Raw genomic sequence first — 72,089 nt, forward strand, 5'->3', positions numbered from 1 at the left:
GATAAGGTTGAAAAAAGGACATACAGTGTGTCCAGTAATTTGAACCTATATTTATTTATAAAAAGGTTTTACCAGGAAGCAATACATTGAGAGTTACCTTTCGTTTTCAAGTATGTCCTGGGCACAGAGTTATGATGACAAATACATATGTAACGGGTATTCCCCCACCCAATCGCATACTGCACCGACACACTTTATTCGAGCAAATACCCAGTATGTACCTGGCAGATACCTGGAATGCGCCGCTCCTCACCTCAGACAAGCCCCGTTGCGTTTGCCTTCCCAGCCATGGTTCATGCCTGGCTGACGGGCGGCTGATCTGTTAAATGATAATGATTAGGATTTAATAGGCTGCAATGCTTCGCGTGTCTACCAGATGGCATAAATTCATGAATTGTAATGCATTAATTACAGTATTGCAGCCAGCGGGAATAAAATGCTTCAATCCCTGCCTGGAAAATACTCAATGCACTCGGGCAGAAAACAGTCACAAACCTCAATACACCCGGGTATACCCGAATTCGTGGGACTAGCCGAGCTCGAATAAAGTGTGTCGCCAGTGTATAGAGTGTATGTGAGGGGGAACCTATATGGTACCAGGTGTGGTGCAATATACCTGTCAGGCTCACAGGAGGTCTGAGCCACCGCTAGTGAGAGCCTGGGGTGAATCCTCTGGAACGATCTTATAATTACGCCTCCACCTGTGCAGGATTCTAGGAGTGTAGAATGTCCCTACACAGGACCCACATATATGAACCACATACACCAAGGTATATATAACACAGGTTTACTATATGGGCAGATAACACAATACACATGCATCAACAATATGACATCAACAGTACATAACTTCAGTGTCACCCTGTAACACTACTAAGCACAACTATCCACACACCTCGCAGGGCCATAACCCCACACAGTATTCCCAAAGTCCTTGTACCCAAAGTCCCAAGAGTCACACAACCCCACCCACGTGTGGGACAGCGCTGCCCACTAAGATGAAATGTATAGGTGGTGCACTTGGTGACTTGGATAATACCTGCCCGGTGCTTCCTGCAACCGGGTAACGCAGAACTGTGGAAGAGGACCCGTCTGTGTCCAGTGCCGAAGCCTCAGCGATGGGGGTCTCCTTCTGAGCAAGCTCACCGCTCAGACTGTCTCTGTCTCTGCTCTGCAGAGAATGATTCCTTGTACACGGACCCTTCTTGTCAGAGCACACAGCACTGCAGCTGTGTCACTGACTGAACTGACTGCTAACAGGGCAAAGTCCCTACCTAAGGGGCCTTCCCTAAAGCAGTCACAAGCTGAAGGGGAGTGGGGTCTAGCTGGGGCCTAAGGGGAGACTTCTGACCTAGTGCAAGAGGCTACTTTCCTCCCTGCACAAACACACCCTCCCCTCTCTGTGTCCCAGCTCCTAACTGACACTCCCTGTCTGCACACAAAATTGTATCTCCTTTGCTGCAGGAGAATCTGTAAACCCTATTGGCTTCAATGCAGCAGGTGATAGGTGTGAAAAGGGCAGTCCCCAGAGGCTGCTGGGAATCATAGTCCACTCAGGACCTCTTCTCTATTAGCGCCGCGTGCGTGATCTCTACTGCGCATGTCTGAAGCTGTAATGGCCTCAGCTACTCTTAACTGAGCATTCGCAACTTCCAAGAGCTCCTGCACACATGTAATGGCCACCGCTACCCTTGCCAAACTCTGTGCATTGCACTGCACAGGCGCAATCTCCCGCGCCAACCTCAACATGGCCACCGCGACTGCACTGCTTACGCGCAAGCCTCCGCACATGCGCGAACACATTAAACATGGTGGTGTCCTGCCGCAGCTGCCACCGGGAGCCCCCGGGAACGTGCTCGCCCCCGCAGCAGCACACACGCAAGGGGGAAAGAAACCGGCAGACAGGGGGACCAGAGGGACCCTGGCTACACATATGTTACAAATACATAGAACAACAAAGTTATAATGCTGCACACCAATTATGTCTCAGCAAAGTGAAAAATAAATTTCTTCCTGACTCCAGTAATGGCAATCAGATTTCTCCTGGTATCAACATCTTTCCTATGTTTATTTACTGCATGTAAAGATACTGCATATCTTTGTATACTGTACCATTTTCAACTAAAAAGATGTCTACCTTTCTCTTAATGATATACAGTATATTGTATCTGCTATCACAGTAGCCATGGGTATTAAATGCCATATTTGTACTGCCATTACTGTAGATACCCCTTACCTTTGTTACTAGTGAAATCCCCTTTCCTCCAACCTCAATGGATGACCCTGTGTCATTTGTACTGTCCTCAGGATGAATAATTATTTGGAAAGTTCCTTGTATTGACCCTGAATATATTTCTGGTCTCCGTATGAAGGCGTGGGTTCATGTCCCACTGCTAACACCAAACTGTTAGAAAACTAAATAATTTCCACTACTCCGACCCGGAAGTTGAAGTGGCAGATGACGTTATTGATTGTGGAGCTCTGGGTGACATTTGTCTCTCGCAGGAGAAGTGCCACACCAGATAATGAAAACAGCATATATTAATAGGCAAGTGTGACGCTAAGCATGTCAGGTGACCTATAAAAATGCAAGTATCACCATATACGATCTTTCATGTCTGGTTGCTGCTCACATGGTGCGAAATGGAAGGTTCAACTTTAGCAATTAATTTTAATAATGAGAAATGTTTATTAATATATAAAAATGCTAAACTTATACAGCGTTAATACAAATAGCATTAATAGAATAGATCTATAAAATAAAATGTAACAGCTTTGTCCCAACAACTTCTCATTGTCATTTCTCTCTAATAGATAAAAGTTCTTTGGTGTATAGAGTTAATTCTACTAGGCACTACTGTAAATGGTTGTTTTTAATTCAGTGTCTGATTCACGTTGCCCTTGGTCCTCAGCTCGACTAGCATCGCTATCTCTTGTTTAACTTTCCACTTGTGTTCCACTTGTATCTCTCCAGGTGGAGTATGGGACTCTGCTAAGTAGGCCTCTCTCGAAACGTTTGCAAACCCAATGTTGGTAAGTTTCCACCTTTCTACTCAGTGAACAGATTCTTCTGGGTCATCACTTGTTTCTAATGCAGTGTTTCTCAACCCGGGTGCCAAATCAGCGAGGGACACCTGGAACTGACCTTAAGGGTGTCCTGTGGAAAAACTAATACAAATGTTTTTTTTTTAGTGTATCAACACAAATGCTACAATGTTTTGCTGCCCCAGTTATAATAAGGGCATTTATTGCTGATAACATATGTTGCATTACATTTAGAATTGTACAAAAACCTGAATTTTACAATGACATTTACAAATGTATAATTACATTTACAAACAGTAAGTAATAATAAAACTGGGTAGAAACTGAAAATAAATATTTAATTACAATATCATTTTACATTAACAGTTTCAACCCAGTTTTAGTGGAACCTAAATTAAAGTGACAATTGATAAATTGATGACGTGCCCCATAAATGTGATCATCTTAATAGTTTGATAAACATTAGTCTAATGTATCAATGTATGTGTGGTGTGTGGTGTGTGGTTCAAACCTCTAACAGAAGCTCACGGAGGTCAATAAGATACCAAGAATAGCACAAACGTTTTTCATCTGTTTGTACAACCAATCGGGAAACTGAGTAAATAGTTGGCTTGTAAGCTAAACACTACAATCGTACCTTTGTCTGACCACATTGCTGAAAAAGAAACAATGATCATTTTATGCCTCAGTAACTGAGTCAGTGTCAAATACATGAAAACAATCAAAGTCTGAGCCACTTACAGCATGTATGTCTGAAAAGTATGTCTTTGTGACTGATTTGTGCATTGTCCACGTAAACCCTCTGACTTGGAGTGAGAATTTACATCTCATGTGCACTTTTACTCTTTCATTACAGCTGCCCTGATTGGGAGAGAATTCTTTGAATTAGAGCTGTTTTTTTATTTTATTTTTTTACCCTTTTTTGGTTAAGGAACTCTATAATTGTATTGCGAAATGATGATGAACACCAATTCTCTCTAATAGTGCATCTGAGATCAGATGCATTGTAAGGAACCCCAACTCTTTCTAATAGCGCGTCTGAGATTTGATGCATTGTAAGGAGCCCCAACTCTCTCTAATAGTATGTCTGAGATTAGATGCATTGTAAGGAACCCCAACCCTCTCTAATAGCGCGTCTGAGATCAGATGCATTGTAAGGAACCCCAACCCTTTCTTATAGTGTGTCTGTGATCAGATGCATTGTAAGGAACCCCAACCCTCTCTAATAGCACGTCTGAGATCAGATGCATTGTAAATTGTTCTGTAATTGGTACAATTTTCAAATGACCTGAAAATTGCAGGGAACCCTTTAGGGATACCCAGGGAACCCAATGGGTTCTGTCAACCACTGTTGAAAACCACTGAATTAAAGTGCGTACACTTTTGATGCGTTAGTTATTCAGCTATACAGCAGTTCTTCATGCTATGCTGGCATATAATAGGAAGAGAGAAGGGACATACTGTCCCACCTCCGTCCCGGTCCACCCACCTCCGTCCCGGTCCACCCAGAGTCTGTTTTTGGCGTTTATAGCGCCGTTAACGTACTGTACGGCGCCATAAATGCCAAAAACAGCCCAGGACTGCGAGTGATCCAGGCAGAGCCGCCAACAGAAATCATGGGGCCCAGGACAAATGAAAGGAGCAGGCCCCCCCCGAACCCATAGCCCCCCCCGAACCCATAGAGCACCTACCACGAAAAAATATCTTTTAGAGCGCAACTTTTACTTAACTGTTTTCTTATTGTGATACAGAATAAAACATTACAATGCAACTTGTTTATTTTTATATTTTCAACAAAAGACATGTGTCTGCCTGCCTGGGTGGGTGAGTGGGTGAATGACAGTAGAATGACAGTGGGTGAGTGGGTGAATGTCAGTGGGTGGGTGAATGACAGTGGGTGGGTGAATGACGGTGGGTCGGTGGGTGAATGACGGTGGGTCGGTGGGTGAATGACAGTGGGTGGGTGGGTGAATGTTGAATGTGGGTGGGTGAATCACGGTGGGAGAGAGTGACTGGGTGACAGTGACTGGGTGGGTGGGTGACAGTGACTGGGTGGGTGGGAGACAGTGACTGGGTGGGTGGGCGGCCTGACCCACGGGGCCCGGGATGCAGTTCCCTTTGTCCCCCCTGTGCCCCCCCCTGTTTGCGGCCCTGGATCCAGGGGGGGGCAAGCGCCCCCCTTGCCCCCTCCTGCGGACGCCCATGCACACATACTGACTGACACACACATGCTGACTGACACACACATGCTGACTGACACACACATGCTGACTGACACACACATGCTGACTGACACACACATACTGACTGACACACACGCTGACTGACACACACACACAAGGAATTCACAGTTATTATGAATATAGAAGTGCAAATAGCTAAAACACATGTTCTAAGTCAGAGATCTTTGCGTTTTGGCTCTGAAATTGTGTTTAAATTTTTAATTAAAAACATCACCATCACAAATACAATTTCTGTGACAAAACAGTGACAAAAGACAAAGAAGTTTCACTTAAAATGTGCTCGGCACACACACACTTTTTTTTTATCCAAGTCTGAATATATAAGTATTTTTAATTTACTGTTTAAAGTGAGACTTGGGGTGGGATTGATTTCCATTGACTGCTCTCTTGTGTGTGATGTCACTGTCAGCTGTACCAGGTGTCTGGTATTGAACTGGACTGTCCTGTATGCGGACACGATGTCCTGTAAAAATGAGAGGTAATACTGGACATGTATGTGTATAGCGATATTACCTCTCTGGACATAGTGACCTGACCGGCTTGGGGTGCTGCGGGATTTCCCCGAGCATGGAGAATGCAGGGCTGTTGCTAGGGGGCTGGGCTGCTTCCTCCATCCTGATTGGCTGCACAGCCAGCAGCTAATCAGGATGTGTCAGGTGCCTGGGGGTGGAGCCAATGAGAGGAGGAAACAGCATAGAGAGGTGAGAGGTATATGTGTATCTTGAGCACGTTGCACCTTTCACCATTGTGTCCAGTATTGTTTGTTTGTGTCCAGTATTTTTGGAGGAGCTACCTGGGAACACTATCTCTGTGTGATGTCACTGTGTGATTAGCAAGTGCAACCGAAGTCCTCTGCTGCCCACCTACCCCTTAACTTTCTTGGTTATCTGATAGTGACAGGGTGTGGTGAGGAGAAGGAAATCACTTGGTTGTCAAACATTTCCCCTGTCAAATGCCCCTAAGAAATTAAACTGTCCAACTCTGTGGGATTGCACCTTTAAACACTGCATGATAGGTATAGGTATGAGTCTGGAACATGCTTAAACAACATGCATGAGACATTAGACTATATATGAGTCCAAAGTCGACTGCAAAAACTTTGACCCAGGCCCTCATTCTCTCCCGTCTCGATTACAGTAACCTCCTGTTGTCCGGCTTTCTTGCCTCTCACCTGTCTCATGAAATAAAATAAAAGTGAACCGTGCTCAAGATAGTGATTGTGATAATAACAACGTGATACAAAGTATATAATCTATATAGCTAATCTACTCTTGTGATAATAGTGGTATTCGAATTGTGATAAACAAGTATAAATAAACCTGTTACTCAATGAGTTAAACTTGAGGGCTGCTGCTGAAGATGCCATGGAATGGCTCCACAAACCAGTGCACTAATAGAAAAAACAAAAGGAAAAACAGCGTATAAACCTCATTGTGTATTATTTAAATATATTGTGAAAATATTTCAGCAGGTAAGTATCGCACGTACATCAAGATAAAATGGTAAAAACATAACATGTTAGGGACATGTTACCACATCGCCCGCTCTTCTGCACCACTCCGGTCAATTCTGGGCCACTTTAGGGGATGATGTCCTTATCTCCCAAGCTATTGGCAATGATCTCTCAATCCAGTCTTGAACATCTAGTTCGATTCTCAGATGTGACAGCACCGGCACTGGTCTGTTGAGATCCTTGTGTCAGACTTCCGGGTGAGCCTTCGGATGACGTCACTGCGACTCCGTCGGGTCTCGTGCGTTCCGGCGGTGTAGAGTGACTGCGGGTGCGTGTGTCCGTGTGGGGACACTAAACGCTGTGACTATGATAAAGTCCACAATAAAAACTGGAACCACGCTAAATGGCTCACCTGTCTCCCCTACAATTTATCCTAAATGCTGCTGCCAGAATCACTGTACTCTTTCCTAAATCTGCCTCATCGTCTCTCCTGCTGAAATCCCTCTCCTGGCTTCCTATCAAATCCTGTATCTCACACTCAATTCTCTTCCTCACTTTTAAAGCTTTACACTCTTCTGCCCCTCCTTACATGTCAGACCTAATTTCTCGCTATGCACCATCCCAACTCGCGTTCTGCTCAAGGATGTCTTCTGTCTACCTCTTTTGTATCTAAAGCCCTCTCCCGCCTTAAACCTTTCTCACTGACTGCCCCACACCTCTGAAATGCCCTTCCTCTCAATATCCAACAAGCACCCACTCTATCAACTTTTAAGACCCAACTGAAAACACACTAGCTTAAGGAAGCATATGAGTAGCTCTATGAGTGATAGTTTTACACAGTATATATAAACCTTGGCCCCTTGCAGACGCACTTACCAGAATTCCCTACTACTATCTCTGTACATCCTTCCTACCAACCAGTTAGATTGTAAGCTCTTCGGAGCAGGGACTCCCTTTCCAAAATGTATTTGTTATCTATATGATTGTCGTGTGTATTACTGCTGTGACGCGCTTTGTACATTAATGGCACTATATAAATAAAGACATAAAAACATACATACGAGTCTCCCAGTCAAACATAGCATCAGATTTTTCAAATAAAAAAAGCACATTGCTTGAATTGCAAGTATTTTTTTCATTAATTAAAATAGTGCTTAAAGGGCTTATCATTGTCGTGAAAAAAGTGCTACATTTCTGGGCAATGTTTTAAAAAGTCTCCATAAACATTTGTTCCCATTATATCACCGTCTTTCTCTGTTGTATTACACAAATGAAACAACTGCAGCCACATTACTTAATCTTCCTCTGTAACACACCTGGTGTTCGTGTACTTATGAATTTACGATGACACGCGGCAGTGTTAGCCTACAGCCTGTGAGGTATGTGTACCTCAATTGGATCGCAGCATTTTTTTTTTTAAGTATAATCACGACCTTAGTCTCCCAACTTATTGGAGCAAGTTGATGCAAAAGTGGCATTAATTTTTCACACCATATGCAAGAACGAAGGGGATATAAAGCTTCTAAAGGAAAATGTAACAAACAGTTGGGCATAAATTGGACCTTAATTGGTTATATGTTGCTTTAATGATGCAAGATTCTAGAACCCTTTAGTGCCCATTAAATTATTGTACTGCGGCAACATTTCAAACGCTATCCTTAAAGAGACACAACGGTCACTCTCCAGCAGTAAAGTGACACATAAGTCATTTGCTGTGTTTTTCACATGTAAATGTTGATGTTAACTAGACCACAGAAGTTGGCTGGTGTTTCTATAATGATATAATGTTAATGAACAGAGGGTTGCGTCCTCTGTATTTCTCTGATGTTGAGCTGTAATTGCTTTAATATTATTAGTGGATCATCAACCATGCGTATATGGGCTTTACAGACAGTACTAAACTATATATACAGTTAAATGCATGGGAATGATCATGCAACAATGGAATAACAGTAGTAAGAAAGCCCTTTCTACAAATATACAGAACACTTGGGGGGGGCGGGGAATATTTGTGCTGAAAAGGTGTAAGTATAGCTCACAAAGGATTTAACATGCAAATGGGAACATATTGTACATGACAAAATCCATTGAGGGGAATTACTGTAGCTATGACCCAGCTAATTGCATTACTGTATACAGCTTTGCACATACTATATATGTATGATTCAACCTGGAAGGGAAACACACATGAAATTGTAAATAGAAATTAGACATCAATTAGTATTGGTCTAGTTATACCCATGTACCAGCTTCACGTTGCGTAGCCAACAACCAACCTTGCACGGATGAGACCCAAAAGGTCGAAATAGCTGTCTGTGAGTTGGTTTACTGGTTTTGAACTTCTTAAACCCAGGCTGTTCTGAAAAGCTGTGTAACACTGCAAGCATAGGCTTATAAGGGTCCATGTTAGAATGGATAAGTAAAGAGTGCTAACACTGTGCTCATGTGCATGTCATTACCCAGAATCCCTGTCTGCAGTGGAAGCATTGTTTGCTAAGCGATAATGAGGGAACGACAGGGTTGCAGACCTGCCTGAGACATGCAAATGTACCCACAAGTGCTATTTTTATGTACTAAATAGAAATGAAAAGAAAGAATGGGGATACCCACGCAATAGGTTACCATAACAAAATGAAAGTTAAACAGATACAAGACGTTTTATTCTGTCAAGTGTAAATCCCAGGGAAGGCAATCATGTGAAAACTGCAAGGATGAAAACAGTGGGCTCGCAGGCTTCTTACCTCACAGCCTTCAAGTGCAACCACAACAAAAGCTGCAAGAGGAAAGGTCAGACCTGTGAAGTGCTATTTGTTTTCACTGAAACTTCATCCTGCACTTACCACCAGCCTAACCAGCAGTGGAATCAATTACCACTTGTCAAGCCGAAACCTGACCCAAGAAACAAAGGAAGGACATGACCTCCAGTGGGAAAAAGGGAACTGTGAATGATCACTCTCCTGCTGGGAAGGGTTAATAGGGCTGAGCCACTCTTTTCTTTTTTTGTAACCATGATCAATATCATGGCTCTGTAATTTGCTCCTTCTTGGATGGGAGATGGTCAGTGGATTGTTGAGGTTATCAAGATCATATTACTTAAATTACTTCATTTAATAATTGAAGACATAAAAAAAAAAAAAATATATCCCATTCATTTAACAGCATTTACCATAGCATTAAAATTGGGATGAATAATGGGCGATCATTTTGCCAGCATTGCAACTTTGAGGGACACATTTGCTTCCATTTACTATGCTTCTGTTAAATGTGGTATCAGCTTGTCAGAAAGTGGTCACAATTAAAATGATGTCATTAATGTTTACCTTTTCTGCCAATCTTTATGGACTGTCCATTTGGAGTTAGGGCATTTTCATCCTCTGCAAAGACACAGCCTAGCTAAATATGACTACTGGAAGACAAACCACCCAACATATTGTTGACTAGTAAATAAGAAAACAATAGCTTGTGTGCTATTACATACTGTATGAGCAACTCTCGTGTTGGCCAATTAAAAGTTATTGCAACATGCGACTATCCTGCAATTCTCCAAGACCAATATAGCTAACACAATTCTAAACTGCAGATCAAGTGGTAGACATATATGTTAATCACATTGCTACTGTATATTTTTTCTTGCAATTATAAATAAGTAGAGTACCCCAGTTGGCGATTCCTGGAGGGTATGGCGCTTTGGTAACTTAATGCTGTTTCTGGAGTAAAGTATAATGTTAAACACCTGCAAGCCCAGAAACAAGCTGCTAATGTTGCTTCAGCACAGCGATTACTTAACCCAGCATCGGAGATTCTTAGTCACATTGAATTACAGAGAATGTTTTGGAAACATGTGAATGCATATATCTAGTTCAGTGTTTCTCACCTCTCTCCAGCCAGGCAGGGTTACAACCACTCTGGGTTTGACCCAGAGACTAAGGGTTTCTGCTAGGTATTTCAGGGCTACGGGTTGAGATATGAAATCTCCGGCTTACTGCAGGGCCGGTTGGGATGTTTGGTGCAGTGACTCGCCTCTTACCTTCTCCGGCAACAGTGGTGTAGGCATCATCCGGCAGCATCTCCCCCTTGAGTCAAAATGGCTCAGCGACATCAAATGGCATCGCATTGCCATAACCACGAGACATCGCAATGTCATGTTGCCATGGCAATACGGCAGGGCATCCCATTGTCATGGCAACGTGACAATGCATGGCGCCGCGACGTCAGATGATGTCACATCCCATTGTCATGGCAACGCAACACCATTTGACGTCGCAGAGCCATCCTGACTGGACTGCAGGGGGAGATGCCACCAGAGGATTCTCCCATCGCTGCCGGATGATGCCGCCACCGCTTCCGGAGAAGGTAAGAGAGTTAGATGTATAAATAAAAACCTGGAAAAAAAATGTCTCTGGGTTATTATTCATCAGAAAGTGACAACCCAGGTCATATTTTAGGGAATACATTTAGGAGAGAATTGAGAAGCACAGATCTAATATATGAATGATACATTAATTAATTGTCCAAAGAGATGATTTTACAAGTTCAGGATCCACTACCCAATAACAAGAAGAACGCTCTTCCACTTTTGTGTGGTTTGACTCTAACTATTTTATTTTTGTACGTCATGTAACTTGTATAGTCCACATGGTTTTCACCAGAACCCATGACTTAGCTCTTTTCCAAGTAGTTTTAATTAACTTCACTGACGATGTATTTCTAATAATATATTAAGTATAATGGGTTATATTTACTAACTGGCTGCCCAGACCAGTCAAGAATAATCTGAACCACTGCATTTACTTAACTGTCTTCTGGAATCCCTACCGCATCTGGCAGAAGTGAAATATTTAGCTGTGGTCTAGCCCACTGCGTCTTCCTACTTTTAACTGTATATGGAACTGTATTATTTGGAACTACAATATAAAATAAAAGTAAATGTTTTTATCATATTTATTTTAACACATGATAATGTATAATGCAAATTATCATAGACATAAATTATTAGTCCAAAATTTCCATTGGTTTACAGACATTCTGTGTTGTTAAAGCAATGCGTTGTAGGACTTCCGGAATGCCTACTTATGGGAAGTAGAATGCCTGGAAGATGGCAGATTGAAGTGCGGCTACTTAGTAAAAACCATCTTATATTAAAACAAAAGTTTTAATATGCAATACATGCCCCGTGGAGCTTACAATCTATGTATGTACATAGAGCACACCTACTATTATTGCATTGTTAATATACAAAGTACAACTTTTGAAAAGCTTACAATAGAATTAATAAACATTAGACACTGCTGTAGTAGAGATATGCAAACTTTTTGCATTACAGTTCGCACATTTGTCACGCAAAATGTTTTCAAATGTCACAATTGTTTAAAAAAAAAAAAAATGTACTGTACATGCACATTCGTCATGTGTCCCGGCAAATCTTGCTTGGGTGAACCTTGCCATTTTGTCCCTGAAAAAAGTTCACAATAAACAGCAAATGTTGGAACCTTGAGAATAAGGGACTGCCAATGCCAGGAATGATGCAATAGGATTTATTGGTGTAAAATTCACATAGTACATTCTCCATATTCTCCTCATGCAAGAGAAACACACCTCCTGGACCCCACTTAACCCAGATAGGTATCACTTCACATCTTGTAGTCATCTTTAGGGTCAGAGCCTAGCTCGCAGGACCCTTCTTCCTTGACTAGGCCTCCCAAGGGCTTGAGGCCTCCAGGCTAGTCTCATAACCCTCACCCCCTGATGGGGCAAGGCAAAATAGAGCTGAGCCTAGCACATGACTAGGGCTGGGCAGCACAGCCAGTCACAGCACAGAGTGCTGACAGACACACCAATTTGTTGGACACCCACATCTTTTATACAGGGGGAGGGACCGTGCCACTCTGCACCATGGATTGGACAGAACCAAAAATGCAGCTAGACCCTCCTCCTGTCATGTGGTCCCAGCAGCTTACAAGCCCAGACATGAGCCTGTAAGTTGCTACAATCATGTTGCATAGGAGGGATGTGACTTCAACAGGTTTCAGGCAGGCACCTGCAAACTGCAACAAACTAATTTCCCAGGGAAGAGGCTTACACATGCTAGGACATGTGAGACGGGATTAACCCCGTGATAACCCCTTGATAAAGTTGCATTTGTTGTGAGGAAACGTGTCAGGGACGTACCTTACGACACTACGTCATCACGCTGTGTGTATCCTTTACGGCCGGGGAGCACATGGAGTTATAGTGAGGCTTACTCTGCTACCTTACCGATTTGGAGGATTTCAAGTGGCACCGGAGGAAAAGCGCTGTTTGGGAACTTGATTCCAGCTGATCTTGGACTCTCTACCTGTTGCGGACTGTACCAGCCTTGGTGGTGATTATAAATCACATATTGCTGTATTTTAACTTGCACATTGTGAGTGTTTTTAATCCCCATACCCATATTTCCCTACATTAAATGTTACAGTGTTACACTATGGGGCGTGCGCTCTCTGTTTTGTTTTTCTCATAGATTCTGCTGTGGAACTGGTTATTCCATGTGAGAGCTGCCGTGGACCCCTGGATCCTGCACATTGTCCTGTTGATACCTATCAGGACTCACCCTAGGGTTTGGACATTGGACTTTAATTTGATATGCCATTTATTTTATATGTAATTGTTTATTCTAGTATGCAATATTTTATTATCAATGTTTTATTATTTAGGGTAACTTGTATCATTTTTTGTTAACTACATAGACCTTTGTTTATTTACTGGCGCTACCTTTTTTCTTTATATATATATATATATATATATATATATATAGTTGTCTTATGTATTATTAAACTTTATCGAGAATATTTATTACTTTGTTTGTCCTTCTTAGACTGTGTTAGTCTTTTCAAAACGAGTCTATGGAGATTTTGTGGATTAGGCCACGGGTGTGCAAACTTTTGCAGCTGCGCCCCCCTGCCTGCTGCCCCCGGAGCTCGCGCCCCCCCTTACCTCCGTTCCCTGCATCAAATGACGCTGCGTGGTCATGTGTCATCATGTCACGTGACCCCCCGACGTCATTTGACGCCACGTTGCCATGGTGATGCGTCAGCAGCCGCCTGAATCTCGGTCAGTAATAGGCTGCAGAGGCCTCACGTGATCCCCTGGCATTTAATTTAAATACTGTGGGGAAGAGCGCGGGACCTCTGCAACCACCGCACCCCCATACTAAAATTAATATAAAGTGAGAAAATGGAGCTTAATGGGAATTTCTGTCCGTCTTTTTGTAAGCAGTTATTAGTTACAATAAAGAGCTCACCTAGTTTAACCTTTAATCAAATTAGTTTGTGGGGATTCAGGAATAGCCTTAGAATAACTTTGGCCAGATGTGTTCAACAGTGAGAAATGAAAAGTCCTACTTGATCCAACAATGTCACTCAGTTTCCTTAAACCCCTCTCAAGGATAGGAATTTAAATATAGAAATCCGCTTGGAAAAATCCCCTGATGATTAGAAAGGGAAACTGTTATACAAACATCTTCATTAGTAGAACATTTAATATGTAAGGCTTATACTTCCATACACATGTTCCAGAAAACGTGCTGTATTTACACCATGCTCATGTACTGTATGTCCTGTAAGTGGCAATCATATCCTATTACAGACACCCACTTCTTGCTGTCTAGAAACGGAAGAGGTCAGCAGTTAATGCCCAGTGACATGGGGTTTTAAACTCCTTTGAGGAGCTATGTATCAAATTGATCCTATTAGTTCATTGTAGTAATTTACCATTATATCCCTAAGTGCCTGGATCCAATGTAAGGAACTTATATACCAAAGTGTTTATGCTGCTGCTGAGTATTGAATGAGTGAATAAAGGCACAATGTGCATACATACATTAAAGCAGCCACCCCCCTACTTTAATTTGTTTTATTTTACAGAATGGAAAAAATGGGGAAACCAGGGATTCTATTATAATTTGAGGGAACCCCCAGTTCCTGAGATATTGGCCTTTTGACATCCTTTTGGTAAATGAATATGGCCACCATCCGAGACTCCCACGGGCCGTCAAAGCATCTTTGAATTGGCTTTCCTTTTCTTAGGCTGCGGCCACGCTGCCGCTGAGCGCGCTCATGCTTGAGAGCGGTGAAGTCATTAACTCTCCAAGCATGAGCGCTCTGCTGTCCTGCATAATTTTTTTTACAAGCGGGGGGTGTGGCATTGGCTGGATCGGGGCTATTTCTGTGTGTAGTGTGTGTATTTGTGTGTGTGTGTGTCTGTGTTCTGTGTTTTGTGTGCACTGACTGGTTGCTAAAGGGTCATTTGACCCTTCAGCCCGCTTGCAAATCAATTTGATCTGTCTCCCCAAGAGCCTAGCATCGGCGAGCATACAGGCACGGCCACGAGAGCGCACGCCGCGGGAGTGTGCCGTACATATTGACATTCAGTGAAGTAAACGCGCCAAGCGTGCTCAGCGGCAGTGTGGCCGCAGCCTTATTGACACGTAAAAAAGTGAAATGCCTTGGGAAACTAAGATAGCGCTGTTCAGGTTTGGGGGTTACCACCATCCAAATTCCTGAAACGTGAAATGGGGGATGCTGCTTCAACATTTACATTGGCCCTATTGACGTGCTTGGTACATCATGGCACCAATGCTTGTTTTTTAGGGGGTGATCAGGCTACATGCCAGAGGTCTGATACCACTACACCTCCAGCACTGTAAAGGTTAATATATTTAATTGTCAGACTGGGTAAAGTTTCCCATTGAATAACTTTGCTGTGTAACCCTTCATGTACTTCTCCATTCCAGTACTCCTCCTTTGCCCGACTAACGCCTGATATTTTTGCATACAGTGTAGCCACGCCCCAAAATGTATCTCATGCAAGCAGAACATAATTGGACCCAAACAACTAGAAAACAACTTCTTTTTTAAAGCAGCGAATGTTTGGCGCTTGATATACAGCCCTCACTGCTCTGGACCCCAGTACACATTATTGTAGAGGTGAACGTTAGGGTTCGTTCCTCCACTTTGGAACCGTTAAATTGCAAGTCAAATCTATAGATTTGCATTGCACACTATATTTCTCTTTCGTTTAGTTTACAGCAACGGGGTCTGGACTTGGGTTGTTGACCAAACTGTAAAATTCTTTATATTAATGTTCTTTTAAAAATTTTGAGAGCACAGAATGTCCTGAAAGTTAAAATGCTTATGGATTTCCCCAAGTTGAATTTTCATCTACTGGGAAATGAGCGTCATAAATCAGTTGACAGCAACAGATTTCCTTAAAATCGGCACAAAGGAAATAACTGTTCTTGTGCAATAAGTCATTACTTTCAAGTGGAAGCAAACATTGGCCGGCCTTGTAAGGGTAATTTAGCATGTTAAATCATATTGGCTTTTGTTCTTAAAAAAACAGTGTAGAAAATGTTATTCCTTTTTATGCCATCTGCATAATAGCCCATAGAACCCTGGTTAGCCTGGCTTACAAAGTTCCAGCTTAATATTCTGTAACAGGAGTGGCCAACTCAACTCCAGTCCTCAAGGGCCACCAACAGGTCAGATTTTAAGGATATCCCTGCTTCAGCACAGTGGCTCAATCAGTGGCTCGGTCATGGATATCCTTCAAAACTGAACTGTTAGTGGCTCTTGAAGACTGGAGTTGGCCGCGCCTATTCTATAATATAATTAAGGCATGTTATTAGGGTTGCCAGGTGGCTTCTCCAAAAATACTGGACACAACGGTAAAAGATGCGGCGCGCTCGAAAAGTCGGTGGGCAGGTATGTTATTTATAAATTATCAGACCGTTATGTCATTTCTTCTAAATTTCACTCCAGGTACAGCTTGCACCAATTTGCACCATTTCAAATTCTTTGTCCTAGAAAGAATTCTTTTTATGAAATAGTGCAAATTGGTGCAAAAGACAACCTCCCCCAATACATATAAAAATACACCACCCACACTGTACATATAAAAATACACTCACCCAATACATATAAAAATGCACCCCCACAATACATAGAAAAAAACACAACCCCTAGTACATATAAAAACACATCCCCCAATATATATAAAAATACACCCCAATACATATAAAAATACCCCCTAAATACATATAAAAATACACCACCACCCCAACACATATAAAAATACACCCCCAATACATATAAAATACACCACCCCCAATACATATAAAAATTCACCACCCCCAATACAAATAAAAATACACCCACGCCCAATACATATAAAATACACCACCCCCAATACAGATAAATATACACCCCCCATACATATAAAATACACCACCCCCAATACAGATAAAAATACACCCCCCATACATATAAAATTCACCACCCCCAATACAGATAAAAATACAACCCCCATACATATAAAAATACACCCAATACATATAAAAATATACCCCCAATACATATAAAAGACACCACCCCAATACATATAAAATACACCACCCCCAATACATATAAAATACACCACCCCAATACATATAAAATACACCCCCCACACATATAAAAATACACCCCCAATACATATAAAAATACACCCCCAATACATATAAAAGACACCACCCCAATACATATAAAATACACCACCCCCAATACATATAAAATACACCACCCCCAATACATATAAAAATACACCACCCCCAATACATATAAAATACACCACCCCCAATATATATAAAATACACCACCCCCAATACATATAAAAATACACCCATCCCCATTACATATAAAATACACCACCCCCAATACATAACAAAATACACCACCCCCAATACATATAAAAATACACCCCCCAATACATATAAAATACACCACCCCAATACATATAAAATACACTACCCCAACACATATAAAATACACCCACCCCCATTACATATAAAATACACCCCTCCCAATACATATAAAAATACACCCCTCCAATACATATAAAATACACCCCTCCAATACATATAAAATACATCACCCCAATACATAGAAAATACATCACCCCAATACATTTAAAAATTCACCACCTCCCCAACAAATATAAAAATTCACCACCTCCCCAACACATATAAAAATACACCATCCCCCCATTACATATAAAAATACACCCCCATTACATATAAAATACATCCCCATTACATGTAAAAATACAACCCCATTACATATAAAATACACCACCATTACATATAAAAATACACCCCCAGTACATATAAAAATACACCCCCATTACATATAAAATACACCCCCATTACATATAAAATACACCCCCATTACATATAAAATACACCCCCATTACATATAAAATACACCCCCATTACATATAAAAATACACCACCACCCAATACATATAAAAATACACCATCCCCCCCAACACATATAAAAATACACCCCCATTACATATAAAAATACACCCCCATTACATATAAAAATACACTCACCAAATACATATAAAAATAGACTCACCAAATACATTTAAAAATACACCCTCACAATACATAGAAAAAAACACAACCCCTAGTATATATAAAAACACATCCCCCAATATATATAAAAATACACCCCCAATACATATAAAAATACACTCCCATACATATAAAAATACACCCCCTAAATACATATAAAAATACACCACCACCCCATCACATAAAAATACACCCCCAATACATATAAAATACACCACCCCCAATACATATAAAATACACCACCCCAATACATATAAAATACACCCCCAATACATATAAAAATACACCCCTCCAATACATATAAAAATACACCCCCCATACATATAAAAATACATCACCCCCAATACATATAAAATACACCACCCCCAATACATATAAAATACACCACCCCCAATATATATAAAAATACACCCACCCCCATTACATATAAAATACACCACCCCAATACATATAAAATACACCCCGAACACATATAAAAATACACCACCCCCAATACATATAAAAATACACCACCCCCAATACATATAAAAATACACCACCCCCAATACATATAAAATACACCACCCCCAATACATATAAAATATACCACCCCCAATACATATAAAAATACACCACCCCCAATACATATAAAAATACACCACCCCCAATACATATAAAATACACCACCCCAAATACATATAAAATACAACACCCCCAATACATATAAAAATACACCCACCCCCAATACATATAAAAATACACCCACCCCCATTACATATAAAAATACACCCACCCCCATTACATATAAAATACACCACCCCCAATACATATAAAATACATCACCCCCAATATATATAAAATACACCACCCCCAATACATAACAAAATACACCCCCTCCCAATACATATAAAAATAGACCCACCCCCAATACATATAAAAATACACCACCCCCAATACATATAAAATACACCACCCCCAATACATATAAAATACACTACCGCCAACTCATATAAAATACACCCAACCCCAATACATATAAAATACACCCATCCCCATTACATAACAAAATACACCACCCCCAATACATATAAAAATACACCCCCCCAATACATATAAAATACATCACCCCAATACATAGAAAATACATCACCCCAATACATTTAAAAATTCACCACCTCCCCAATACATATAAAAATACACCATCACCCCATTACATATAAAAATACACCCCCATTACATATAAAATACACCCCCATTACATATAAAAATACACCCCCATTACATATAAAATACATCCCCATTATATATAAAATACACCCCCATTACATATAAAATACACCCCATTACATATAAAAATACACCCCCATTACATATAAAAATACACCCCCATTACATATAAAAATACACCCCCATTACATATAAAATACACCCCCATTACATATAAAAATACACCACCCCCAAATCCATATAAAAATACAGCCCAATACATATAAAAATACACACTCCCCAGTACATATAAAAATACACCCCCAATACATATAAAAATACACCCCCAATACATATAAAAATACACCCCCAATACATATAAAAATACACCCTCCCCAATACATATAAAAATAAACCCCCCCCAATATATATAAAATACACCCCCACCCCAATACATATAAAAATACAGACTTACCTTGTGGATGGTCTCAGGCCAGGCCCAGTGGCTGCGGGGGGCCCGGCTGCCAGTCCTGTAGTTGCCCTGGCTCTCCCCCAGCTGTGGGCCTCGTTCACTCTGTCCCACGCCGAGCTTCTGATGCTGGCACGCAATGCAATATGAGTCAAAGTAACTGATACAAAGTAGTAATTGTCCTTTCTGGAATATGGAAAACCGAGTGATAAGAGAAGGAAAGGAGAGTGGAGGTATCTTCTCAGGATGATAATTACTGTATATAGAGTTAAAGAAGAGTTTAGGGTTGTCAGATGTCCAGTATTGAACTGCACTGTCCTGTATTTGGACACTTTGGGGTGGGAGGTGAAAGTATGACTGCAGGTATGTTATTTATAAATGATCTGACCATTACGTAATTTTTTCTAAATTTGAATCCAAGTATGCTCCAATTTGAACTATTTCATTAAAAAATTCTGGGGAGGGCGCTCTGTTGCCAGAATTTTTTTTACGAGGTAGAACATGAAATGGTGCAAATTGGTGCATACTAGGAGTTAAAGTTTAAAAAAATTACATAACGGTCAGATCATTTATAAATAACATATCTCCCCATTGACGTTTCTCAAGCGCATCGCACCTTCCACCATTGGGGCCAGTATTTTTGGGGAAGCCACCTGGCAACCCTAGTTGCAACACAAGACACAGCCTGAGCAAGTGGATCATAAATTGTGCGTTTTATTGACGTGCCACTGAAAGCTACCTCCACACACCATACTGCAAATTGTAGTACAGAGGCAAAAGTCTTCTTTGTATCTTCCTGGTCTTTCCAAATTCTACTGTCCGACAAACACCAGAAAGATGATGATCTGAATGCAAAATAACTGGTCCATCAAGCATCCTCTTACACTATATACTGTATACAGCAAAAGACAGAAAAGTCCTAGTGCATATGGTGTGGTGGGTTTGGGTTCTGAGCTTGCAGGGGTTGTGTGTGTTTGTAAATGTCAATCGGTAACAATTGTTTGGAGGTTTGTGACCCTTCATCTCTGGTTTTCAGCTTTCCCAGCCCACTTTTAAATAGCAGGTTGTGTGATGCACCTGTGATGCACTCACCAGACTATTAAGACTTCTTCCTCCACCAGACATAAAGAGAACGTTCACAGATAGTGTCCGGACCTGTTAAAATGGCCATACCTTGGCATGCTTACAGGCTTAAAAATACTTTGGCTAAAGAGTTGAACTAAATGACCCTTACTTCTGAGAAGAAACCCAGATAAGTATTTAACTATATAATTTGTCATATTAAATGTAGCATCGGGGCTTTTTGTCTTTTGTTGTATACATGAGGTCACAAACCGTGTAGCACTCTTTTCTGGCACAGATTAATATGGTGTGGTGGGTTTGGGTCTGAGCTTGCAGGGGTTGTATGTGTGACTATACAGTATATACAGGCTGCAAATAATGCAATTTTATCCATGTATGATTGTATAATGATTTGACGTATGTAATTACAAAAAGCTTAGAAGCCACGTTCTAGGCATTCTTCACAATTATGAAATGTAGTATAGTAGTACATTGAGCCCACTGAAGAATAGGTAGTTATAGGCCATGTGTATAAAGTGGAAAGGGATATATCACATTACTAAATTAGTTCACAAACTTTGAGTTGTGGTTGGGTTTATAGAAAGTAACTGCATTACTCGAACCAAGAAAACCTTCCTGGCAGATAACCATATCATAAAAGCCTTGTAAATGCCAAAGACCATATAAACATTGTGATATACATCATAATACTGAAATCCCTCCGAGCATTACTGAACACAGGGATGTTTTACAATCTCAAAGCATATTATTACATTGAAAATACATTTGACAAAATGGATTTCATAATATAAAGTCTATTGTTCTATTAGGCAATGAACATTGTATGAAACCAATAAAAGCCTTTAACTATAGTGGGGGATTGAGGAGATTGTACTAATGGTTAAATGTAATATAAAAGTGCAGTGGTTCTAAACACAGCTGTAATTATATTTCCTATTATGTCGCCAACTCAATATAAATAACATTATACAGTTTACAACCAACTCCTTCCCATCATTTCACCAACCCTTTGAGAGACATTCTCTTGAGCAACTTTCCACTCACTTGAAAATAATTCATTTCCTCTTTATGTGATTCTGCATGAACCAATATTTCCACTGGCATTAAATAGAGAAGGCTGAAAAGGTGGAGGCTCTATATGGCCTGCAATATCATTTATTCTTATACATTTTTTTTTATTGTACTTTTTTGTATTCAGATGCGTACTGCCTATGCCAGCCCATAAAGAACTAGATATTACAATTTGCATAAATCCTAAACTGTTGTACAGTACACATATGTGCTTGCTTCCAGTGAAGAAGGGAGCCAGGTTCGCTTCACAACCAGTCAAGGCTCTGGACCCAGAACTTGGGGTTCTTCATGATCGAACCAAATGTTCAGGCATATCCTATTTTAAAATTGATCTTGAAAAAAGAAATAATCTTGTGGGATTCAAACAGTTGACAATGTTAAATATATGATTTCGAATTGACCATACTTGCAAATTAAGTCAAATCCACGACCCAGCTCCAGCTCAGGAAGTTGTTCAAAACAACCCACAGTGATTATGTATGTACTGTATGTACGTATGTATGTTTCTATGTATAAAGCACTAACAAAAGAAACACGACATTACAATAAATTATAACACAACAGTACCACAAACATAAAATCAGATAGTAGGAAAGGAAATCCCTGATTCGCGGAGTTTACAATTTATGTGGTATGTTGGGAGACTTAAAGAGACAGTAGGAGAATGAGTCGGTGCAGTACACGACCATTTTTGACTATGATTGTTGGTAAGTGCACCTGTGGGTGTCAGGCAATAGCGAAGAGTCCAGGCTACTAAAATGCAGTAGTCAAAAAGGCGTGTTTTTAGGTGTGACATAAATGTGGGGGAGTTAAGGTTCTGAGTGTGAGGGAGTGCCACAAGAAAGGGGGAGTGAGGGAAAAAATATATAAGGTGAGAGAGCAGTAGATGTATAAGGGGTGAAAAGAAGACCATTTATGAGCAGAGCACAGAAAATTGACAGGGGCATAGTGAGAAATCATAGCAGATATGTAGGGAGGAGCAGAGATCCTTGAAGGTAAGAAGGCAGATTTTTGTAGGTGATGTGGAACTTAATGGGAAGCCAGGAGAGGGATTTAAGGAAGATAAGAGCAGACTATTCTGTAAGTAAGTGGAATTATTCTAGCTACAGAATTTTGGATACATTGACAAGGAGACATCCAGGTTAGTAGTAAGTTACATTAATTCAGATGGGAGAGGATAAAGGCAGGCATTGGAGTTTTAGCAGTAGAGCGACTGAGGACAGGGTAGATCTCAACAATGTTACGGAGGAAAAAGCAACAGGTTTTAGCCAGAGCATGAATGTGAATGGAGAAGAAGAGGGAGAAGTCAAATGTCACATCTTGGCAATTTTCTTTGGTACTACTGTAGGATGGATAGTGGTTCCGTTTATTGTGATGTAAAAAGGGGATATTCAGCCAGGTTTAGCAGAAAATACGAGGAGCTCAGTTTAAGACATATTAAGTTTGAGGCGGTGGAGCACTATCTAGAAGGGCATAGCAACCAGAGACTTGGGACTGGTACACCACCAGACATGCTGTACCCACAGGGTATGAGAATGTTAGGGGAACAAAGACAGAAAAAGAGCAGTAAGAGAGATATGAGGAGAACCAGGATAGAGCAATGTTTCGAATACCAAAGGTGTAGGTTCTAAATGATAAGATAGTAGTAAAAAGTTTCAAACACAGTAAAGAGATCAAGTAAGATAAACAAAGAACATTGCCTTTTGGGTTTTGCATCATGGAGAGCATTTGCTACTTTAGGGAGGTCACTCTTAGTTGAGTAAACTATTGAAATCCAGTTGATCATGTAGGAGAAGACAAGGCATTTTAGCAGTTTGGAGGCAAACAGTATGAGGGACACAGGGCAGTAATTAGGAAAGAACAGTGGCTTGGAAAAGTATTCACCCCCTGCCAATAATCTCTTGGAATATAAACTCCCCCCCCAAAAATAATTTTTTGTTTGCGAAAAAACATATAGATGATACGTGGAAAAAGGTTTTGTGGTCATACGGGGAAAATTTTTCACTTGCTGGTCTAAATTCCAAGCGTTACGTCTGGCGCAGGCTCCACATTGCACATCACCAAGTTAACACCATCCCAACTGCAAGCATGGTGGTGGAAACATCATGTTATGGGGATGCCTCTCTTCAGCAGGGATTCGTAAGCGTGTCAGGATAGAGGGGAGAATGGATGGTGCAAAGTACAGGCGAATCCCGGAGAAAACCTGTTTGTCAGCCAAGACTCTGAAACTGTGGATGAAATTCACATTTCAGCTGGACAATGACCCGAAGCACAAAGCCACACTGGAGTGGTTTAATAAAAATTTAATTAATGTTCTTCAGTGGCCCAGTCAAAGTCCTGGCTTGAATCCAATTGAACATGTATGGCGTGACTTGAATATTGCAATCGGTCGACGATCCCCAACAAACTTATCAGAACGGGATCAATTTTTACCGTGAAGAATGGGCAGAAATGTCACCATCCTGTGCAAAGCTAGTAGAGAATGAACCATAAAGATTCATAGCAGTAATTGCTGCAAAAAGGTCCTTCTAGCTTTGTTGACATTTAACCTCCTCCTCATATAAAGTAACAGGGTTCTGTTGAACCACTACAGCTTTTTAGAGTTGAATAAAAATAATTAGTTTGAAAAAAATGTGCATACATTATTTGTAATTCAACAACTTGTGACATTATTGGTAGGCGGTGAATACTTCTGCAAACCACTGTACATATTGTCAAGCATGTTGTTTTGGAGAATTGATGTGACAAGTGCATGCTTAAAGGACAAGAGCATTGTACCAGAGGATAGGGAGGAATTGAAGAGATGGGTGCAAGTGGGGACAATAATTGGAGCAAGAGGTCTGATAAGGTGTGAAGGAACAGGTTTGAGAGTGGTAGCGAGAGAAGAGGGCAACAGCTCAGAAACTTCCAACTCGGTAACAGGACGAGAGATAGTCAAGACTGCAAGAAGGAGGTTTGGGAGAAGCAGTGCCAAGGTGGAAGGGACAGAAGTAATCTAAGCGTGTATAGCGTTCACCTTCCTTTTAAAGTGGTCAACAAAGGCTTGAGGATAAGGGAAGTAGGAGGAGAAAGTTGGGGGAAGGAGTTGAACACAGAGAAAATATTGAATTTGTGAGTTTTGACAAGTGAGGAGAAATAGTACAGTTTGGTAGTAGAGAGAGCAGAGTTACCACAGGAGAGTATCTCCATAGGCATTCAGAGGAGTAATTGCATATGCAGATAATGCGTGTTTGTGAATTTAGCCAATGCCGCAGGTTTGAGGGACAAGAGGGACTGAGCTGAGAATGGGAATATAGTTCTTTGAAGAAAAGAGAATAGTGTTAAGATTTGACAAGATTGTCAGGTTCAGAGGAAGAAGAGCAAAAAGAGAGGTTACAGTTCAACCTAGATGCCAAAGCACAGAGGTCAATGGAGCAAAGTTCTTTAGAGTAGCGAGAACAAGTAGGAGAAGAGGAAGTAGGAGAAATGATGGTGGTGAACAATATAACGAGATGGTCAGAGAGGGGAAGGAGGGAGATGGAGAAATCAGAAAGACGTTTTCTTTATCAAAGACAAGGTCTAATAAGTGGAACTCCTTGTGGGTGCTGGAAACAGCACTTTGGCAAAGGTCTAAGAAGGAGGCCAGAGAGACCACCATAGGATATAGAACTTTCCAGAGAGCACAAGAGAAGGTAAGGGAGAAAGAAGGAAGACAGGGAGTAGGTATTTATTTTAGTTCGCAGAGTTAGCACCATTTGAAGGAAGGGCAGAATCTGGGAAACTGAATATAAACTATTTTTCCTCATTAATTCACTTGTGAAAATGTGAAAAGGAGACTTTATATGGTCAAAAACTCAGTTTCTTGTTCCATCATAATGTACTGTATGCTATAAACAGCAGGGACCAGTTTAAAACTCTGATTTCTATTATTACTTATCTTATAGTTTAGATGATTTAAAACATAAACCATGCAATATTTCTTATAAGCCAAGAATTCCCTTGTGAAAAGGGAGAACTACAAATTACAAATGAAACAGAATCTGGAATGAAGCTCTGAGAGAAGGCTGATAACCCTTGATAATGATGATTACTCTACTCATTGTTCTAAAACTTTCACTTTCAATCTTTTTTGTGAAGTTGTGTTGAGAATACGATCCATGTTGGGATCCACGTAAAGGCTAATTAGTGCCTGAGTAGATGGTTAGTAGAGATGTGGTAAACCATGCGAAATGGGCCCTTTTTGAGTTGCGAAAAATGCCACGGCTGAGTCAGAGTCCACAAGTGATTCTCCATCACCAAGCATTTGCTCCATGTGAACGGCAAAAATCACAATATTCACTCGCGCCTTTTCTCTAAAACCAATAGATTTGCTAATGCAAGACTATAAATAGGGCACACACCATGTATCGCTTACTGTCCGGTGGTATTTCACTGAAAGCTTACTAATTTGGCAATATTATTAGCCATTCGAGACTTTGCGAAAAGGTTTGCAGATAATCCCATTTTTGGGGGGGAAGATATGTAACAATGCTTTTTGGACAGTTTGGCACATCTCTAGTGGTAAGGCCTTCTAAACCTGGTTATTACTTACAAAGTGACCTACATATAGGGTCCAAGCTGTAGCGTGCACTAAGGATTGGTTTTATTCAGATCTCTCATACATAGTAGAACATACAGTATACATAGTATACAGGTATCATACAACACCTTCCCAGCCTAATGTATTGTACCTACCTTGGACTCACATCCTCCACCCAGGTCCCTAGTTGTTGGAAAGTGATCCTGGAGATCACAGTGAAGCCATTGTAAAAAGAAATAGTTTAGCATATATCAGTAGCATGTAGCACTCTCTACTGTAGTCTACACTTATTGCCTCCATGAGGCTATTTATTGAATTAGCTGAAAGCATTTTACAATATTCATCTGCTGTAATTAAATATAGTTAACAAACTGCAAACAAACTATTGACACAGAGATGACTGGAAATGTTTTAATAGAGTTTGTGCGGTTTTAATGTTTTGCCTCTGTGAGAATTCTAATCTCTGGAGGGGTTTTCGGAACTCATTGGGGAGGCCTTAAAGATATGATGCTGGTGTATTAATGATAAGTGCATCATATAGATCAGCAGTTTAAATGGCTAAATGTAGCAGAAGGCTGAACATAAAATGAATATTGTATGTTATCAATGATGACTGATCTACTCACATATATAACATGTATGCTGAAAAAAAACCACTTTAAAGGCATATAATTTTGAAGAAACTAAGAGAGCATCAAAGATAAGGTCTAGGCTTGCTTTGACTTAGAATTTATATATATCTCTTACATACAAAGACCATAAGAGAGGCACAGTGCGTAAGAATACTTTGTTACAATATTACGGTGGGAAATAAAACTAATTAATGTAACTATATAGCAAAAAGTGAACTTCAAGTACTTACAGCTATTTCAGATCACTGCTAGCAAATGTTTCCCAGTACTCAGAATGCCAACTATATTTGCCAAGTTTCAGTTTGATATTAAACTTAAAACCAATTGAGTGTAAAGTATACTGCATTGTAGCTGTCTCTGGAGATGTATGAATAATTTGCTAATTAGCTGTTGAATTTTGTTGAAAAAGCGCACTACCATTCTTTCCTAGATGAAGTTTAGGAAATCCCTTAGCAAATAGCTGGGCAATTCGGTATATCTATACTTAGTTTTATTTGGCCAGTTGCTACCTAAGAAAAATAACATCCTCTTTTACAATGGGGCTATTTATCACATAAAGGGGTGTGTAGAAGGAGCCAGCTTTTAATATATAAATATAATTTAATATAATATTTATAATTTAATATAATAATTTGTCCCTGAAGAAGCTCCTTTGCTGGAGGGAAACGCGCGTTGGACGCGCAGTTGTGTCAGTCTCCTACCTGGAGCTGTTTTAATGTAGTGTCTTAGTCTCCTGGCTCTATTTATGCAGACGGCATTAGCCTGATAAATACAACAACAGACAGTGAGTCTGCCTGCTATATACAACACATGATATATATACAATCTGAGCCTTATGCTGGGTAACTCTATGTCAATGGCACTGTGAGTTCCAGCCTAACTATACTGAGGGTATTGTGGATTGATTGTGTCTGTGTCAGCGTCACTTCTCAAGCATATGCACTTAACACAACCATAGGTGTTCGCTGCTATATATATTATTGCAGGATTGCTGAGTCTTTGACCAGTTATAGGCTCACTGAGTAGGACACGGTTACCTACAGTCTGCATCTATACTCCAGAGGGGTTAACACCCTGACTTTCAGCATCCACTGTCCTGTCAAACCCAGGAATATTGCATTTGGGTTTGTACAATCATACATCTATTTGACAGAGTTGCACGCTATTGCATATTTAATTCATTTTTTAAAGACATATAGTACATTACGTTTGGTAATACATGTTTTAAGTAAATTTATTAAAAGTTAGATTTTATTATATGTAGGTGTGCAGTTAGTGAATTCTTTAGGGGACTCATTCATTTTGTGTTCCCCTTCCCCCTCTTTTGGCCAATCTTCATAGAAGGTGGAAGGCGTAGCTCGTAAGCCACAGGGTTAATCCTCCTAACCACGGGAAAGGGACCGAGGAACTTGGGAGCAAGCTTCATGGTGGGAACCTTCAGCCGGATATTCCTAGATGAAAGCCACACCCTGTCCCCTGGGACGAACTCCGGCACTTGTCGTCGAAGGCGATCTGCTTGGAGTTTCTGTCTCCCTGTAGCTACCTTCAAGTTCTCCTGTATCTTAGACCACAAAACCTTCAGGTGGGAGACGTGTTTGTCCACTGCTGGTACCCCTGATGGTAGTGAAGAGAAGGGTAACCGGGAAGGATGGAATCCATAATTTATAAAGAACGGAGATTCTTGGGTAGAGTCATTGTGGAGAGAGTTCAGAGCAAACTCGGCCCAAGGAAGTAGATCCACCCAGTCCTCCTGTGTATCCGTTATGAAACATCGGAGATATTGTTCCAAACTTTGATTGACCCTCTCCGTTTGCCCATTGGTCTGTGGATGGTATCCTGAGGAGAACTGAAGAGAGATCCCCAATCTTTTGGAAAAGGCACGCCAAAATCTTGACACGAATTGCGAGCCCCGGTCAGAGACAATGGTAGAAGGAACTCCGTGAAGGTGAAAAATCTCCTGAATAAACACATCTGCCAGCCTGGGGGAATTTGGGAGACCCCTCAAAGGAACAAGGTGCGTTTGTTTGGAAAAACGATCGATGACCACCAAAATAGTATTCTTCCCTTTGGACTCTGGAAGTTCCACAATGAAATCCATAGAGATATGACTCCAGGGACGATCTGGAATGGGTAATGGAAGAAGTAGCCCAGCGGGTCTGACACGAGGTACCTTGTTACGAGCGCAAATGCTACATGCTTTGACAAACTCTTCTACGTCTTTAGCCCTCTCTGGCCACCAGAAGGTACGTTGAACCAGGTCGTTGGTCTTCCGTATCCCTGGGTGTCCTGCCGATTTAGACGAATGACACCACTCGAGGACCTTCTTGCGGTGTTGAGGTGCCGTGTAGAGTCTTCCCTCCGGAACCTTGAGTCCCCCCGAAGTCTGGGACTGTTCAGACTGAATCTTGCTCATGACATCAAAGGAGTTGGCAGACAGGATACAACTAGAGGGGATAATAGACTCAAGCTGTTCCTCGGACCTGTCATCCGCAAGAAATTGTCGAGATAGGGCGTCCGCCTTTAGGTTCTTGGAGCCAGGAATGAAGGAAATAAGAAAATTAAATCGTGAAAAAAACAAAGACCAGCGGGCTTGTCGAGCATTCAACCGACGTGCTCCCTCCAAGTAAAGGAGGTTCTTATGATCCTTAAGAATGGTAATGGGTGTCCCAGTACCCTCTAAGAAATGTCTCCACTCCTCTAACGCCAATTTGATCGCCAAAAGCTCCCTATTTCCGACATCATAATTCTGTTCAGCGGATGAAAGTTTCTTAGAAAAAAAAGCACATGGATGCAGTCTGGCTAACGGAGAAGTTCTCTGGGACAGAACAGCCCCAGCCCCATTGTCCGAAGCATCTACCTCCTAGGTGAACGGGAGTCCAGGATCTGGGTGGGTGAGGATGGGAGCAGACACAAAAGCCTTCTTGAGACTATCAAACGCCTCTTTAGCGGTCACTGACCATGATGACGGATCTGCACCTTTCTTAGTGAGGGCAGTTATGGAGGATACGGTATCAGAAAAATTGCGGATGAAACGTCGATAATAATTCGCGAAACCTAAAAAGCGTTGTACGGCTTTGAGAGTAGTCGGAAGAGGCCAATCCAAGATAGCTTTAAGTTTCTCCGGATCCATTTTGAAACCGGAATCCGAGATAACGTAACCCAAGAACGCCACGGATTTGAGGTGGAACTGACACTTCTCCAATTTAGCAAAAAGATGGTTCTCCCGCAGACGTAATAGTACTTGTTGAACGTGTTTAATGTGATCTTGAACGGTCTTAGAAAAGATGAGGATGTCATCTAAATAAACAATAAGAAAAGTGTTGAGAATGTCCCGAAAGATCTCGTTGACAAAATCCTGGAAAACTGCTGGTGCGTTGCACAACCCGAAAGGCATAACAAGATACTCGTAGTGGCCGTCATGGGTGTTGAAAGCAGTCTTCCACTCGTCCCCCTCTCGTATCCTTACTAAATTGTAGGCACCTCTCAGATCCAATTTAGAAAAGATGGTTGCTCCCTGGAGGCGGTCGAATAATTCCGGAATCAAAGGTAGAGGGTAGCGATTCTTGCGTGTGATATTATTCAAACCCTGATAGTCTATGCTTGGACAGAGAGACCCGTCCTTCTTCTTGACAAAGAAGAAGCCTGCTCCGACCGGGGAGGAAGACTTTCTGATGAAACCCCTCTCCAAGTTCTCGGCAATGTAGGTGTTCATAGCCTTTGTCTCTGGGAGAGAGAGAGGATAGGATCTTCCCCTGGGAAGAGGTGCGCCAGGAAGTAAGTCAATGGGACAATCAAAAGGACGGTGCGGCGGTAGTACCTCAGAACGTGCCTTGTCAAATACGTCACGGAAATCCCAGTACACAGAAGGTAAGGAGTTGATCTTCTCGGATATGGTAGACACTCCTCCAATCCTCTGGAAAACCCTGGTACATGTCTTGGCACAAGAAGGAGCCCACTGAACCGGTTCCCGATCCGTCCAGTCGATGCGAGGATTATGAAGTTGAAGCCAGGGAAGACCCAAAATCAACTCAGCAGAGGGCGTGTGGATTACATCGAGAGTAATGATCTCAGTATGGACGTCAATGAACTGCAGTAGAAGAGGTACCATCTGAAGCGTGATAAATGCTGGCTTTAGAGGTCGACCATCGATGGCCTCCAGACCTACAGGCGTCTTCTTGTTGACAAAAGGAATATTGTTCTGTCTAGCAAAAGTCTCATCAATGAAATTACCTGCAGAACCGGAATCAATGAACGCCCGTGCCCGGGTGTGAAACCCCTCTCCAGACAGCATTATAGGCAAGACTATCCTGGTGGGAAGGATGTTTTGGATGATGGAAGAAGGTGTCAATATTCCCAATGAAACTCTCCCGGATCTCATTGGGAGCTGGCGTTTCCCGGTCTATGGGGACACTGGGGTAAGGCGTGAGTGGAATTGCCACAGTACATGCAAAGCCCGGCCGTGCGCCTACGTAACTTCTCAGCAGGAGATAGTCTGTTGCCCCCCAACTGCATGGGTTCAGGAATGTCCCCGGAAGAAGGTGACGGAGCCACGAAGGAGGGTGCAAGAGTTCTTGGAACCCGTAAACGGTAATGAGAACGTTCGTATTTTCGTTCCAGTAGGCGTTGATCCACCCGAATAGCCAGAGCGATTAACTCCTCTAGGTTAGTAGGGCGATCTCATGCGGCGAGCTCGTCCTTTAGGGTCTCCGACAATCCTTGCCAGAACGCGGAAGATTGAGCTTCATCGTTCCAACCCGTCTCAGCAGCAAGAGTGCGGAACTCCACAGCATATACAGCAACCGAACAGTCTCCCTGGTGTATGTGGTGAAGAGCAGAAGCTGCCGTTAACTTCCGTGCTGGGGTATCAAAAACTCTTCGGAATTCCTCAACGAAGAGATCAATGTCCTGTGTGAGCACCCCCTGTTGTTCCCAGATGGGAGAGGCCCATGCCAGTGCCTGGTCGGTGAGAAGGGAGTAGATGTAGCCAACCCTGGAGACAGAAGACACAAAGCGAGAGAGAGAGAGACGAAATTGTACGAGACATTGGTTAATGAAACCCCGACATCCTTGAGGATCCCCCGCATAATGTTTTGGTGGTGGAATACATGGTTCCGGAGTGAACGGAGATAACGAAAAAGGATTAGCCTGTGCAGGGGGTGCCACGAGTGGAGATTGCCGAGTGAGGGTTCGGACTTGAAGAGTAAGAGCGTGGAGGCTTTGCTGTATGGTATCCATCCGTCTATCGGATTGCTCCAGATAAGTCTCTAATCTGGTAAACAGAGCAGTATAGGCATTTAAAGTCCGCTCCACCTCAGCGGGGTCCATGTTTGTTGGGCTGAGTATAATGTTAGGATGTGCTCACCACAAACGAGACGGGACCACGGTGCTGAGGTGGGAAGGTTGGAACGCCACCAACAGCCACGAGGACACGTCTTGAAAGTAGATTGGTCGGGGATTCCGGATCGGGGCAGGAGAGGTACGGTTGGTAGAGAGTGCCGTTTGCCAAATCCAGGGTTCGAGAGAGGGACGTTGTCGTTTACCGTAAGCCAGGATCGGGATGCCAGAGGTGCGGAGAGTCGTGTAGCCGTGTGCCGAGTTCGGGATGCCAGAGGTACAGGAAGACGTAGCGGAAGCCGGTTTGGTTCACGAGGAGGTCTGCAAAATAGAACTAGGGAGGCAGAGAATGGTAAGGACAACTGGAACTATGCTCAGCCAAAGAACCAGTGATTTTGGCAGGTATATAAAGGAGAGAGGGTCCAATAGCATTGCATCCATAAAGGGTGTGTGTAGAAGGAGCAAGCTGCAGCAGGGATAGGTCCCTCATGAGTCCCAGGAGATGAGGCATAAAGGGCAGCAATCTGACTGCATTCAATTGCAGCAACAGTTTGGTTGACTGTACCTTTAAGAGGCGGTTGCGCCTCCATGTGGCCGCGCCTCCGTGTAGCAGCGCCCGCGGCTGCGTGCGCGGCCCCACGCCCTGATCCGAGGGCAGAAGAGGAAGAAGGACGTGCGTGCGCGCGCTCTACACAGGAACTCACGCGCTTGTCTCCGGCGTCCATGCGAGCCACGAGGATGTCAGACGGGGCAGCAGGTAAGTGGGAGACACGCCGTGAACGGCGTGGCTCCATAATCCTTACATCGACTGATGCTTTTGCAGCAGAGTAGCTGTTGTATTAGGAATGTAAGGATTTCACACACACAGTTTTCCTCATGTCTACTTTACACACATTCCTTGCACTGTTTTGAATTTACCTTTGTACAATGCATTTGTTAAAAACATGTTTTCCCTAGAATAACTACATTATGTTCAGAAATGAATTGCTCATGCATTGTCAGCAACAATATATTTCCATCTTTAAGTACCACGGACCAAAGTCAGACAGCCTATGAGAAAGAGACCTATTTTAGTAGAGTCCAATGCAACTGCAACACACACCACTGCGAAATGCTCAAAGAACTAGATTGGTCATCACCTGAGTCTAGGCACAAAGTTCACCTTTCCTGTCTTGCATTCAAATACTTTCTGTGCAAGCTACCCATCTATCTGAACAAGCTCCTCACCCCTACCACACACAGCACTTATCTGAGATCTGTCTCCAAAAGACTGTTCATGGTCTCAAGATTCAACAAAGTATTGGGCTGCTCCTCCTTTTCTCATGTGCACCCCAAAACTGGAACAATCTACCGGAGACTCTCACGGCTGCCACCAGTCTAAAGGGCCTACTATAGTAGCTTCGATGAGTTTGCTGCTATCTCGCAAGGTTTGTTATGTTCCCACCGAACGGTTTGTCCTTTGTGTTATAACGGTCTTCAGAAATAATCTGAAACCCTTTCAAACCGTGAGGTAGAAAAATGCCAAAACTGTATGGCGTAGAAGCAAAGTCATCTCAGATTTTTTCTAAATTCTACCCCTGCAATTTTCTTGCAATCTGAGCTGCACAGGGAGAGCCGCCTCTCCCTGCACAGCTCTCACAAGAGATCACAGTGTTTTTATTAAAATTTGGATACTAGTGTGCGGGAGCAGGAGGTCTCCGGAGCAGAACAGCATTAATTCAGGTGCGGGGACCTCCTGCTTCCCGAGTTATAGGCACGCAGTATAGGGTGCCGGTATCTCATATGCATTTAAATGTGCTGGTCACGAGACGCGGGAGATTTAAACATTGCATTGGGATACCGGCACCCCATAATGGGGCCTATAACTCAGGAAGCAGGGGGTCCCAAAACTTGAAAGCAATGCGGTTCAGCTCCGGAGGCCCCCTTCTCACGCACACTAATATTCAAATTAAAATAAAAACAGCTTAATTACCTTAACGGCTAGCAGCTAAGGCAATGAAGGGTTTAAACCTGAAAAGCCTGTTTATTGGGGGCAGAGGGGGTGGATGAAGGGGGTAGTTACCACAGGGTTGGTTGTTAGGCTTGCCGGGAAGGTTGCGGGAGGAGTTAACCCCTTCACTACCATAGCGGTGAGAACCGCTATGTTAATGGAGGGTTAACAACTCCCACTATCCACTCGGTAGGCCTAACCACCCACCCTTGAGGCAACTACCTCTTCACCCAATCCCTCTACCCCCAAGAAACATTAAAAACACAACTCTACTACCCACCTCTTTATCCCCCCCCCAACACATATAGTGCAGTAATGGCAAAATGACTAATATCCAGATATGGATAATAGAGTAGCTAATTTGCCCATTCAAAATAAAACATTATCCAGCCAGCTTAAAGTAAATAAAACTTCTACTTACCCTTGCCAGAAGGAAGGCCGTCCTCATGACCGTCCTCCGTGGGCAGCAACCGTACAATAAAAATTCAAACAAATGGCCCGAACCCCTTAATCACCTTAGCGATTAGTAACCGCTATAGAAATTAAGCGGTTAAACCTCCCCCCCACTAACCACCCTCCCAGGACAACTAACCCCACACTCTACCCATTGATTGGCATAGTGGTACATCATGCTCATATAATTATATGGCAGGATTAGCCACCACAGCAGTCAAAGGGCAACCTAAAAAAAACAACATAACAATAAATAAACAAGCACCTAAACACAACAATTAAAAAAAAACAATTGCCTATCGTACCCATATTATATAGTTGTTGCCCTGGGAGGGTGGCTAGGCCACCTTGGTGGGTAGAGTAGGAGGAAGGGTTAACCCCTTAAATTACTATAGCGGTTACTAACCGCTAAAGTGATAAAGGGGTTAGGGGCCATTAGATTGTATTATTTATGGTTGTGTTCCTGCTAACGGAGGACAAGGACAGGGAGGAAGAGGAGAATGGCATTCAGGGGTAATTAGAAGGGGTAAGTAGAAGTTTTATTTACATTATGCTGGCTGGATAATGTTTTATTTTGAACGGGCAAATGCACTATTATCCAGATCTGGATTATAGTCATTGTGCCCATTACTGTACTGTAATGTTATGGTTAGAGGGGGTGCCCATTCATTCCCATTGGGGTAATCTTTGCTCTCACTGAGGGCATAGGTAACCATAATGGCAATGAATGGGTGTATTGGCTAAAATTTAGTTTTATTGTTTATTATGGGTAGCTGCGGTGGGTGAAGGTGGTATTTGGCCCGCAGTGGGTGTTTATGCATACCGGGTGTAGCGGGATGGGTTAACCCCTTCATAACCTTAGCGGTATTAACTGCTAAGGTAATGAAGGGGTTAACTCCTCCCGCAACGCCCCCGCAATGCCTAAACACCCACTGCGGGCCAAATACCACCTTCACCCACCCCCACTATCCACAATAAACCGGGCACTGGTAGTTAACCCCTTCATTGCCTTAGCAGTTAGCCGCTAAGGTAATGAAGCTGCCTGTACATGTACTTTAATTGCATCGGTTAGAAGCCTGGGGTCTCCAGAGCTGATATTAACGTGTATCAGCTCCAGAGACTCCCGGCTTCAATCCGTTGCAGGAAAAACGCCTTTTATTTTTCTAAGTCCTGCTCTCAGATCCCATCTCTCCACCCTAGGGCTGGCGAGATGAAATCTTTGATAAACTCGCAATTCCATCGGAGCTACTGCACCGACACACTTTATTCGAGCAAATACCCGGTATGTACCTGGCAGATACCTGGAATGCGCCGCTCCTCACCTCTGACAAGCCCCGTTGCATTTGCCTTCCCAGCCTGGGTTCATGCCTGGCTGATGGGCGGCTGATCTGTTAAATGATAATGATTAGGATTTAATAGGCTGCAATGCTTCGCGTGTCTACCAGATGGCATAAATTCATGAATTGTAATGCAGTATATATATATGTACTGTGCAGTATTGCAGCCAACGGGAATAAAATGCTTCAATCCCTGCCGGAAAATAACTCAATGTACTCGGGCAGAAAACAGTCACAAACCTCAATACACCCGGGTATACCCGAATTCGTGGGACTAGCCGAGCTCGAATAAAGTGTGTCGCCAGTGTACTAGAATAGTCAAATTTGATCAAAATGGCGCTATTTGGATTTTTGCAGTTCCCGCTTGATTTGTTTGAGCAGGAGCGAGAAATCGCGAAAAAAATGCCTTCCCCATATGATCTGGCCAACTCATCGAGGCTTTCTGAATAGCAAGCTTGCAAAATTTTGCGATAACTGCTCAAAATCCTCGAAGAGTTGGTTATCGAAGCTACTAGAATAGGCCCCTAAATTCTTTCAAAACTAAAGTTGTCTCACATTTTAATCTGGTCTGTAACTCTTACATTCGCTTATAACATATATTATCTCTAACTTTGCATGCAATGTCTTGTATATAATGTATAACCCTGTTCACTTAATGTAACCATGTATTTGTCATCATAAGTTTGTGCCCAGGACATACTTGAAAACGAGAGGTAACTCGCATTGTATTACTTTCTGGTAGAACATTTGATAAAAAATAAATAAATATATACCCCTCAAACTCCACACCCCCTAAAAAACTTCAATAAGACCTACATATACCTACCTTTCAAAATGATAAGCTATGAAGTTTGTCACTTTCAAAGCACAGGATGCGTAGGGTCGTATTTGAACAAAAATATCCATATTTATAGAGAATCTTAATTTCCCATATCTTCTTTATTTATCATCCGATTTTAAAACTTGAAATGTAACTTGATATTTTTGAAGCCTCTCATATTGAGGCCCTAAGCTATAGCTTATTTAGCTTATGCGCATGTCTGGCACTAAGTAGCTCCACTCAATTATACCATTATGCCTGTCACGGCGGAAAGGGACTCTTTCATTGGATCAAGTACTAGACAGGACACCAAGATCAAATAAAAGTATATTTATTCTGGCCGGAGCCAGCAGACACAACACAGTATAACCAACAGAGCTATACTCACTTCCAAACAGGGATTACAGTGGGAATCCTAGCCATTTTAGCTGTACGGCATCACCGAAATGGCTTACCCGGCACAGCTTCGACTCCTGTGAGGGATCAGGGACTCAAGGCAGCACTGGATGCCACTCACAGGCAGGTTTAAACCTTCTGCTTCACAAAGGCATGCAGCTTCGTCTTGGGCTGTCTCTGGCACAGCCTCAGAGAACACTGCTTAGTACCTCACCATGCAAGCCTCAGCAAGGTCTGTGGAACTGAGACCAGTCCCCATTTTTCTAGGTTCCCCATCTCCATAGAGAAAGATGGAGAACGGGGCAGCGGCCAATCACAACACGAATGCTGTGTGTGGAGTCAATCACAGTACGAGGGCTCGCCTGTGTTGGTCAATCAAGGCTGGGGGTGTGACGGGGAGGTTAAGACAATGAGGGCATGAATTACAAACCATCCAATGAAGGACTGTCTACCTCTCTCTATTCTCAGTGCCGGTTCGCTGTCTCTTGAACAGAGGTGCCTCTCTGTCTGGGCATCTCCGCCCCGTGACATCACGAGTAAGGTGCACCACACGCAGGCGCCACACTACCATGGGCACATAAGGGGTTAACATTTTGTATTAACCTGCACTTCTCCCCTCCCCTGCTTATCAGTGGACTGCATATGTCTAGGGGGCGGGTTACATTTGTTACCTTGCACCTGTGTGCTGCCTTTCCATTGGCTGCCTGCCCTGTAAATACTCAGCCAGCCCTCCTACTAACTGGCTGAGCATAAACCCTGTTTATGTACTTGTGTTTGCCTCAAACACCTTGCTGTCTTATCTTGCGTATCCTGTTCCTGTTTTGACCTCGGCTTGTATCTGGACCTCCACCTCTCTGACCCTTGAACTCGGCTGGCTATTGGACTTCTACCTTCTGTACTCCTGGACCCCGGCACCACACAACGACTATGACAATCCCTGACCACGGTGAGTATATACGACCATTCTGATCTCTCCTATCCTGATCCAGCTACACGACCTTACTCTGCACTCCGGACGCGTTCTCGCGGTTGGAGGTCGGTGTATTCCAACATCCCTACCTCAGCCTCGCGGTCTCGTCCTGTTTGTGGTTTGCCGGTCCCAAGGTGGCACGCTGGCAGTGGGGCCCCTCCGGTGGAACTAAGTCAGGGGCGGATTATACTTACCTGCCGGCATGGCGATTCCTTAAAGTGCAGCCCTCCTCCTGCGGTGTCACGACATGTGGCATCATGTGATGTCATGTTGTCATGGCAACACATCACCTCGTGACGTTACGGCAGCATGTTGTGTCGCCATGACAACACGACGCTACAGGAGGAGGGCCACTCTGGAGAAGGTAAGACCCCCCCTCTCATAACTCACACACCTCTTACTACTATCTCCAACACACTCACTCTTACCTGGAGGTGAGGAGTGGTCCTACCAGTCCGGTGACTCCTCAGCTGCCTTCTCCAGCTCCCTCCTCTGGTCGGGTGTAAATTGGATCCCAGCGCCGACAAGAGGAGGGAGAGAATTGCAGGCGGTCAGCGAGCTGATTCAGTCACCAGCCCACTGCACTGACCCTGCACTGAGTGGGGTCCCAAAGGTGCGGGGCCCAAGCCTACCGCCTTGCTCAGCTTGCCCTAAGCCTGGCCCTGCCCGATGAATCAGAAGGTGAAAAAAAAGGCAGTGCACAGCAAGAATAAAAAATTAGAGTGCAAAAAATAAAGTTAATAGTTAATTTATTCAGCACATACTGTATAGAAAAATGGACAAACATAGGCAGCTAGATATCTAACGCGATTCGAATCTGCATAGTCACTTGGTCAAAGAGTGATTTTTTTAAAAAAAATTCACCTTCTAGTAAAGTGAGGGAGAAGGAGAGGAGAGGGAGATTATAGAGTGGGTAGGATGAGTTGGAGAAATAAGAGAGGAGAGAATACTAAGTCAAGTTAATAACCATTACGATGCATAGACAAGCTGGTCCACTGAAAGAGCCCAAAGGGGGACATTAGTAAGAGGAGATGAGAGGTAGCTGTAGCATTAGGGTTATTAAAAGGAATATTAAAGTATTCTAGAAGGGGAGGCAGGGAGTCAAAAGAGAGTGCGGAAACCAGGTAGCAAAATTATTCTAGAACAGGGATTTAGGTCCAGGGGGAATACAGAGAGAGAGGGAAGAAAATATGAGAATGAGAGGGAAAGACAAAGGGGCATCATATGGAAAGTGTATGGTAAATAAAAGCAGAAACCCTACTCCTCCACTATGTCTACTGGATGTAAAGTATGACTTCAGGAGATGCCAACGTAAGACAGTGCCGCAGGGGAGGCAGTATCAGAGAGGGTTAGTCATGGCCAGTAGGTTGATAGGATTAGATAGAGAGAGGTTAAGTAAGTTTATGGCATACACAGTGTGCATTTCATAGTGTCCTGACCAGAAAAAAGGAAGGGAGGCAAAGAGTGTGAATACATTTGGAGTGATTGACGGTAAAGGATATGAATGAGCTTCTGTGGCAGTGAATGGGGTGAGTTAGGGTAAATATATGTGTTGGGCTAGGGTGTGGTGATATTTTCCCACAGAGCAGTAAGACAAGTAAAAAAAGATTAAGGGATTTACAAAACATTTTACGTTGTGGAGCCTTTTAGGTGAGAGGAGGTGGAGTTCATGGTTGCATACAGAGTAACATTGTAATAGAGAAGATGATATGTATCTGCCTATAGTATTACATCAGGAATGGGAGAAGTATTGCAGCAGTGAGCTGATCAACCACAGTAGTAAGCTACACAACCCAGGTCCAGTTGTACAGTAGGATTGGGTACACCACCAGAAAATTACAATTGATTTATCATGTTTGTCCTTAAATGCACAAGCCAAGCATTTCTATAACTGAGACATTCAAAGTATTAAAAAATGTGCAATAAAGGGACTAACACAAACTTTGTGAGCATTTTTGTGGTACGCGTAAAAGTATAGCAAAAGTACATCAACATAGTCAGTGAAATCTGCAGGTGTTTATTAAGAAAGCAATTCCATACAATTTTATCATTTCATTGTGGCAGCTCAATGGTCCAGTGCAATTATTGTATGAAGAACAAAAGGATGAAAAATGATTTTCAGAAGATCACAGCGTATATTAACACTGAACCCAAATGTTGTGATATCAAATACAATTGACTTAACTCCAAACCAAACTTATTGACATGCTTAAGTGCTGATGTCCATATGGCCTCTGTCCAGCATGGAACAGGTTTATACATAATGTATCAAGAAGTATAGGGTCACTGAACAACAGGAAATGAGTTAAAATATGTACCACGTATACAACACTCAGCCTGCCAGTTTACACCATTCCTAATAGCAGTTCATTGCCTTATTGCTAAGAAATGCACTTAACAGCAACACCAGTATGGCCCAAAGCTTAAACAGCTCCATTAGTAAGGATGGTGATAATTGTTCCTAATGACTTGGACAGCTTTTTGAGGTTTGTAATGGAGCATTACCTGAAACTTTGCATTTGTCTTGAAATGTTTCCTTAACACCCTATTACCTTAGCAGGAAGTGACATCAATTTTGTATGACAAGAAAAAAATAGGGCTTTAATTATGTGTGTTATTTAGTGCATTATGTTGTCAGAAACGCCAGCACGCTGAAAGAGTTAGATTTTTCTTTGAGGAAATTAGGGAAGTCAGAACAACTGATTGGATACCATCGTCAGACACTAATGGGTGTCACGTCGATAAGGTGGTAATTAGATAGCATGTATAACGTGTTTTAGTGCTAACTCCTGGACTCCCTTTATTTGATCCATCATTATTGCACTTGCAATGGAATGAATTCCCTCCTCTCTCTAAATATTTAATTAGCTCCATTTTTTTCCATCTAACATTTCTCCACTTCTGACTTATTTTCCTCTTTTTTATCCCTTTGCCCTTGGACCTGGTGTAAAATAAAGGTGAAATTGACATCATTTCGATAGCTATGTATAACAGTTTGAGAATGAAATCTATTGTACAAGGATAGAGCATAGTGAATCTTTCAATTAATTCTCTGGTTATTAGGAATGGATGAAAGAGGCAGTGCACTGCCAAGGAAGCAAGAGGAGGCTCACGGTAGCATAAAAAACACTTTAATGTGTAAAAGGATCAAACATAGCCCCCCACAGCAGCAGCAGGTTATTAGACTGCACTCTTTGGCTCCTATTCAATATAGTTAGAAGCAATATAACACAGGATGATCAATTTCGCATTGTTCACTGTGCATTACCTTGCTTCTTACAATGACCCCTATTTAAATGCTGTACAGCAGTCTTCTGCATGCTGATTCAGTGACCAACTCCATTCAGAGGAATGTGATGAAAATATTCGCCAACAGGGGGAAGACATAGTCACTGCACCTTAAATAGGGGCCAATATTGCCCGGCTTCCAAGTCACTATTGTGACTGAGGTATTATCTTAGGGAAATTGTTATGCCCCCCTCTTTTTTTCCCTCCCACCCGTTGTCCCTTCCCTCCTCCCTCTTGCCCCTTTCTCTTATCCCCCCCATCCGCCAAGGCCCTTACCGAAGAGGACAAATGGTATCATTATTCCTCAATCCAAAAAGAATCAAAGATATATACAGTAGCGTCCCCCACTGTGGGAAAGGGGACGTTCTACAATCACACTTAATTCTCTGGGATCATGGCTAGTCCGGCATCTATAAAACTCGTCTCACTCAGCGTCAAAGGCCTGCAATCCAATAGAAAACAGAGACGCTCTCCAAGAATTTAAAAGAACGAGAGGGGATATTTTATTTATACAGGAGACCCAGTTCAATGTCCCTGACCCCACCAACACATTTCGGAATACTTTCCCACTGGCGTACTATTCCTCATTTTGTAGCATCAAAAGTGGAGTGGCAATTCTAATTAAACAAGGCATTCCCTTTACCGCCTAAAAGGTGATCACAGACCCTGAGGGTAGATATCTGATAATATATTGCTTTCTTGCAGGCACAGCAATCACACTAATTAATCTTTACGCACCGAATGAGAATCAGGTTGACTTCATGACAGAGGTCCTGGAATCAATTGATCCTCAGTTCCTGTCCTCATTGATAGTATCAGGCGATATGAATATTCTTCTGTCCCCCAAAGTAGACAAATGTGCCTCCTCGGGCCACACATAATCAATTCACACCCCCAAAAACGCAACTTTTTTTAGACAACTTGTAAAGGAATTCTCCTTGACAGATATATGGAGGGCGCAACGTCAGGGCCAACGGGACTATACTCTCTACTCCACCCCTCACCCGACCTACTCAAGAATCGACTATTTCCTAGTCACAAAAAATATTCTCCATCCATCCTCCCATTAAGATATAGGTCCAATCATCTGGTCAGACCATGCACCTATTGATTTGACGCTCACTCTCCCCTTTGTCAAAAGCAACTCATTCCGATGGAAATTAAACGATTCCCTTCTAAATTATCCCGACATAGAGAACAAAATAAAACGAAAACGTAACAAATATTTTAATATAAAAAAGGGATCGGTCTCAGCTCCAGCGATTCTCTGGGAAGCCCACAAGCCGACGATAAGATGTGACTTCATCTCTATCGCTTCTCATAGGAAAAATAGCTAATTTCAATTTTAAAAAAGAACTCACAGATAAGATCATAAATTTGGAACAGCAACACAAAATTAACGCATCAAAAATACAACTGGAGGATGTAGAAAGAGCACTGACATGGGCCAACCAGAGGTAATACAATAAGGGGAATAAAGCTGATAGACTTCTATCTAACAAACTTAGGGGTGTGAGAGTTAAATCGCAAATCACCGTAAACCATTGTAAGAATGGTTTAATTACCCATAACGATAAAGAAATAGCCCAAGAATTCACAAAATTCTATACAAAACTATATAACCTGAGCTCCTCGGGGAGAGGCCCTTCAAATTCAGAGGCTACAAGGGCTATTTCAAAATATCTGGATCAATGCAAGTTACCTCAGCTGACCAGGGCTGAATCGGATGCTCTAAATGGGAGAATCACTCAAGAGGAACTAACAAATGCGGTTAAATCTCTGAAAGCTGCAAAAATCCCAGGTCCTGATGGGCTATCTAATGTATATTATAAAAAAATCCTTGCAATTCTCTCCCCATATATACTGGAAATGTTTAATTCCTTTGTAGAGGGCAATCCAATCCCAACTACTATGTCCACCACAAATCTGGCCATCATACATGTAGAAGGTTGGGAACCCACTTCAATGGGGAAGTTACCGTCCGATTTCCTTGCTCAACACTGATCTCCAGATCTACAGCAAGATCCTGGCAAATAGGCTAAACCCAATTTTGCCGGGATTAATTCATATAGATTGGTGGGATTTGTCTTGGGGAGACAAGCCTCAGACAATACCGGGAAGATTCTAGATATTATAAACAATGTGCACCTCACCGGCACCAAAGCTATCCTGTTGAGCCTTGATGCTAAGAAGGCGTTCGACAGGATAGATGGCGTTTTTGGACAGAGCAATGCAGAGGTTTGGATTTGGGGCTCCCTTCCTAGAGGGTGTTAGAGCACCCTATCGAAGACCCACAGCCATAGTCAAACTCCAGGGAAACAATCTAGATGGGATCAAGATCAAAAATGGCACAAGACAGTGCTGCCCACTGTCTCCTTTCCTCTTTCCCTTGTCGATCGAGCCACTTGCCTCAAAAATTCGAGACAATATAAATATTTGGGGTATTACAATTTGGTGGTATAAATGATAAAATCTCCCTTTTGGCAGACGATATAATATTAACATTAGCCAAACCCCAAACATCTCTGCCCAACCTCCAATATCTTCTAACGGAATTTGGCAAAATATCAGGCTATAAAATGAATAATGATTAATCGGAGGCCTTAAATGTAACTCTTCAAGCCCTAGAAATTATGCTACTACAATTGAATTTTAATTATACATGGAGCTCCTCTCATATTAAATACCTGGGAGTTAAAATTGCCAGATATTATGGCTCTCTGTACAATGCAATTACCCTCCTCTATTTAACACGATCAAAAAAGACCTGGGGACTTGGGATAAATACCAGAATTCATGGATTGGGAGAATAGTATCGGTCAAGATGAATATACTTCCTAGACTGCTTTACTATTTTCAGACCCTCCTGGTCCAGATACCAGGTCCTGAACTAAAACATTTGCAAAGTAAGATATTTCAATTTTATCTGGCAAGGCAAGAGACCGAGGATGGCTAGGTCAGTTATGTTGGCCTCAGGGGCAAGAGGGAGTATGGGTGTCCCAGATGTGCTTAAGTACTATCAAGCAGCCCAGCTGCAACAGGTGGTCATTTGGAATGCTGATCCAAAACTATTTTGCCTGCTAGCCATTGAATTTCAATAGACGAGGGCTTCTCTTTGCCAATGTCTCTTTTGGCTTCCGTAATCCGGGAATCTAATGCCAAGATGTTCAAATTGGACCCGATGAGGTGCACTTGGAATATTTTGAACAAAACCAAAGAGAAATACAGTATAAGCTCACGTCCTCCCCGTGCCAACTAACCCCTCTTTTTTAATAACCCAAATTTTCCCCCGGGTTGTGACCCCAAACTATTTGATCAGTTCCAAACTAAAAATATCAAGATAATAGCAGATCTTGAAGGTAAAGGGAAGATTCTTAGCTTCCAAGAACCTCGAGGTAAATCTGAGGCTCCGGACCTCCATTTGTTCAATACCTCCAAATTAGGCATTTTCTTTATAAAATATCCCAGAACCTTGCCTTCCCTGAACTTTCAAGTCTCGAGTCGTATTGCAGGAGGGGTACCTATCAGAAGGGATTGATCACGAGGATATATTTGGGAATGGAATCATCAATAAAAAACCCAGACCATAATTATATGCTCAAATGGGCAGAAGACCTCTATAGAAATTGATAGAGACGACTGGGAGGATATTTGGGAATTCGCAGCAAAAACTTCCATTTGCACACGACTAAAGAGAATATATATAAAATCTTATTCCAGTGGTACCTGACACCAAGCAGATTGAGGCAGATCTACCCAGAGACGTCCGATCTGTGTTGGAGAGGTTGTGGACAAAAGGGGGATATGGTACACATTTGGTGCACTTGCCCTGCTATACAAAAATTTTGTCCAAAATATCATTAGCGACATAACAGAGCTGACAATCCCTGACGATCCGCTGGTTTACTTGCTGGCAAAACCTGTAGAAGATAGCAGCCACCCTCTGACATGGCTAATTTCATTTATACTAACGGCAGCTAGATGCTCGATAGCGGCTTCATGGAAGTTAATTGGCCCTCCCCCAGACAGACAGTAGAGAAACGAATGAACGAGGTGATGATCATGGAAAAGCTGACAGCTTTTTTGAAGCAATCCACCAATGAATTCTACAGAACCTGGGACCCATGGCTTGAGAGTTGAGATGAGATTAGGGCTATTAGGCTGGAATGATCAACTCAGATCTAAAGGCTCCTGAACAGGCTCCCTCTGGGACGGATAGTAATAAGTAAACTAAGACAAAATGGTATCGGAGCAGAAGGATGGATTTATGTGAGATATTTTTCCAAGGTTAGCGGTGGATGGGGGTGACTGGGGCGTCACACCCCACACACCCTCCTCCCCCCCATGCCCTCCCCCACCATTCCTCTCCCTGTTACTCTTAAGTATCTCTCTGTCTGTTTATCCAGAATACAACCTAGACCCAGATGTAGTGCGGTTATGCCTATGGTCCATCCAAATTATTCAGGCATGTTTATATATGTATATTTTGGCTGATCGTAATAGATGTTGTATGGTTAATTTCTATTGTCCATCCTAACACTGTTATTCTGATACCCATATGTATGATTACTGTTGTATTCTGTTATTTTCCTTATTTTGAAAATTCAAAAATATTTGAAAAAAAAAATAGAGGCCAATATTAAGGTATGGTGCACCCTAATTATACTTCATATTCTCATGGTATTGTTTTGTGGTTAAATTGGTCTCTGTCTGTCTCTTAGCTGAAAATCGGGGCAAACATACTGTACTAAATTTATTAAGGGAAAACATTCCGACTGAAATCAAGGGGTTTTTCTTTGGTAAATGTGGTGACATTTGTCGGTCTCCGTTTTAAAGCCGGGAGACTTTGATAGAAAGAGCCCTTTCCTTCCTATAGAAATATATTTTTGTTTATTTTATAAAATCAGAATTTCAACATTGTTTTTGGTGCAATTGAGGCTTTCCATAGTTGGCTAAAATATAAAACCGAACAAAGCCCTCCTTTGTGAAGAATGAGGTATTTGGAATAATCCTAAATATTTAATGCAGGAGAGAGGGCCGTGATGTGTTGTGCTGTATTGACTTTCAGAACAAACAAAAAAGACCTCAAAATGACTGCAATATGTGGCTTATCTTTGATTTTCTTATCATTTTCAAATACAATTGTTTGAATCGTTACACAACGCGGGATTGTTATTCGCCTTAACAGTGTTTTTAAAAAGCTATTGGAAAAGGGGGCCATTTACCAACATTAAAATGGAGAAATGTCAGAGATAGCTGAAAATGGGCCCGATTCTGCCCGGTTTGATTTACTGATGGCATTTACATGAGGTGTCCAAACAAATGATCCACCGGGCCTTCTTCACCTGGAGTTTCATAATAGTACAGATGTAGCAGGTGCTATTGCCCCCGCTTGCACGCACCAGCAGGTACAATGACGTGTCAGCCCCGCCCTTTTTGTGTGCACAGCTAATTGTTTCACAGTGGTGTCTGCTCGCGATGTGTGGGACCCGCTACAATGTGCCAGCGAGAGCTATAACGGCACATACATCTGTACCTACAGTGGGCGCGTTCTGCGTACAGCACAATAACTGAGAGCAGTTTATAGCGAATAACATATTTTTTTGCTTATAAGATTTCGACTATTTTTAACACCAGGTATGTCCAGGTGTTTTTTGGGTTGCGCACTTATTTTTCATTATCATGTCCTGGGTATAACAGGAAAACAGCAATTTCTTGATTCAGTTTACCGTATGGATGGATAAATCAAGAATTACAAATAAATAAAGCTACTTTAAGTTGAAAAACAATATTTGCAATTTTCTTTCATTTGTGCAATACCAAATGAATTCCAAAGTGTAAGTTAATGAGCTTGTTAAGAAAGCTTTGTGAATATACTTTTATCATCTTGTCCGAGCTGGCACAAAATTGAATGTATTCGTTTATTAAAAAGCATGTTAAATCAAGGGCATAAAAAATTATGTAAATATAAAAAGAATGAGATTCAGACCTGGCACACAAAAATAAGAATCAACACAGCAATCAAAAAATCACAAAAAAGCAGTGTCTCCAGCTAGCCAGTCGATAAATATAAAAAGGGCATGAGGAATTTTTGTCAGAAGCTATAATAAATTGTTCTCTATGTGTGTTTGCACCACATTATGATTGGATGTTACTGGGAATCCATTAAAAAAAATGACAATTTCATTGAGTCTCATTCATCAAATCTGAGAAAGCGGTGCTAAAGATGTGTCGTATTATGTAGATGCACGAAAGAGGGAAAACCTGTATCAGCAGGCACTGATTTAATTACACAAGTAGCACAACATCTCATTTACATGCTAGGTTTAGAAATGTGTAGCTCCGAAGAGAGAAGGGGGTCCTTTTATCAAAGTCTCCCATCTGCAAAACTGCTGCAACAATACAACCAGAATGATCAAGAAACAATATCCCATTGAATCAATCAAACAGTGTGGTATGACCTTTGAGGCCTGGAGATAACAATGTATATCTAAGAAAGAGATCACTGCTGAGTCAAAATCAAGACATTTGGAAATGTGTCTACTTCTATAAGTACTTTGAGGCATATTCTATGATCTCCGAAAGCGCCGATCCTCGCGGTCTATGCTGAAGACCCCATCTGCGCTTTCTGAGCATATGGAATAAGGCCCAGTGCTGGGATGAAGACATCATGCACAAATGATAGCTTGGAAGCTTGCCTCGCTCTGTTCGTCTATTGACTGCGTTACCTTTTCATTTAAAGAGCTTGCCTTTCATAAAAGTCAAACAATAACAGCAGGGATTAACCCTGTTGCAGAAGAAGCTTGCAATGGGTTGTGATGGCAATGTGTGGCAGCTACAATGTAATACATCACAATTAGACTGTAAGCTCTTCGGGGCAGGGACTCCTTTTTCTAACGTTTACTTCTATGTCTGCAGCGCTTATTTCTAATTTGTCTCCTGTTGCTTTTTCATGTATTACTGCTGTGAAGCACTGTGTACATAAACAGTGCTGTACAAATAAAGATACAGATACCTGTACTATCAAAGCAAAAATATTCAAAGGGCAGAGAAATGAATTGCAGGCTAGTCTGATATTAACATGTCATTTTAACTATATAAATACATTGAAACTAAAGAAATAAATGCAATAGAATACAACACAACGGAAGGAAGAATGATGCACGTATCATTCTACTGTGTGCAGAACTCCTTCAGGAATCACTCACTTCACTGTATTTAATGTGATAAGCTGATATGTGTCAATCATTTACTAGGGAACTTAAAACATGCAACTTTTGGCATTTCGAGATCAGCAACTCAGCAATTAAACATTACATGATCATCAAAAGAATGTTATGAAATCAGTTCAATCTTCATTCATTTTATAATAGAACAGTAGAGATATTAACCAGAAAATTACTCACAAAGTCTAAACACATCTCTTCCCTCCCCACCCCCCCAAACATCTCATGATCTCCAGTAAGTCACCAACAATTGCAAAATGTAGCTTGTCTTAGTCCTGGAGAAGTGCAGATTTCTTGTAAATTGTGATAATCTTAAAATGAGCCAACATGCCAGCTATTCACAGCTTAACATAAGCTTTTAAGACTCACACGTCTCTTCATTGCATGCATATGAAAAGCTCTCCTTACTGACTTTATAAAAGACTGTTATCATTTGCTGAACATTGTGTCATGACTCTATGAAAATGGTTTCTTCACTCCAGTGCAAATCAATAGGGAGTAAAGAGATCTCTTGCTCGTTTCCCCCGCAAAAACCGTGCAGCCTGGAGGGCTTGTACCGTGTCTTCCAGCGCTAGAAGTTGACTGGTGGGAGAAGACTGCTTATTCAATATGGTGTTTTGTGCATTTGACCGTAAGAATATTGTGCATGAATCTAGGCACGCTGAATAAGCTTACACAACACAAAATGCAATTAGTTTATCTTCACAAATTAAGAAAGTCATTTGTGAAATGGGAAAACCCCATACAGTATGTCCTCTACCATTTATTTCGTATGATTGTTGTGTCAGATCTGACTAGATAGGTAAATGTGTTCTTGATCCAAACAATTCAGGTTTTCAGAATGTAGAATCTAAACGTCATATTGTAATATGCATTTCAGAACAGTAGAATCTATTTTTCATTATACTTTAGAAGCAACGCAGCACTGCATTATAAATGAATTGTATAATGGCGGAGAACGAATACATTTGCATGAGTACTTTACATGAACACCAGCATCAATGCAGTTTTTTGTTTTTATAAAACTTTAGTTTAAATATTCACTTGACATTATTTATATTGAAATTTATGATTGGTGTTTGAATTCTTGCAATATTAGGATTCATAATTCAAACAATAACAGCTTTCCATTTACTCAGGGTAGAGTAATTTACTTTAGAGTCAATCTTTAAGACAGTAACTTAGATCTCTTAGCAATACAATGCCTTTTTTTTTTATCGTGTGCCAGCATTGTAATGCCCTCAATAATTTATATTTGATTTTTAATACAGTTATCTTTCATGAATAATTCTGTGGGCTCCTCGCAGCATTCCATTCTCTGTTATGTGGTTTTTCTGAAGACTGTGGTTTCTCTGTCTAACTGCTGGGAGTTATTACCTTGCTCTTGAATCTACATTGTGCTGAGATACAAGATACTTGTTTGGAGTATGCAATATGCATTAAGACATTGTACTAGGGCATTCCATTTCTTTCCTTGTTTTTGCTTTTCAGACGTAACTATAGAAATTAAGTTCCACTGTGTCCATGATTCAGAGTGGGATATAAATAAAACACACACTTTGAAAGGTTTTAAAATGGTCTTTTATAGAAGATTAATAACAGGGAATAAAAAAAAAGCCTACCTCCTAAGGGTTTCTTTCATTGCAGTTAGCTTGACCCTTAAACCAATGATATTTTAGTCCTTCGTACAGCTTGGTATCAATCAGAATGAATACATTCGATTGTGGTTTGGTTGTGGTTTGGTGATGTCTGGATGTCCACAATGAATGAGACTACCAGGGGCCTTTTAACCCAAGTCTTTATGTAACAAAATCCTTTCACACTTTTTTTGTTTTACCACATCTTCATGTTTACTATTGTGTTTTAACTTGTGGCATGACACAAAGCGGTCTGTGAACAGTGTTAAGGCAACTTGACACTAAGGAGTCTATTTATTAAGCTATGAGTTTTTCCTTGCGAAATCACTCGAAAACAGAAATAAATGTGATGCAGTAAAATGCAAGAGGTTTCACCATAATTATCAAGACTTATGGATTCAGAAAGATCCCTACAAAAAACACGTAATTTGTATGAACGTTCAACATCAAAGGTGTGCTATATGATGCAATTTGGCTTGTTCCCCAGACAGGTGAGAATGAGGTCTGAAGTGACATCAACTTCTCAACACGTATTGCTTTTAATGAGATTTCTTGTTTTGGTAAATCTGCCACACTCTCTTGCTCCACTTACCCTGGTTTTGCCATCAGGGAACCTTTGATACATAACTCCCTTGGTTTGCCAGTTGCATACATAGGACATGGCCTCAATAAAAACGAGATATCTGACTCATTCTCTTCATAAAATACATTTTCTTTGGGTCACGTATAAAATGTTACAACATTGCATGATGTTTTTCTTCTTAATGTGATTAATAACCACGTTAGCAGAATTGGTCTGTGTGCTTTCTCATGGTGAATACTCACATGGAACAAAGGGAAGAGATTAAATGTATTTTGGGATAACATCCAAAAATAACCTTAGACCCTTATTCAATATGCAGTGAAGTTGCTTTGATGTAGCTGGAAAGCCTCCTTCTATTGTTTCTTATAGCAAATAAAAATTGCACTTGTGAGCACAATCACGCCAAAGAAAGGTACACAACCCCGCCCTTTCCCATTATCTCTTATCATACAATCCACTGCAGCCAGGGATTCTGGGTAATGACATGTAAATGAGACCTTACAGTGTGTCACATTTTGCTTCTAATCCATTTTAACATGGACCCCTAAAAGCTTATGCCTGACGTATTACACAGCCTGGGTTAAAGATATGCAGGGTAAACTAAAAATGACTCCAAACAAGGGATTTAACCACTTCAGCAATATCTCACCGCATTGTATTCAGTCCTCCATGTGGAGACCATAGAAAACCACAATATTTCCAGCGGGACAAAGACAGCCACAAGATTTTCAGGGGGAGGGGGACAAACCCAAAAGAGAGCCCCATCTTCCCAGCTCCTTACATACAACACAATGACCCCTCTACTGTATTTACTCGAACTAGGAAGTGAACCTTCATGTTCCAATGGAACCACCGCTCTTGGCTTCATTCACCAGTACTAGCATCAGAGTTCAACAAACTTTATCTTCCCAATTACCTAGAATAAAATGCATGTCCAGTAACTTTATACAAAGAGGTAACTTCACTCATAATTGACACAATACACACATATCATTAGATATTTATACAAAAATCTTAACATGGACAGACATAAAACATTAGGAAATAGCGGGAAATAAAAATGCAGGGTCATAGCTATCTATATTCAATTCATCTTCCTTAAAAAATAAATAAATAATACTCAAATCAGCATTATATTGATATAGTTAGTTCCACCTTTGTTTCTCAATTTGAGAACCATTGCAGAATGCTACAACCAATTGTTACATATTAGCACATCATTGAACAAAATGTAGTGTAATATCAAGTCTTTGTTCTTTTACTGTAGTGCCCACGGTTATTCTAACACAAACCAGTGGCAATCACCAAAAAGACCCAGGTACATGCTGGATACATGCCTTAAACTAGACCCAGCATTTCTGCATTGATTAATGGCCCATCAGATTAACCACGGGGGTCCATGGCAGTCCCATTCAAACTGAATGGGACTGCCAGGGACCCCTGCTGTGTTAATCCTATGGGTTATTAGTCAATGCAGAAATACCTTAAACTTGCCTTAAACTAGCCAGGTTACACCCAGCACATACCCAAAATGTAACCGGGCTAGTTTAAGGCAAGCTTTAGAATACTCGTGTCTGTACATTATCTTTTCATTCACTTTCTTTTTATTCAACAGAGCAACTGGAAATTCACTGACTAGACCATGCGACTCCACTGTAAGCCAACACCAATATTAGGACATCCTTCAATTATAAGAACCTATTAACATTTTCTTCCTCATTTAACCCCATCGGGGGAACTGTAGCCAACTTAATTATCCAACCAACGTTCTCTCTGGTGAATCATTTTGTGTATTCTTTCCCCTTTCTGGTACAGAGATTTCCTCAAGGATCATCCATTTTAATTGCGCAAAATAAAAATGATTTCCCACTGGTGTTTCTCTTTTATTCTCAATACCGGAGCAGACGGACACCACAAATAAATTGTTGAGGTGTCCTGAGAGGTAATCTCTTTGTTTCCTGAAAGAAGTGCATGGCCAGTAAACCTACTCACAGACAACTGTTTCAAGCTTTTGGGTTTCATAAGTGCGAGGCTGGTTATACTGGCTTTGCCATGTGAAGCTGGAAGTAGTTATAACCGGACACAAACAAAGTTATGGCGAGTCAGAAAGTGACAAAAACACTCCTCTGTACAGTGTACAGTAAATAAAAATACCACTTATGAACACATTCACATGCCCCAGGCAGGTCCTCACACCTCTCTTATGGAACTGATAGGCTTCCCTACCATGGAATGGCTTCTTCTCTTGATTAAGCGCCCTAGGAGGCGGGGAACGCGGCAGGGGATTTGTGCTGTTTTTATACCCTGTGGCTATTATGCCCAATAAAGTAATTTAATTTTACTTACTACCAGCCTCATCATTCACCAGCGGTGCCCAATATTTGCCTTTTTACTGCTCTGTATATTAGGTAAGGACTTTATAGTTCAAAAGTTATGAACACTTATGCGAAAAATTGGTAATGTCCATATTCAGTATGCTGTAAAGTCTTATCAGGGAAGCTTTGTGCATATTTCCAATGCTTTGGAGTATGGAATAAAGGCGTACTGTAAGTGATCATCAAAGAATTTAGAAGAGATTTTTAACCCTTAAGAAGTTTGTAGATATCTGTAAAGCTGCAGTTCAAGCTGCTGTTTTTAAAATATATATATATATATATATATATATATATATATATACAGTATATATATTTTTTCCCATTCAACATGTGCATCAATACAATCTGCACACTGACAAGTGATTAGCTAAGCTGCAGTTCAATCTGTTCTCCTGTAATGAATCGCTTGCTCTGGGCTATTTAAGTCAGTTCTTGCACAGCATTGTGGGCAATGTAGTTCCTGGAATATGATTGACTAGGCAGTTACTAGGTACAATTGGTGCCAATTGGTGCACTGCTAGAAAGAGGGCGGGGCTCAAGAGCCAGAGCCTATCAGAAGGGGAAGAGGGCTGTCACTTTGGAAATGCTTCCTACATTAGAAACACTAAAAATGTCTCTAAAACATTTTATTTTTTCATTTTTTAAATGCTACACGTATTTTCTCATAGTACAGAACGGATTTATTAAAAAAAAAAAAACACATATGTAGGATATTGCTTGAACGACTGCTTTAATATACCATAGTGGTAGTAACATGCTGGGGCCCATTCACTAAACATAGATATTGTCAATCCCCAAAACGATACGCAATCTGACGGTTTCACCATATTTAATAAAAATCGCATGATATGGTCCCCCAATGTGTTGCAATTCAGCACAGAAATGTCGCCTCCCTTGCGTAGGATAAATAGAGCATTTGCAGAGGAGATGGGGAAGAGAGAGAGAGAGAGAGAAAGAGGGAGGGAGAGATAGAAGGAAAGAGGGAGAGAGAGAGAGAGAGAAAGAGGGAGGGAGAGATAGAAGGAAAGAGGGAGAGAGAGAGAGAAAAAAGAGGGAGGGAGAGATAGAAGGAAAGAGGGAGAGAACACGGGAGATCGAGAACACAAGAGAGAGAACACGGGAGATGGAGAACACGGGAAAGAGAACGCTTTCAAGGCAATCTGCAAACTCACAGCTTAAACAAAATAGTCCACTAATACTGTATATAACATTGCGAGTTAAACTCATTTGCATACAAAATTTGCAGGCTCCATGGAATGATATAGCAGGAACTCACGACAATAACGGACGTTTTCGCATGGTTTCAAAATAAGGGCTTAATGAATAAGGCTACATCCAAATCCATGTGAATATTGTTTTTTTCGCCTGGTAATGAACTAATTGGAATTTTATGAATAGGCATCTTACAGTAATTAAAAGAAAACATTACATATTGTGAAAAATACACAAAGTTTTCATGGTGTTATCAAAATGTTATGTATTTTATCCCTGTTGTACATTTTTAGACAATTATAATGTACTGTAGCATTGTCAGGTGATCTTTTTAAGTACTTTTGTACATTATAACATAACCCCTTCAGTCCTGGAGGGACCAGAAATTAATTGCAAGGCAATAAAGTGACACGTGTGTAAGCATTTTGCATCTTGAAAACATGGAAATTAAATTCACTATGACATGGGGTTGAAAGTTAATAGCATTCATTTTCACTGCAACTTTTTTTTACATTTTGTTTGGAGGCAACTTTTGCTTTTTAAATGTACGTGAACCAATGTTTTAATGTTTAATTTATATAACAAATTCTGCAGTGTGTTCCATTTAAAGGGTGATGTATTGCAGTGACTTCCATGAGGGGAGAAAGCTATATCTTTCATCACAGTTGACTCAACAACTTGGTGTACTGTTCAGTACTGTACAGTATATCATAAATTGAGCCTTCAGATATTGTAAACAATACATCCATACACTGTATTCCTTTGTGGCAAAAACACAGCTGAAAACTGAATTGAGCCGGTCATGAGAACACAAATTACTGTAATTTATTTGCTGAGAAAGCAATTTTATTTCATTTTTTGACTTATGTTGACTCTGGCTTTAGTTTACAGCATATACAGTACATAGCTTTGAACACCTCAATTACGATTCACAAATGTCTACGTTTCTTTCTTTTTATAATCACATTGATCCACCCCTAAATACAACGCTTGCATGTACACTATATCAAAAGACAAATATAATTGCATTCTGATTCCCCTCCCCTCTCCCCCCCGTACAGTATAATAATCGGAATTGTTCAGGAATCTGATAGCTACTGTTCTTGCTGAACAGCTTCTACAATGGGACCAGCAATCAGCATTACAGACTAATTGAAATCAGCTCTCTGACCCAGTCAAAACTGCTCAATAGCATGGCAGCATGGCTGTGTCTGGGGCTGTCTTCTCAAATTGAATCTGACAGCTAGAAACTGTTCACATAGATTGCATGTGTCTTTTTTTAAGCTGTACATCTTATTATAATGTAGTAAGAATGTCTAGACTGGAATGTCATGTTCAGCCTAGCATTCCACTACTGATAAATCTGCCTGTTTTCTCAAATCTCAAAGTCAATAGACATATGGACCTAGAGTTCATTTATATGCTGCACTGCGGATTACATGGAGCTGTTTCTCAGTCTATAAAACTATATTTATTTTCAGCTAGAATCTCTCTCTAAAGCCCCTAATTAATAAGCGGTAGAGCTGTCTTCCTCTGCAAGATGCCTTTTAATAAATTGGGGTGAAATCTTACTTGCGCGCATACTGTTATACTGTACAAACTTAAAATGTTTCTTGCATTTGATGTAGACATTAAGGGGGTTATTTATTAAGCTGTGATAGAGCTGGTTGGGGTGCTATCGCATGGAATCTCCCATTCACTTCAACGAATACCCCCATAAAGACAGAATTAGACATAACTAATGAGAAATAAAACATTTCATGGAGTCTGTTTGGGCATATTGATTTAGCTGTGCTATGCTATTAAACACCTTACAGCCTGTTATCTGACAGGTGTCTTATGGTACTGTGAGCTGTTTCATGGTTTAGTACCATTTAGTGAGTATGGCTCCTTGTAATCTGGGGACACCTTGATAATTTAGCCATGTCAGTTTTATTTACTCCATCTAGGGTTGAGTAATCAAAATGATTTAACAGGGAAGACTAATGGGCTCATCTCTGAAGATCCTAACAGAATTAATTTCTCTTCTCGGGCCTGTCATCTTTAATCCTGTCTTCAAGTCACCTTTTCTGTGTGCATATTTTAGAAATTACTTCTGCTAACACCTGGGTATAGGAACTGTCTGATTACAAATAACATTTGTCTTCTGTGCCTCACGTGCTAGTTGAGCTGTGTCTGGGCAGAATATAATTGAATCAGGTGACTTCTTAGACCTGTATAGCCAGCGAGAATCTAGGGGAGCAGCCTACTGCAGGAGCAGCAGCCTACATGCAAAGAGGCCCTCTTTAAAGTGGCCCTTTTTTAAAGTGGCATGCAGTGTGGAGTTTAACAGGGAGTTCAACAGGAAGAGAACAAGAAGTGGACATCCACTTGCTCTGGATTTTGAATTTGAACTGTGTTGGAAAGGAGAAGAGTTTCTGTCACAGACTGAAGAAGACACAGCTCTTTTCACGCTAGGGTACCTCCACTCATATATAGCATATCCTAACTTAATTTTCACTGCCCAGTCCTCACTCACCACTCAACACTAAACTATGACTACTTTCACTGCCATGCCTCCTCTATTATTTATGTAGCCAGGTCCCCCTTGGTTCCCCTTACCACGCTGGGGCTGTGGGGAAAGGGGGAGGCTGCGGCTGGTTGTGGAGGCGCACGAGTGCCGGCGACGAGTATAGGGAGCTATGGGCAGTTAGAGGGGTGACCGTATCACCGGCGCTCCTTGGTGGGATTCCAGTAAGGGCACCACCATCTTGGAATTGACAAGCATGCACAAAGATCATTCACACATGAGCGATACGGTCGAGAGCTGTTGCCATCTTGAGTATAGGCTCTGCATAGGGACTACATGTCCCAGCAGCCCAACGGGCTGCTAGACACATGAGCGCAGCAGCCAATAGGGCTCTCATGAAATCCTGCAATGGGATTAATACATTTGGCACGCTCAGCGGAACAACACCAGTCTGAGATAGGGAGCTGCAGGGACAGGTAGTGTCTTGGTGTCAGTGGCTCCCGGACTAGGCCTAGAGTTACCCGCAGGCCCCAGTTAGACCCCGACCCCTACAGATTGTGGCTGCTACAGGGAAGGCCCTGAGATAGGGACATGCTACTATAGTAGCAATAGTGTCAGTGTGCCAGTGACGAATGCCACTCTATGCACAAGGCCTGCAGTTTGGGACCAGACCCAGGCCTATACCAGAGACTCTTAAAGGTGAGACACTCCAGCAGGAGTTCACCCCACGCAGAGGCGGACGTCTTAGTTGGATCAGATGGATCCTTGTATCATTCGGCGGTAACCGGGTACTGGAGCGCCCGGGAAGGTACCCTCATCCACGTGCACCAACGGCCACACACACACTGTGGGTAGCGCTACCACACACACCTTGGGTGGGCTGGACTCTGTGGACACCAGGCGGTTAGGTGCCCAGGGCACCTCAGTACGTTGGGGAATTCATCCGGGTGTGGCGTTGTGGTGTGGGTGTATTGTGTGGGGGTCATATGGCATTGTGTTACGAGGGGTATACTGTGATAGTAAGAAGTAATATGTTATCAGTAAAGATAAGTTGTTATACCCCCGTGTGTGCATATTTATTCTGTACTGTGTGTTCCTGAGAAGGGGTGATCCAACTGCACTTGGATCCCTCCCAGGTGGAGGCACTGACATCAACTAGATACGATCACCCCAGGCTCCCAGCGGCGGAGGATCAGGCCTCCTGTGAGGCACTCAGGTAACGCACCACACGTAGTTCCCTAGACACGGGGGAAATGGGGCTACATTTATATTTGCTCTGACCTCATTACTTTTGAAACTACATGTTTCTTTGTACCAGCCTCATTATTCCTCTAACTCCATTCACATATATCTCCATCTCTCCAAACTTCTCCACTTCTCCTTTCACATGAACTCCTTTCCTATTTGTGCCCTCTGAAACGACATCTTAAAACACACCTCTTTAACAAAAAATATGGGTAGCTCCATGGCTGATACTATACACCTCACACATCGACCGTGGACCTTTGCAGAGGCACATACCAGAACACCCTTCTACTGTCTCTGTACATTCTTCCTACTTACCACTTAGATTGTAAGCTCTTCGGGACAGGGGTTCCTTTTCCTAATACTACTTGTATGTCTGAAGGGCAGCTACTATAGAGGAAAGGGGCCGGGAGTTATTATTTCAACTGATTTAGTGTAAGTTAAAAGTAGGCGAGCAATGTTACAAAGCAAAGGTGAAGCCAGCTGCATGTTAGGTTGTATAGGGAGCGGTGATGCACTTCAGTGATCATTGGTGCGATCTCACCTACTGTAAAGTACTGTGTTAGTTCCGGAAACCATATTGTTAGGAGGACAAAAAGAAATTAGATGTTGTACAAAGAAGGGACACTAGAATATCCAGGGTTTACATTATAAAACGTATCAGGACAAAGTTAAGGATCTCAATATGTACAGATTGAAGGAGCGAAAAAAGAGGGTGGTATGACTGGAACTTTCAAATACGTCATGGGATTAAACAAGGTACAGGAGGGAAACGTATATTTTACAGAAAGAGAAATGATAACATGTAAAATGTGCAAAATTAGCATTTTTATTTACTTTGAATAATCTAACTTTTTTAAACGTTTTTATGCAGTTCGCCAAATAACAGTCTCCCCAGCCAGAGATATGGGTTTTGCTGGATGGGTAGATTCATCTCTGGCCAAATGTGACAATTAATTTCCAGATATTACATTTTGTTTCACCTGTTTAATCTGTTAATTTTTAATAAATCCGAACATTTCTAGTAGGACAGGAGGTCATGCTCTGAAATTGGAAGCTGGTAACGTCAGGGGAAATACGAGGCAGTATGGCTTCACAGAATGGGTGGTGGATTCATGGAAGCGCTTCCCAGCAGAGGTGAAATAGACTAGTACCATAATTGAATAAAAAAATGCTTGGGGGAAACAAGGCTATCCTAAAAATAATAGAATATTATGTAAAATATAAACGTTTTGCTCAGATATATATTCAACCCTTGAATTGGCCTAAAATTGTTACCAATTTAGCCTCCTTTTCTGTAATATTTTTGACTATTCTATTGTAGATTTTAATGCATTATTATTTGTATAATTGCAATGTATGGCATATTTTGTAAGAGCAGGAATGAAAAAGGAGACTGATATGCAAGGAATCAAGGTCTTTGCTGAGTTAAACTATGCAGAGCATTATTGTAGTGAACTCTGCGACAGCCAACAAATGTTCCAGAGTCTGGTTGGTTCTTTCTGTCTGGCCATTTGACGGGGGGAGGGGAGTGTGTGAAAGCCGGAGGATAGATTCAAGATGATTCACAGTGTGGAACAGAAACATCTCCAGAATTTGATGTGAACTGCACCCTCTGTCAGATATGACCTCATCTGGGACCCCGTGAAGGTGAAAGATTCCTTGAATTATTAGATTGGCAGTCTTGTCTGCTGAAGGGAAACCTTTGGTGGTAAAAAAAAGTGGCTCATTTTGGTGAGATGGTCTACCATAACCAGGATTGTATTATATCCTCTGAATGGAGGTCATTCAACAATGAAGTCTATTGATATGGACCCCCATGGACATGTAGGTACAGGGAGTGGCTGTGGTAATACTGTAGATAAAACAAGAAATGTACTCCAATATCAGTGCTTCAGAGACGTTAGGCGATACATTATGGATACATTATTTCAACTTCCATTTAAAAAAGCATCAATATTGAGGATTATTTGGATAACAATGTGTAATAAACATCAATGTGGTTAGTGGTCTGAGTCTAAAGTCCTTAAGAGTTCAAATCCAATGTGGATATGTTCTAGAATTAGTGCTCAAAAATCAAGCTAAGTCCCGTAAGTAAAGGTTGGCCATGGTCCCCGAGCAACTAGCCACCCCGGAACACCCATCACAGAGCCAGAGAAAACCAAAGTATAGAGCAACACTTAATTATATACATCACAGTATATCCATACAGTTCCCAAATTGAAAGTGAAAATCTAGTACAAACAATAAAACAATTAAAGGGCAAAAAGAGCCTCTAACTCGTTTCACATCTATGGGCCCTTTACCAAAGAGTGAATGCCAAACTCGTAATGGATCATTAAATACCAGTCCACCCCAGGAGGTGTGCTATATGTTAATTGTCAAGATTGAATCTATAGTGACATCAGTCTCCACTATGTGTTCATGGGAGAACAGTTATTAAGTGAAATATAACAACACCAGGTCTCATGTTATTGTACTTGTACCGAGATCCTAAAGACCTTGGAAGATTATTATTTAGAAGACAACCATCCCTAATTATCTAGTAAATATTAAGAATTGAAAAAATACTAATAAAGATCAATAATACATGTATTACTAAATAATTAAACAGAATAATAATAATAATAATAAACATCAAACATAATAGATGAGAATAATCGGGTTCTCTGACTGCCTGCCCTCTCCCTCCCCTATATACCGTGGGACAGTTCTGTTGTTACGCACACATAGGCTTGACTCCAACAATATACGGATCATAACTTACATTTCCTGTGGATTACAGCATTCATCTACAGCGTTTCATTTACTTATTCATGTTTATATATACCCCGTAGCGAGTTATTGTAGCACCAGCACACAGGGCCTTGTCCTATCCATATACTTGAGTTTGTAAGTCTTTAATAACTTCCGGCATGGTGACCGCTTGCTAAGCCACAGCAGATTCTGTTCCAGCAGACTCAATGTTTATTCTGCCACCGGGCTGCAGTCCAGTAGCTGGGACAGGCGGCAGGCCGGTAGCGATGGTCAGGAAAAAGGCACTGGTCAGAACAACAGAGGAGCAATGTAGTAAGGTCTGAATAAGGTCCGGTACATAGCAACAGTAAATTACACAATGAGGCAACGAGTTTGCTTACTGATGGAACCACAATAAACAGGCAACAGGTAACATGAAGGGCAGGTCTTATAAAGGCCTGGCTGAGGCTAAGAAACAGTGTGGGTGATTAGGCAATAAGCCACCTTCAGAAAGTTCTTTGCAGAGAAGAGCAGCAGAGACCAGCAGGCCAGAAGAACTCCAAAGACCAGGGTTCAAGACCCACCAGGGACAATCCAAACAAAAACAAAAATGCAAGGAAAGATGATATGATTTATGATGGTTATTGGCACTATTTTTGTCACAGCTGGAGGGGTGCAGACTGGTCAGTTTTGTCCAGTTTGATTATTTGGTGGAATGTTGATGGGGTTCTAAGCAGGAGGTTTTGGGTCTGTGCCAGTGCGGCGTGCCAAAGGGTGTCCATCTAAAAGGGACCACAGGGGGTTTGAACCAAGTGCTCACTGGGTCAGGATTTGTGGTGAGTATGATCAGGTTCACAGGTTTGGGGGCTACTTGCTGATCATGCCCAGAGATGTTTATGATTAATTGTTATGGTTAATAAAAGGCTGTGGCCATTTGAACTGATGTTAATGGTGAATGGGGTTTATGGATTACACGGAACGGCCCAGGAATCGGAGGTACACAAGTCATGCAACGTATAGTACTAGAAAATGCTACATTTTATATCGTGTTGTGGGATGAGAGATTAAACCTAATTGGATAAAGATTCATAACCCAGAATGAAACACAGGCAAAAATAAATTTGAAACACCATTAATTTGTGTATTTTGTCATTAAATTGTCCTAGTATTGTCAAACTTCAATTAAAAATGGTAGTGTCTGGCCAATTTAATTCTCATACTATTGTGTGGTATTATACGAGCCTATAAATAAGCCTAATTTGCACTGACAGGCGAGGTACAGCAATGAAGTTGTCCAGAAAAGCAGCTATTGTCTGTCACAGCAATAAAGCACTGTCTTGAAGTCAAACAAAACTGTAAATACTGATTAGTACTTCAACTCTCACATTATTTCAACTTGAAAAGAAATACACTTAATATAACATCCCCAAACTGTAAAACACTTCCATGTAACAATCTCATTTGCAACAAACTGTGCGAAAGTTGAAAAACTAAAAACAACACACAAAACTCATTATTCTCACGAAGGACGTGATGTATGAAAATAGATACATACTGTAGTTAACAATAGGTTGAAAAAAGACATACCTACAGTATGCTAAATTTAGACGACAGATACTTATCCTATATTTGTATTTACAGTACAGTATATTAATCCAGCGCTGCGCAAACTGGGGGGCGCGAGATTAACTGCGGGGGCGCGGGGTTTACAGAGACCCCGTGCGCTTCCCAAAGGCTCTTAAAAAGTGGTTCAGCCGGCATCTGGAGACGCGTCGCCATGGCAACGCGGAGTCATTTGACGCCGCGGGTTCATGTGATGTCACGTTGCTATGGCAACGTGACGTCACGACGCCCAGATGCCGGGAACCACGGTAAGGAGGAGGGAGGGAGGGGAGCGCGTGGAGAGCAGGACAGCCGGCAGGGGGGGGGGGGCACAGGGGAAAAAGATTGCGCTCCCCAGTATTTATCCAAAGGAAGCCAAACAAAAAAACCAGGTCTCATAAGGAGAAAACTAAATTCCTTCATCACTCAATACTGACAATCAGATTTCTCCCTGGATCAACATCCTTCCCATGTTTACTTATTTGGTATATCCCTGTATAACTTTCCTTTCTAAAAAAAATGTCCAACCTTTTTTTGAAGATATCTATTGTATCTGCCATCATCACAGTCTCCATGAGTAATGAATTCCACATGTTCTAATGTAAACACATCTAATTTATCCAGCCTCGCCTCATAAGTAATATTTTTCATCCCCTTTATTCATTTGGTGGCTCTTCTCTGCACTTTTTCTAGTTCCATAATGTATTCTTTATGGAGTTGTACCCCAAACTGTACTCCATATACAAGGTGTGGTCTTACACATACTAATGCTTTATACAGTGGCATATTTATACTTTATACCCTTCCATCCATACCCTGTTTAATGCAAGATAAGATGTCACATTGTGGATATAGTGAAAAAACATTAAAAAAACCTATTGGGCAGTGAATAATTGGGATTGTACACTGTTGTTTGTTACCAAAGTTATCAATTTATTTTCATTTTAAATATTGAATTTCTCTGAAATGGTTCAAACAAATTGTCTGAAAATGTCATACAAGTTGCAAAATAATACATTTAATGTTTTTGTATCACTTAAAACAAATCAAAACAATAATTCCAAGAGGGGAGCTGCATCAATTTGGTTGAAACTTCTGCCAGATCTCAGTTAGCATGGCAGAAAGGTTCCCTCAAAGTTTCATCAGAATCCGTCAAGGTGTTTGGCCTGTGGAGAGAGAACACGAATGAAAAAACAAACACACACACGAAAAGTGCCCACAAAGTCTAGTTGAAGTCTTCACTTCGCTCATCCAATTATTTCCTTTGCATTATTGCAAGTCAAGCAATCATATTAGTCCCATTTCAACTTGCACTAGGTGTCAACTGACCATCTGTTTCTAGGGATAATAGGATGTTTCACCCTGGCAGTTGTATGGAGATTTTTCAAGTATTTTTGGGGGGACCCAATGTAACAGCACCCAGTAGGAGAATTAATGTTACTGAGCATCTTTGAGGACAATTCATGGAGCTCTGAGAACGAGTGTCAGAGTTTGACTGGTGTTAACTGTCATTGACTTGAACATCAGTTCATTACCACAGATCAATCTCCGGTGGTACCCGATATCGGGACTTTGTGAAATACATGATCCCTTCCATATATTGAAGTGAAATAGTTAAGGAAATAGACAGGATGCAAGTGCAAAAAATGCCATTGGTAAGTGGTCAACATTTTAGTGCTCTTTGTGTCTCTCTCTCTCTGGGATAAAAGAAATAGATGAATTGTTATTAGGCTTTGTAAAGAGACATGTTGGCATTTGATCTTACTTTTTTTAAATTATAATTACATTGATTTTATTGTACTAAACAAATGTTCAGTGGATTGGCAAAAAAAATGCATTTTAGAACCATTTCACTCTTCTTTGTTGCCTAAAGAGAGTGAGGAATACATTTAGAGTTACTGTAAATGTCAATTATTTAAATCCATCTAAACAAGGCCTGCTAAAAGCCTTAGAACTCTTATAAAGTTGGAGGTTATTCAATAATGTGCTGATTAAAGATGTCCACCCATTTGTTTTGCTTTGGTTCTCCTCTTTCTAGGTGTCCCCCTGTTTGAGGACATTTGATTTATTATACTCATAGAGAAGTGAAATACACTGAGGAGTATTCCTCTCACATGGCAGTAAAAATGACCTAATAGTTTTCTTAACAAACATTACTTTATCCTTACTTTAACTTCCTTTTAGAGATACATTCCCTCAAGCTTTGATGAAGGAAACCACCTTCTACAGAATCTCAGTGTAACACCTTCCCCCCGGCCCCCAATGGAGATCTGTATGCTACATGGTATGTCATGGTGCTGATTAGCTCACCTGTGGTTTTCCAGGTGGCCTGAGTCTCCGCCGATGGTAGTGGGAGTAGCAACGGGGACATACTTTTGGTTCTCCGGTACAGCGCCTCCATCCTGCAGGGATCTGCCAGAGCAGGGAGTAGTCCCTACAGGAAACCCTTCCCAGAAATACACATGGAGGCAAGGAATAGTTGACCATTTATTGGCAGGCCAGACCTGATTCCTTCCTACTCTTGCAAAAGAGGTACTTCATACACCCATCAGTCATGGAACTCTTCCCTCACATCTCGCATGGTCATTTCCCTGACTAGGACCCCAAGGGCTTGAGGCCCCTAAGGCTAGTCTCCACCCCCTTACCTCCTGATGGGGTAAGGCAGAACACCGCCTCACTCCCTGAGGAGCAGGCTACATCATGGAATCCCCACTAAATTTAGGTAGGAAGTATCTTATATACTTGGGGAGGGGTTAGTAACCCTGCCCGAAAACTGCGCAGCTTTAGGGGATGGACAGGCATCACACCATAATGCGTGTGACCCTGTTAACACACCCACACCCCCAGGCATGATACACCCAACTGCCATTAATCCGACACGTGTACATGGCAACAAATTAACCGGTGTGCTAATGGACTCACATGCTGGCCCATGTGAAAGGGATTTAACCCTAACACTGCCTGCACCTTACCAGCATTTATATGCTAGGGTCGGGAAACACATAGCCAGGGGCACTAGGCTACATCAGTATAAGGTATGATAATGGTCAGCAGGCTGGTAGTGATACTAAGGCTTGTTTTATAGTTGGCGTGCGTGCATGCACGCTCGCGTGCACGATTGCAGAAATCAGCGGTTCTCTCCCATGAACTTTGCTTATGTTAAAATGTGAGTGAAGCAGCTATATCTGTTATTTGAGTGTAGCCCACTGTAAACAGCACAGGCTACCTATCTCCCTTCTACTGTGGTAAGTCCTGTTAAGATCAGGCACCAGTAATCATCATGGGTTTTCCCCCTTCATAGCCCTGCCCTGAGTGATAGATGCAGGCCTGGACTCTGCTGCAGGCGTGAGCAAGAGGGGAGGTTCTGCTGACATCACGAGAGGTGGGGCTAGCTCTATATTTTGCAGCCAACTCCGGTGAGTAGATTTAGTTTTATGCCGGAGTTTATGCCGAGAGTCTGCAAATCAGATATTATGCCGTGCGGAGCGGTAAGGAGACTCCACCACCCCCTTACTCCCGCCAGGCGCAGACCGCAATCCCGGCAAACGAGAAAGAGAGGCTTGAGGCCTTCTTGTTCGACCGTGTACCGGATGCTCCGCCACTGCCCCTGCAGGTCCTCGACGCACTTCCGGTGCGTGACCATGAAGCGGGTGGAGATTCTGCAGGCGATCCTGATGATGTCGTTTCCGGTTCCACCGGAAAGAGAAGGCCTGGAGGAGTGTTCTCCTCTCGAAGCATAGACTCAGCCATTGCCCTGGCTATCCTACAGCGTCGAGGCCCCTCCCGAGAAGCCAGAAGTATGGTGGGGAGTGCCTCTAAGAAAATGTTCATTGGGCATGGTGTCACCTGCTTGCTGGACAATGCCCTGGACGTTCCCCCAGCCCCGGCTCCTAGCTCCACTGCCCCGGCCACTGCCCCTGCCCCGTCACGAGTGGTGCTACCAGGGATAAGTTATGTAAATACCCCAAATACTCCAAGGACTTGCGGGATTGGCAGTTGAGTGATGACGGGTCTGATGGGGAGATACTGTATTCGAGTGTTGTACCTGTGCCTAACCCTGTGCCGTTTTCTCCTGCAGCTAGAGGGAGGGCCGTGGGTCTCACACTCCAGTAGAGGCTGGGTCTACCAGAAAAGTGGTGCACAAAATGAACCCCACTACGTATTATAATGCCAAGGGAAGGAGAGATTGCTCACGATCTACTGATGCGGGTACGTCCGGTGTATCATCACAGGTAGAGTCTGATGTAGAACGCACTAGTCATTCCGCAGAGTACGAACACCGTGACAAATGGTGGGCGCTTTTGTTCACCGGATACCACGAGGGGATGGACCGTACACGGTTCTTATTAATTAAGAATGATGTAGTAGACCATTAGTGGGCGGCTGGTTCTTTCACTCCGCGGGAGGTGGAGGATGAGTTAGATCACCGGTTTAGGGAAATAGAACAGAAGCTGATGAGGTAGCTCCAGAGGAGCCTGTATTTTGGGTACTGCCGAGCAGGGCAGGGCACCGCAAACTCACCAAACTAAGTCGAGCTGACCGGGCCATAGTCGCTAGATACCGGCAGTCACACGGGTATGAGTATCCCTATGTGCCTGAGCCCATCATGAGAGAAATTGAAGAGAACCGAGACAGTTGGCTCAGGGAGGCAGTCCAGGAATACCTTCGGTTCAGTCAGGGAGGGTATCACAATGAGGATAAGATTAATGAGCTAGTACGCATATGGAGCATCGGTAGGTGTATCTACATGCACGGTGTTACATACAGGCCTGAGCATGGGCCGGTCCAATCGTTCGCTGTGACCATCACGGATCATAATGGACGGCAGGTAAGAAAGCCTGATCCAAAGCACTATCTGTAGGGTTCTCCATGTTGGGAGTACCCGGGTGTACTTGTATTGAACTACCTCATTATGCCATGTATTATGACAATGTTATGTGTGCTGTTTCCCAGGTGGTTCGCCGCAGGATGGGTCTGCTAAAAATAGGTCCAAGTGGGGACCATTGGATTCCACTATAGGGAGAGTATAGCCCCCTGTAAACAGCACAGGCTATACCTATCTCCCTTCTACTGTGGTAAGTCCTGTTAAGATCAGGCACCAGTAATCATCATGGGTTTTCCCCCTTCATAGCCCTGCTCTGAGTGATAGATGCAGGCCTGGACTCTGCTGCAGGCGTGATCAAGAGGGGAGGTTCTGCTGACATCACAAGAGGTGGGGCTAGCTCTATATTTAGCAGCAACTCCAGTGAGTAGAGTTAGTTTTATGCCAGAGTTTATGCCGAGAGTCTGCAGTTCAAATATTATGCCGTGAGTCAAAGAGTCCTGCGGATCAGTCCGAGGAGTTGGAGGAGACCGCGGTCTCCCCTGCGCAGAGTGCAGGAGCAGAGAGAGGAGAGGAGAGATTCAGCCTCCTTTAGTAGAGCTGATAGAGTTATAGACCTGGTGGACCAATGCCCTCACCCCATTGCCTGGGGTGATGGGGAGAATCCAAGCCCCATCGCGAGGATAACCTTAGGGGGTGGGCCACGGGGTATTGAAGCCCTAGCCCAGACCATCCTGTCGGAGGAGAGACTTGGAGGGAAGGAGAGGAGGCATTATCTTTGTGGAAGGAGAGCGGCGTAATTAGCAAGTCTTGGCTGTGGTTGTTGCGGCTACTGGAAGCCACTACCGTTGGGAGATTGCTGATCTGTCAATAAAAGAGACTATCCTTTGTTACCAAAGACTGTGTGTGAATTGGAAGCTATTACCCTGGGACCCAAGGGGTTCTTCTATACAGGTCCGGTCCCATATTCCTGGGAGTATAGAAGATGGACGCGCTGCACCACTAAGAGATCATGGAGGTTACCACCCCAGAAGCCCGGTCCTGGCTCCCCAATAACATCGCGGGAAGCTCAGGCCCTCCTGTTCCTCACAGGTATGCACAACACTGCATGTAATCTGCCCTCATGCACCCTAGACACCACCGTAGAGTCTAGGGGAAGGGGGGAAGCAGGGTTACATGTGCAATATATTTTATCTATCATACCACACCATTGCAAATTCTTTCTGTTTTTTGGGAGGAAAAACATTGGATTGGAAGTGTTTCTACAGACATTTACTACAGAGGGCTTATCCTAGTGCTCCCATCAGAGAGAGGTGGATCTCTGATACGCCATTTTTTCTTGAAGCAATCTGTGAATGCGACCAATACACCAATTTTTAGATAGATACACATTTTTTATTGGCTACACTATTATTTGTATTCTCTATTTCATATCTTATCACCTGATCAACGAGCGCTCCCCTTACCTGGAAGACAACCTACAACTTTTGGGATCAGAGAATGATCCATCACAAGGGTCCAGAGCTGCCATACGTATTTTTCAGTTTATTATTATTATTAATATGTTCTTGTATAGCGCTGCTAGTTGTACGCAGCGCTTTACAGAGACAATTTGCAGGCACACGTCCCTGCCCGGTGGAGCTTACAATCTATGTTTTTGGTGCCTGAGGCACAGAGGGTAAAAGTGACTTGCCCAAGGTCACAAGGAGCCAACACCGGGAACTGAACCAGGCTCCCCTGCTCCAAACTCAGTGCCAGTCAGTGTCTTTACTCACTGAGCCGCTCCTGCTCCCTTTACTGTACTTAGTATCACTAAAATTGTTTATTCACATTTTTTTGGTGAAGGTTATATTTAAATTGTAAGATTTGAGGTGTTATTATTTTACTGTACTTTGGTGCATCACATGCCTTTTTGGTAACGACACTTGTATTTTATTTATTGGTTTACACTATACAGTTTATAAATACCCTTTAGACATAGAAGCGCCCGGTTCCATCTTCTTTTTCTCTAAATTAATGAATTAACAAGAGTGGTACATGGACATAAGAGGATCTTCTGAGTGCTCCCATTAGTACAATTTGTATATACAGTAGTGATAGTTATCTCCAGCACAATGGCTGTGGTTGAGAGAATCAAGTGTATTGTAAAGAGTTAAGAAAATAAGAATGCAATCACATACATTTCAATATTCACCTAATGTCTTAAATAGCCCACACGAGCAATTATCCATATCTCATATCAGAGAAGAATTTGCACATTGATCAGTGTTCAAATTACTGCCTATGCAGTCTCCGGTGTCCATATATAGAAGAGGTACTTGTCTATACAAAGATATTTTAAAGGAACAATCTGTATCCAACCAAAAGTATCTATGTTAGGGGGAAACGATAATTCTTTAAGCCCATTACCAGATTGATAGCGAATTAATATGAAATATGGTGCTTCCCTTATATTCAGAATCTGGCTCCTTGTTCACGAGAGAATAAGTAATATGATTCCTCCATTTTGGCTTTATTTTTGTTAAATAAATCATGACACGGTGTAATATGTCATGTGTTGTTGTTCATCTGAGGTTGTATTTACCTAATTTTTAGACCTGCTAAGGAACAGATGATTGTTATTCTGTCCTGATATGTAAAACCATATAATTTGAAGAGGCTGTACTTTCTTTTTCACACAACTGTAGGCTCATTATAATGACTAATTAGCATATTATTTGCATATCATTTGTACTAACCAACTTTAATTTAACTTTATCGTTATGCTTTTAAAGTAACGGTAACCCAAGTTAATGTAACATTCATGATTTCAGTGGATACATTGTTAGCCTTAACGTGATTGATATTACCCAAGGTTAATGAAGCTTATTGCATCTAGGCCAAAGTTTCATTTCCCCAAAGGCAAATGATGAATGTACTGTAATATGTAGTGTAATGCATTGGAGTGAATCAAGAATACATTTACTAGTGCACACATTATCTCAGGGCTGAAGGTGTCCCCCGGTGAATGGCTACTGACGCAGGTGGAGCTATTTTGCGTCCTAGTGCCAGCTCTCCTTGTGTCTGTGAGCAAGTCACTTTATCTCCCATTGCTTCATGCACCCCAATTAAATGTGTAAGCTCCTGAGGGCATGGACTTATTGTGCCTATGAAGTTCCAAGTACAGCGCAGTGTATACTGTCAGCGCTATATAAAAAAGATATTGTAATACACTGTATTTGTGGAGGGGCATTAACTGGACAGCAGCCAGTAAGATTAGCAATTATTGCATCAAGCAGAAAATATATTGACTCATACAATGATTGCAGCATAAAATACTAAGTACATATAATATAAGCTTTTCATTGTAATGCCACAGAAAATAAGTATAAATAAAAACGCATTGTTTCTACAAATATCTACAATTCGTAGTCAAGCTAATTTAAACTTCGCAATACATTTCTAAACGTTTGTCCATTCTCTTAGGACAGGTGTCTGCATATATCTTCTTTTTAAACTCCTTGATTTAAATGCGGCTGTGAAAAAATGATTTTGTACTGTCACAGCTCATTATACTTTGTCACCTAAACTCAGTCATTACTCAAGGGGTCTGCTTCTGCTTTACTAAAGCTACGTATATTGGATATCCACAATCCAATTTTTTCCTTTAATATGGTGATCTGTTCCCCCGGATTTAATATATTGGGGAGGTGAAAGGTTGCTGGGCAAGTAGGCAGGACGAAGGCATTGGCCCATTGGAAATATTTAAGTACTTATGCGCATGCTGTCTTTTTAGATCAATCTTTCCACTAATAGCAACCAATACTTTCATATGTGATTACAGACCAACTCCATCTTTTCATGAGCCGAGACTCTTTGGAATCATAGGTATTGATCTTGTTAATAGAAGCCAGGAAAAAATGAAATTACTGGGACGTCTTGTAAGAAAACTAAGATAAATGAGAACTTAGAAAGTTATGGAAGATTTTTTTTTTTTACTGCAGCCGACTATTTTAATCAGTAAAAATGATTGTTTTCAGAATATGATTTGCCTTTCCATTATATATGCTTGCAATAGATCTAACTGTTGTTATGTAGATGTTAAATCTGAATAGAGATCCTGATGTCCTTTCGTGTCCTATTTGCTTTGATGTCAGATTTGCTTTAAAAAGAGTTCATCTGATTTTTGAATTCACCCGTCCTACGCATAAAAAAGAGATACAAGCAAATAGTTTGCTGGGGAATGTGAAGCAGGCACATTTTGTTTTTAGCAAATAGTATGTTATTTATACAAAAAAAAAAGTCATGCTTATATTCCAGTAGCATGTTTCTGTATTGGTGATGCGGTAATGTCCATTCAAACTCGAATTATAATATGATTGTGAAGCAAATTGTAATGAACATT

The sequence above is a fragment of the Ascaphus truei genome, chromosome 3 (assembly GCF_040206685.1).
Source record: "Ascaphus truei isolate aAscTru1 chromosome 3, aAscTru1.hap1, whole genome shotgun sequence".
Lineage (NCBI taxonomy): Eukaryota > Metazoa > Chordata > Amphibia > Anura > Ascaphidae > Ascaphus > Ascaphus truei.